At 42.2% G+C, this 62,174-nt stretch overlaps 4 protein-coding genes across 5 annotated transcripts; all 4 read right to left on the reverse strand.

Annotated features, from left to right (window-relative positions):
- Nucleotides 1–15,104: 15,104 nt before the first annotated feature.
- On the reverse strand, nucleotides 15,105–16,744 carry LOC147304693 (uncharacterized). The gene is made up of 2 exons (XM_086276192.1): nucleotides 16,131–16,744; nucleotides 15,105–15,731 (listed from the first exon to the last, which is right to left on the reverse strand). Exons 1-2 carry the CDS (start codon nucleotides 16,686–16,688, stop codon nucleotides 15,105–15,107), a joined length of 1,185 nt encoding a protein of 394 aa, XP_086132318.1. The 5' UTR covers nucleotides 16,689–16,744.
- Nucleotides 16,745–21,270: 4,526 nt separating this feature from the next.
- On the reverse strand, nucleotides 21,271–37,434 carry LOC147304694 (NUAK family SNF1-like kinase 1). Its single transcript, XM_086276874.1, has 7 exons — nucleotides 36,858–37,434; nucleotides 32,414–32,534; nucleotides 31,338–31,489; nucleotides 28,984–29,049; nucleotides 24,831–24,950; nucleotides 24,225–24,357; nucleotides 21,271–24,117 (listed from the first exon to the last, which is right to left on the reverse strand). Exons 1-7 carry the CDS (start codon nucleotides 37,191–37,193, stop codon nucleotides 22,928–22,930), a joined length of 2,118 nt encoding a protein of 705 aa, XP_086133000.1. The 5' UTR covers nucleotides 37,194–37,434; the 3' UTR covers nucleotides 21,271–22,927.
- A 1,303-nt stretch (nucleotides 37,435–38,737) lies between these two features.
- Nucleotides 38,738–46,315, reverse strand: LOC147304695 (bone morphogenetic protein receptor type-2-like). The gene is made up of 11 exons (XM_086276875.1): nucleotides 46,204–46,315; nucleotides 45,775–45,984; nucleotides 45,369–45,527; nucleotides 44,802–44,903; nucleotides 43,603–43,706; nucleotides 43,277–43,498; nucleotides 42,284–42,398; nucleotides 41,864–42,021; nucleotides 41,525–41,678; nucleotides 40,252–40,388; nucleotides 38,738–40,170 (listed from the first exon to the last, which is right to left on the reverse strand). Exons 1-11 carry the CDS (start codon nucleotides 46,238–46,240, stop codon nucleotides 40,054–40,056), a joined length of 1,515 nt encoding a protein of 504 aa, XP_086133001.1. The 5' UTR covers nucleotides 46,241–46,315; the 3' UTR covers nucleotides 38,738–40,053.
- A 1,006-nt stretch (nucleotides 46,316–47,321) lies between these two features.
- Nucleotides 47,322–51,934, reverse strand: LOC147304696 (kelch repeat and BTB domain-containing protein 12-like). Of its 2 annotated transcripts, XM_086277271.1 has the most exons (10): nucleotides 51,809–51,934; nucleotides 50,911–51,086; nucleotides 50,318–50,499; nucleotides 50,085–50,217; nucleotides 49,614–49,847; nucleotides 49,142–49,500; nucleotides 48,783–49,056; nucleotides 48,137–48,284; nucleotides 47,853–48,050; nucleotides 47,322–47,772 (listed from the first exon to the last, which is right to left on the reverse strand). In XM_086277271.1, exons 2-10 carry the CDS (start codon nucleotides 51,079–51,081, stop codon nucleotides 47,624–47,626), a joined length of 1,848 nt encoding a protein of 615 aa, XP_086133397.1. In that variant the 5' UTR covers nucleotides 51,082–51,086; nucleotides 51,809–51,934; the 3' UTR covers nucleotides 47,322–47,623. The 2 variants fall into 2 exon arrangements, with proteins under 2 accessions (XP_086133397.1, XP_086133398.1); XM_086277272.1 differs by lacking the exon at nucleotides 51,809–51,934 and having other exon boundaries at nucleotides 50,911–51,210.
- Nucleotides 51,935–62,174: the final 10,240 nt, after the last annotated feature.

Below are 62,174 nucleotides of genomic sequence, written 5' to 3' on the forward strand. Positions count from 1 at the left end.
AGAGGAAGACTCGGCACACAGTGATGATCTGTTTGAAGACTCCTTCGATCACTTCACTTCTCCAGAACCGCCGAGGTTTAGGGTGAAGCACCATCCAAACACTCAGCGGAAGCTCACTGATTGGTCGTTGGAGGTTGAGAAAAAGTGGCTCATTATGGGCGATTCGAACGTTTGTCGGTTTCCAGATTTCCTCACCAGCAACCTACAGGTGGATAGTTTTCCGGGTGCTCATTTTCGACACGCACAGGCATTAATGGAAAAAACTACACCACCTCCAGATTTAGTGGTGGAAAAGATCATTTTGTCCTTTGGCATTAACAGTAGGGCGAATAAGTCTAAGGAAACCACAGTGAAGAATCTGCAGGGGGCACTTCGTTCTGCGAAGAGGAAGTTCCCCTATGCGGAGATATGGGTACCACTGATCAACTTTTCGCCAAGCCTCCCAACAGAGGAAAAGGAAAACCTCCAGACCTTGAATGAGCATCTGATCAGGAACATGCCCTACATCCCCCTCTTACCGGAGGAGGATTTTGAGACCGAGCTGGATGATGTACACTGGACCAGTGACACTGCAAGGGCAATGTTTGAACATTGGATGGTGACGCTAAACTCTGCTGCCCCTTGAGCCTGGAACGAGAGGGGGCGGAAGGCTCGCAGTCCGTTCAGGCTCAGGAAGTAGTAGTTTTGGCAAAAAATTTCAAACTTACTGATTCACAACGTAGGTTGCTCAGTAAGGGGTTGACATATGTCCCAACCCTCGACATAGGCAGGGATGGCAGGGACCAATTTCAGTTAGATATGCAAAACTATCATAGGAAGCTCAAATTGGCAACCCATTATAGGAACTCTAAAAAGCGAGACAAACTTCCTTTCATTGGCCCTTCCATTTGGGAACCTTCATGGAATCTGATACCAACCCCAGTCCAAAATTTAATTAATACGGATGGGGAGATTTTTAGAACACATTATAAATCTCAGAATGAGAAACCCAATATTTCATGGCAGGAAGTAAAAGCGCTACGGGAGCTAATTAAAACCAAACATATGGTAATCAAGCCAGCTGACAAAGGATCAGCTGTTGTCATAATGAGTAGGGAACAATACATGTTTGAGGTGGAAAGACAACTTAATGATCCGGTGTATTATAAAAAATTGGAAAAACCTATGTACATGGACACAGTTCCCATGGTGATTGACATGTTGGACACACTAAAAAAGAAGAAATTCATAAATGCGAAGCAAAGACAATACTTGATTGGCAAATTTGAGCCCAGGGAGAGGAGATTTTATATTTTACCCAAAATTCATAAGGAGCCGCATAAGTGGACAGTCCCGTTTGAAATACCTCCCGGTAGACCGATAGTTTCGGACTGTGGGAGTGAGACATATTTGATAGCCGAATACTTAGACTATTATCTTAATCCCTTGTCCATTACTCACCCTGCCTATGTCAGAGATACTTATCATTTTATTGAGGTTGTAAAGAGTTTAACCCTCACATCGGATTCCGCCTTCTTTAGTATGGATGTAGATAACCTTTACACCAATATTCCCATTGGGGCTGGAATCAATTGTGTGAGGAAGGTGTTTGAAAGGAATCCAGACCCCAAAAGACCAGATCAGGAACTTTTAAAATTGTTAGAAATTAGTTTAACTAGAAACGATTTTGTCTTTAATGAAAAATATTATCTTCAGGTGAAAGGCACGGCAATGGGCAAAAGATTTGCACCGGCCTATGCCAACATCTTTATGGCCAATTGGGAACAAGAAGTTTTAGCCAAGTGTGAGACGAAGCCGAAATGTTATCTTAGGTATTTAGATGACATTTGGGGTGTCTGGACGAAGTCGCGTGGGGAATTTGATAACTTTGTGCAAATCCTCAATACACACGATCCCTCAATTACATTAAAAAAGGAATTTGATGAATATTCAATTGATTTCCTAGATACCACGGTCTTTAAAGGACCGGATTTCTTACAGACACATAAATTAGACATTAAGGTGCATTTTAAAACGACTGATACACACGCATTACTCCACAGGAGGAGCTTTCATCCGACACACTGTTTCAGAGGGATTGTGAAAGCACAGCTCTTACGGTTTGCTCGGATTTGCACAAGAAGAGCGGAGTTTCTTGAAGCAGTGAGGACACTCTTTAAGGCCTTGAGGAACAGAGGTTATCCCAGGTCATTCCTGAGGGACTGCTTCAAAACCTTTAGGGAATCGAAGGCGTTGGATGATCGGAATATCATACCACTAATTACGTCTTATTCGAGCACTTCCAAGATTCTAAATGGGAAGTTTAAGACTAATTTCGATACGGTTCCGGATGTCCAGCAATTTCTTCCGTCATGTAAGGTTATCTCAGCCTATAGACGGAATAAGAACTTGCGGGATTATTTGGTTAAAGCCAGGTTACCCTCTCTAACCGTGCGGAAACCACAGCTATTGGAATCCCAATTTGTCAGGCTTAGGTTTGTTAAGAGCGCTGATAAGAAAGTTTTTCGGGTTGAGCAAGGGTTCAGCACCGACTCAAAAAATTGTATATATGTTATCTTTTGTTCAAAGTGTGGTGTTCAGTATGTTGGAGAAACCAAGAACACATTGTCCACACGTATGATGCAACATCGATACAATGTGAAGAGAAAGAAGTCAACAGACACTCTTTTAGTTCAACATTTTTTAATTCATGGCGAAGAAGCGATGAGAATGGCTGGCCTGCAACGGAATGTAAGCTGGACGGATTGGGAACGTAAAAAGAAGGAAAAGTACTGGATTTATTTATTAGGTACTAAAGACCCATCTGGCCTAAATATGCAAATTTAGTTTAATTTCCAATTTGACCCAACTCCGGATCCCAGTTCTTTGTCCAACCCTAATTGAAATGTGCCCTGGTCTGGTCCAAATTTCTATTATCCCAACCCCTTATCCCCAATCCGGATCCTTTTCCTAACCCTAACCACTCCCCCTCTTCCCCTTTACTTCCTATCCCCTCCCACTACCTTTCCCTAACCCCAACCCCTTCCCTTCCCCTAAACCTAACCCCACCCATGTTCCCTTTCCCTAACCCTAACCTTTCCCCTTCCCCTAATAACCCCAATTGGCTTTATGTCCAACCCTAATATCAGGTTGGAATATTTAAATATTTTAATCTTCTGAAAAGGGGTTGGATTAATGACAGTAAATTCATTATTGTACTGTCAAAGTATAAATATACAATTATACACTCAAATATTAAAAAGGTACTCACGCCAATAAATAAATAAATAAATAAGTTAATTTAAATAGTGTATAATTTCAATTCATGTTGTGTAATTCATTTTAGTGTAAGGTCAAGCCCTAGTTTTAAAAGGACACAGGGAAATTGGAAAAACATTTAAAACGAACGGTTTACAACGCACAACAGACCAGAGGATATAAAAGGAGCGCAGGCAGGAGAGAGAGCTCATTCTGCTTTCGACAGCCAAACAGTGCACATCTCCAGCAGCCAGCCATTGTTTTGAGCGCTTGGATTTTTGTTGGTTTTATTTTCTTTCGTGCCTCACAGGCCTGAGGAAGACCTTTTGGGTCGAAACGTTGCCTGAGGCACGTTTGATTTTTTTCAACCGGAAAACACGGTTTTTTGTTTCTAGGGATTTTCAAGCCCCTGTGCTCTCTTTTAGTTGTTTGCAGAATTTTTATTTTTTTGTTTGTACTAAACAACCGAATACCCGGGTTTCTTTTAAGGGATTTTTAAGCCTTCGGGCTCTCTTTTCGTTGTTTGGGACCGAATTTACGGTATTTTAGTTTCAGGGATTTTTAAGCCTTTGGGCTCTCTTTTAGTTGTTTGGAACCGAATTTACGGTGTTTTATTTTAAGGGATTTTGAAGCCTTGGGCTCTCTTTTAGTTGTTTAAAAACAAGTTTGTTTTATTTCATTTATATTTACAATAGTAAATTAAAAACCACTCGTCATGGCGGACGAGTGGCAAGTAGTCCGCTACGGAAGACGACGCCAACGTCCCTTCCTTGAGAACCCAGACAGGGATCGGGGGTTCTCCCGTGGGATGGCCCGTGCGCCTTCCTTCTACCCTCGTAGGAGGAATCAATTCCCCTACCCTAACCCTAACCCCTAACCCTAACCCCTATAAAAAACAAAAAACAATTAAGACAAAAAAGACAAGAGAGTCAAAGAAAAGCAGAAAGAAAGACATGAAGTCACGTAAAAACAGAAAAAGTAAAAAGAGAAGTCACGTATAACAAACACAGAAAGAGAAAAACAAAGAGAACATGAACAACAAAGGACGGGATGTCAAACCAAGCAGGGGGTGCCATAAAAACAAGAAGAGAACTTAAAGACAAGAGACAGACAAAGAAAAAACAAGTACGTGAAATAGGACGGGATGTTAAACCAAGTAGGGGGTGCCATAAAAACAAAGAGAAAAATGAAGAGAAATATAAAGATAGAAAAACAAATAAGAGAAGAAGAAAAACAAATAAGAGAAACAGAAAAACAAATAAGAGAAGAAGAAAAACAAATAAGAGAAGCAGAAAAACAAGTAACAGAAATAGAAAAACAAGTAAGAGAAAGAGAGAAACAGAAAAACAAGTGAGAAACTAAGAAAGAAAGTTTGAAAGAAACACAAACAGAAAACCTAAAAGTGGGAGGAGACAACACAAGTATAAAAGCCAAGAGAGGCACACAGAGAACAAACAGATAGAAACATATTGGGCCAGCCTGAGGAAGGCGAAAATACGCCGAAACGTCGCGAAGGCCCAATAAAGTGCACTGAACCCAAGATATGGGTAATTTTTTGAACCAGGGCAGGGACACCACCACCCAGCCCCATCGATGGCCCGTGCACGCCAGGCTACCAGCTTGCTGGTGGCCTGTTCCTTACTTAACACCTAACCAGCCAGTGCCTCGTGGGGTTGGGGGTGCCCCTGCCCTATAACAAATCCTAACCCTAACCAGGGGGGTCCCTATAAAAAACAAAAAACAATTAAGACAAAAAAGACAAGAGAGTCAAAGAAAAGCAGAAAGAAAGACATGAAGTCACGTAAAAACAGAAAAAGTAAAAAGAGAAGTCACGTATAACAAACACAGAAAGAGAAAAACAAAGAGAACATGAACAACAAAGGACGGGATGTCAAACCAAGCAGGGGGTGCCATAAAAACAAGAAGAGAACTTAAAGACAAGAGACAGACAAAGAAAAAACAAGTACGTGAAATAGGACGGGATGTTAAACCAAGTAGGGGGTGCCATAAAAACAAAGAGAAAAATGAAGAGAAATATAAAGATAGAAAAACAAATAAGAGAAGAAGAAAAACAAATAAGAGAAACAGAAAAACAAATAAGAGAAGAAGAAAAACAAATAAGAGAAGCAGAAAAACAAGTAACAGAAATAGAAAAACAAGTAAGAGAAAGAGAGAAACAGAAAAACAAGTGAGAAACTAAGAAAGAAAGTTTGAAAGAAACACAAACAGAAAACCTAAAAGTGGGAGGAGACAACACAAGTATAAAAGCCAAGAGAGGCACACAGAGAACAAACAGATAGAAACATATTGGGCCAGCCTGAGGAAGGCGAAAATACGCCGAAACGTCGCGAAGGCCCAATAAAGTGCACTGAACCCAAGATATGGGTAATTTTTTGAACCAGGGCAGGGACACCACCACCCAGCCCCATCGATGGCCCGTGCACGCCAGGCTACCAGCTTGCTGGTGGCCTGTTCCTTACTTAACACCTAACCAGCCAGTGCCTCGTGGGGTTGGGGGTGCCCCTGCCCTATAACAAATCCTAACCCTAACCAGGGGGGTCCCTATAAAAAACAAAAAACAATTAAGACAAAAAAGACAAGAGAGTCAAAGAAAAGCAGAAAGAAAGACATGAAGTCACGTAAAAACAGAAAAAGTAAAAAGAGAAGTCACGTATAACAAACACAGAAAGAGAAAAACAAAGAGAACATGAACAACAAAGGACGGGATGTCAAACCAAGCAGGGGGTGCCATAAAAACAAGAAGAGAACTTAAAGACAAGAGACAGACAAAGAAAAAACAAGTACGTGAAATAGGACGGGATGTTAAACCAAGTAGGGGGTGCCATAAAAACAAAGAGAAAAATGAAGAGAAATATAAAGATAGAAAAACAAATAAGAGAAGAAGAAAAACAAATAAGAGAAACAGAAAAACAAATAAGAGAAGAAGAAAAACAAATAAGAGAAGCAGAAAAACAAGTAACAGAAATAGAAAAACAAGTAAGAGAAAGAGAGAAACAGAAAAACAAGTGAGAAACTAAGAAAGAAAGTTTGAAAGAAACACAAACAGAAAACCTAAAAGTGGGAGGAGACAACACAAGTATAAAAGCCAAGAGAGGCACACAGAGAACAAACAGATAGAAACATATTGGGCCAGCCTGAGGAAGGCGAAAATACGCCGAAACGTCGCGAAGGCCCAATAAAGTGCACTGAACCCAAGATATGGGTAATTTTTTGAACCAGGGCAGGGACACCACCACCCAGCCCCATCGATGGCCCGTGCACGCCAGGCTACCAGCTTGCTGGTGGCCTGTTCCTTACTTAACACCTAACCAGCCAGTGCCTCGTGGGGTTGGGGGTGCCCCTGCCCTATAACAAATCCTAACCCTAACCAGGGGGGTCCCTATAAAAAACAAAAAACAATTAAGACAAAAAAGACAAGAGAGTCAAAGAAAAGCAGAAAGAAAGACATGAAGTCACGTAAAAACAGAAAAAGTAAAAAGAGAAGTCACGTATAACAAACACAGAAAGAGAAAAACAAAGAGAACATGAACAACAAAGGACGGGATGTCAAACCAAGCAGGGGGTGCCATAAAAACAAGAAGAGAACTTAAAGACAAGAGACAGACAAAGAAAAAACAAGTACGTGAAATAGGACGGGATGTTAAACCAAGTAGGGGGTGCCATAAAAACAAAGAGAAAAATGAAGAGAAATATAAAGATAGAAAAACAAATAAGAGAAGAAGAAAAACAAATAAGAGAAACAGAAAAACAAATAAGAGAAGAAGAAAAACAAATAAGAGAAGCAGAAAAACAAGTAACAGAAATAGAAAAACAAGTAAGAGAAAGAGAGAAACAGAAAAACAAGTGAGAAACTAAGAAAGAAAGTTTGAAAGAAACACAAACAGAAAACCTAAAAGTGGGAGGAGACAACACAAGTATAAAAGCCAAGAGAGGCACACAGAGAACAAACAGATAGAAACATATTGGGCCAGCCTGAGGAAGGCGAAAATACGCCGAAACGTCGCGAAGGCCCAATAAAGTGCACTGAACCCAAGATATGGGTAATTTTTTGAACCAGGGCAGGGACACCACCACCCAGCCCCATCGATGGCCCGTGCACGCCAGGCTACCAGCTTGCTGGTGGCCTGTTCCTTACTTAACACCTAACCAGCCAGTGCCTCGTGGGGTTGGGGGTGCCCCTGCCCTATAACAAATCCTAACCCTAACCAGGGGGGTCCCTATAAAAAACAAAAAACAATTAAGACAAAAAAGACAAGAGAGTCAAAGAAAAGCAGAAAGAAAGACATGAAGTCACGTAAAAACAGAAAAAGTAAAAAGAGAAGTCACGTATAACAAACACAGAAAGAGAAAAACAAAGAGAACATGAACAACAAAGGACGGGATGTCAAACCAAGCAGGGGGTGCCATAAAAACAAGAAGAGAACTTAAAGACAAGAGACAGACAAAGAAAAAACAAGTACGTGAAATAGGACGGGATGTTAAACCAAGTAGGGGGTGCCATAAAAACAAAGAGAAAAATGAAGAGAAATATAAAGATAGAAAAACAAATAAGAGAAGAAGAAAAACAAATAAGAGAAACAGAAAAACAAATAAGAGAAGAAGAAAAACAAATAAGAGAAGCAGAAAAACAAGTAACAGAAATAGAAAAACAAGTAAGAGAAAGAGAGAAACAGAAAAACAAGTGAGAAACTAAGAAAGAAAGTTTGAAAGAAACACAAACAGAAAACCTAAAAGTGGGAGGAGACAACACAAGTATAAAAGCCAAGAGAGGCACACAGAGAACAAACAGATAGAAACATATTGGGCCAGCCTGAGGAAGGCGAAAATACGCCGAAACGTCGCGAAGGCCCAATAAAGTGCACTGAACCCAAGATATGGGTAATTTTTTGAACCAGGGCAGGGACACCACCACCCAGCCCCATCGATGGCCCGTGCACGCCAGGCTACCAGCTTGCTGGTGGCCTGTTCCTTACTTAACACCTAACCAGCCAGTGCCTCGTGGGGTTGGGGGTGCCCCTGCCCTATAACAAATCCTAACCCTAACCAGGGGGGTCCCTATAAAAAACAAAAAACAATTAAGACAAAAAAGACAAGAGAGTCAAAGAAAAGCAGAAAGAAAGACATGAAGTCACGTAAAAACAGAAAAAGTAAAAAGAGAAGTCACGTATAACAAACACAGAAAGAGAAAAACAAAGAGAACATGAACAACAAAGGACGGGATGTCAAACCAAGCAGGGGGTGCCATAAAAACAAGAAGAGAACTTAAAGACAAGAGACAGACAAAGAAAAAACAAGTACGTGAAATAGGACGGGATGTTAAACCAAGTAGGGGGTGCCATAAAAACAAAGAGAAAAATGAAGAGAAATATAAAGATAGAAAAACAAATAAGAGAAGAAGAAAAACAAATAAGAGAAACAGAAAAACAAATAAGAGAAGAAGAAAAACAAATAAGAGAAGCAGAAAAACAAGTAACAGAAATAGAAAAACAAGTAAGAGAAAGAGAGAAACAGAAAAACAAGTGAGAAACTAAGAAAGAAAGTTTGAAAGAAACACAAACAGAAAACCTAAAAGTGGGAGGAGACAACACAAGTATAAAAGCCAAGAGAGGCACACAGAGAACAAACAGATAGAAACATATTGGGCCAGCCTGAGGAAGGCGAAAATACGCCGAAACGTCGCGAAGGCCCAATAAAGTGCACTGAACCCAAGATATGGGTAATTTTTTGAACCAGGGCAGGGACACCACCACCCAGCCCCATCGATGGCCCGTGCACGCCAGGCTACCAGCTTGCTGGTGGCCTGTTCCTTACTTAACACCTAACCAGCCAGTGCCTCGTGGGGTTGGGGGTGCCCCTGCCCTATAACAAATCCTAACCCTAACCAGGGGGGTCCCTATAAAAAACAAAAAACAATTAAGACAAAAAAGACAAGAGAGTCAAAGAAAAGCAGAAAGAAAGACATGAAGTCACGTAAAAACAGAAAAAGTAAAAAGAGAAGTCACGTATAACAAACACAGAAAGAGAAAAACAAAGAGAACATGAACAACAAAGGACGGGATGTCAAACCAAGCAGGGGGTGCCATAAAAACAAGAAGAGAACTTAAAGACAAGAGACAGACAAAGAAAAAACAAGTACGTGAAATAGGACGGGATGTTAAACCAAGTAGGGGGTGCCATAAAAACAAAGAGAAAAATGAAGAGAAATATAAAGATAGAAAAACAAATAAGAGAAGAAGAAAAACAAATAAGAGAAACAGAAAAACAAATAAGAGAAGAAGAAAAACAAATAAGAGAAGCAGAAAAACAAGTAACAGAAATAGAAAAACAAGTAAGAGAAAGAGAGAAACAGAAAAACAAGTGAGAAACTAAGAAAGAAAGTTTGAAAGAAACACAAACAGAAAACCTAAAAGTGGGAGGAGACAACACAAGTATAAAAGCCAAGAGAGGCACACAGAGAACAAACAGATAGAAACATATTGGGCCAGCCTGAGGAAGGCGAAAATACGCCGAAACGTCGCGAAGGCCCAATAAAGTGCACTGAACCCAAGATATGGGTAATTTTTTGAACCAGGGCAGGGACACCACCACCCAGCCCCATCGATGGCCCGTGCACGCCAGGCTACCAGCTTGCTGGTGGCCTGTTCCTTACTTAACACCTAACCAGCCAGTGCCTCGTGGGGTTGGGGGTGCCCCTGCCCTATAACAAATCCTAACCCTAACCAGGGGGGTCCCTATAAAAAACAAAAAACAATTAAGACAAAAAAGACAAGAGAGTCAAAGAAAAGCAGAAAGAAAGACATGAAGTCACGTAAAAACAGAAAAAGTAAAAAGAGAAGTCACGTATAACAAACACAGAAAGAGAAAAACAAAGAGAACATGAACAACAAAGGACGGGATGTCAAACCAAGCAGGGGGTGCCATAAAAACAAGAAGAGAACTTAAAGACAAGAGACAGACAAAGAAAAAACAAGTACGTGAAATAGGACGGGATGTTAAACCAAGTAGGGGGTGCCATAAAAACAAAGAGAAAAATGAAGAGAAATATAAAGATAGAAAAACAAATAAGAGAAGAAGAAAAACAAATAAGAGAAACAGAAAAACAAATAAGAGAAGAAGAAAAACAAATAAGAGAAGCAGAAAAACAAGTAACAGAAATAGAAAAACAAGTAAGAGAAAGAGAGAAACAGAAAAACAAGTGAGAAACTAAGAAAGAAAGTTTGAAAGAAACACAAACAGAAAACCTAAAAGTGGGAGGAGACAACACAAGTATAAAAGCCAAGAGAGGCACACAGAGAACAAACAGATAGAAACATATTGGGCCAGCCTGAGGAAGGCGAAAATACGCCGAAACGTCGCGAAGGCCCAATAAAGTGCACTGAACCCAAGATATGGGTAATTTTTTGAACCAGGGCAGGGACACCACCACCCAGCCCCATCGATGGCCCGTGCACGCCAGGCTACCAGCTTGCTGGTGGCCTGTTCCTTACTTAACACCAGGCTCATTTTTTTGCTGCCCTTCGACGATGACAGTCGCTTTTCCTGCAGCGGGCTTATTTTAGTTTTGAGTGTGCCCAGGCCTGAAGAAGACCACAATTGGTCGAAACGTCGCCACAGTGGCACACGCTTAGTTTTTTTTGAACCCTTTTCAGGGAATTTTTAGTTTTTTGAACCCTTTTCCGGGCATTTTTAGTTTTTAAGAGTTTTATTCTCTTTTTTGATTTTTATTTTCTCTTTTTCTAAAAAATAAAAAATTAAAAAAAAGTAAAAAACATAAAAAAATAACAAAAAAATATTGAAAAACTTTACTTGAGCCCTCCATCATGTCTGATGAGGGGTGGCAGCAGGTCCGCTATGGGAGGAGGGGTCGCTCCCGTATGCGGCCCGATACTTATCGACCCCAATCTCGAGACCAGGACTGGTTTTTAGGGAACCGGGGAGGGAGGGGCCCAGGAGGGAAGGACCGTGCATTCCTTGGTCCCCCCCAGGGGGGACGGGGCCATTACCATTATCCTAACCCCTAACCCTAACCGATGGAGAATAGAGGCCTCAAGTACAGGGGATACAGGAATAAATGGGTGGAATACTATGAACCTCTGTTGCCAGTGCACCTGAACCGTATTGACGGAATAACAAAAGCTCACGTTCCTAATACCTAACCCCTCCGGGGACCGGACTCCCAAATTTGTGTTCCCCTAACCCTAACCCCCTTTATTTCATGTTTTAATTCATGTTTTATTGATTTTCCTTAAAAACTCAAATTAGAGAGAACTCAAAACTAAATGAAAAAACCACACAGAAAACAAATTGGGATTGAAAATACTTTATTGGAAACAAACCAAAGTAACGGACACGGACAATGAGAACCTGTAAAAAACAAATACTTTCCTTTTGAAATTTAAAAAAAAAACCGTACTTACCTAAAAAGAAAAACCTGTAAAAGAAATACTTACCTTGAAAATCAAAAATATTTATGGAGGTAGAGGGATGTGAGGCTGTGGACCATCGGGTTTGATGGCCCGTGCACGCCCTGTTCCTCCTTCGGGAGGGACAGGTTCTTTTTCTTCAACCCTAACCCCAGTAGAACAAGATGAAAAAAGGAAACACAGAAAGCAAAGTGAAAAGACAAGTAAGTCACGTAAAAAGAAAAAGAAAGAACCCAAGAAGTGGGAGGAATAAAGCAACAGTATAAAAGCCAAGACGGCACACAACACAGACACACTGAGCTCGGCCTGAAGAAGGCGAAGGAACGCCGAAACGTCGTGAGGAGCTCAGTAGATGCGCATAAACCCAAGATGGGCAATTTTTTGAACTGGGGCAGGGGTACCACCATCCTGTCCCACGGTGGAGAGTGCATCTCAGGGAACCGGCGATTGCTGGTTCCCTGATCTTTTTTCAACACCCTATCCAGCCAGGTCCTCGTGGGATGGGAGGTGCCCCTGCCCTGTCCAACAATCCTAACCCTAACCAGAGGGAAACCTTAAAAACCAAAGAAATGCAAAACAAAGAAAAGAAAAGACAAGAATGTCAAGAAAAAAACACAAGTACAAAGACAAGAAAGTCACGTAGAAAGAAACAAAGCCAGGAAATAAGAGAAAAACAAAGAATAACGTACACCAAATAACAGAAAGGATTTAAAGGAAGGGGGTGCCATAAACACAAATAGAGTGAACAACGGACGGGATGTCAAAAAAGACAGGGGGTGCCATTAAGAAACAAATATAAACAAAGTGTTGAAAGAAAACAAAGTGAAAGACAAGTGTAAACAAAGAGAACAACAGTGAGACAAAGATATGAAAGAACACAAATAGAGACAAAGAAGTGTAAGACAAAGAGAAAACAAGTCAAGGAAAAAAGGAAACACAGATAGAAAGCAAAGTGAAAAGACAAGTAAAAGGCAAAAGAGAGAACCCAAGAAGGGAAACAAATAGAGAAAAAGAAGTGAAAGACAAAGAGAAACACAGTAGAACAAGATGAAAAAAGGAAACACAGAAAGCAAAGTGAAAAGACAAGTAAGTCACGTAAAAAGAAAAAGAAAGAACCCAAGAAGTGGGAGGAGCAAAGCAACAGTATAAAAGCCAAGACGGCACACAACACAGACACACTGAGCTCGGCCTGAAGAAGGCGAAGGAACGCCGAAACGTTGCGAGGAGCTCAGTAGATACGCATAAACCCAAGATGGGCAATTTTTTGAACTGGGGCAGGGGTACCACCATCCTGTCCCACGGTGGAGAGTGCATCTCAGGGAACCGGCGATTGCTGGTTCCCTGATCTTTTTTCAACAACCTAAGCCTCCTGCAAAGGTACTCTGAACCATGCCATGTTGGGCACCTGCGGATGCGCCCGCACACGGACAACGCAATGCCAGTGGAACCAGGCCCTCTGCACCTTCCTTTCTCCGACTGGGACCCTTTTGTCCCATCCTTTTTGGTCCGATTCGCCATATCTCCAGAACCGAAGAAGCCATCGGCGTGGCCTCTTTGCCACAGCGTCCGGCACCCACCAAAACCCCCACCTAGACACCAACATCAGCCCTCTACACCTCTTACTTTTTCAGTTATTCCACTTTTGTCCCATCCTCTCCTGGCTTTTTCCCCATAACCCCCTATCCCTATCCTATCATTTAAGCCTCATCATACCTGCAGTGGGCCACTGGAGGGAGACAAATCACCAAGCACTGAAATTCAAATTTTGCACTACAGACCTCACAGTGTCTGTCTGTGTGCTTTGGTGTGTGTGTGTGTGTGTGTGACAGACAGAGAGAGACAGACAGACAGACAGACAGACAGACAGAGACACTTGCTGTGTATTTAAAAAACAAACGCTCAAACAAACCAAAGAGAATGACAGAGGCAGAAAGACACTGTTTTATTTATGGTAACCGATGATGCCTTGCTCTCCCCTTGTACAGTGCATCCTGAAGCCATATGTGGACCAGCAGATGAGAGGAACAGGAGCCACAGAGCGTCAGCGGCAGACATCCGAGTTGCACAGGGCACACGCAGCACCGGGCAGAATTAATGACATTCCTGAGACACATCCCAAACCCCCAACCCGCTGCCTCCTCTCCTCCTCCTCCCGGAACCTTTGAGCACCCACTGTGTGTGTGTGTGTCTCTCTGTTTTACACAAAAAACACATGTCAGTGCACTTGCAACAACTTTAATATGCAATGTACAGGACTTGCCAGCTCGGCGCCCTCCTATGGACCACAGGTGCAATTGATTGTCCAAAGCTGATAACTATCACCTTCTGACACTTTGCACCGCATTGAGCCAGCAGGGGGAGCCCCTCTGGTTCAATCCCAGTTGCACAGCAACTGACCAGCTTCTCTCTGTGTGCTTTGGTGTGTGTGTGTGTGTGTGTGTGTGTGTGTGTGTGTGTGTGTGTGTGTGTCAGACAGACAGACAGACAGACAGAGAGAGTGATACAAAGCTGTCACAGTCTGGCGAGGGCAGACTGTATGAATTGAAAAAGGACCCAAAATGCAGACTCCAAGGAACAGGGAACAAAACTTGAATGTTAACAAAAAGTGAGCCGTTTAATATGGCTGGGAAAAAAGGTACAAACAAAGGGCAAGGCAAACTGAAGCAAAATTAACACAAACCTAAACTGGGAAATCTAAACAAACAATAAGAAAAACCTAGACAAGAAACTTGGAAGCATGGCATAGGAAACATGGCGTGGACAACAGACGACCTGACAATCACACACTGAAAACAGAGGACTTAAATACACAGGAGGTGATTAGGGGAAGTGGAGACACATGAGGAAACAGCTGGCACACATGAACATAATGACGTCACAGTGGGAGAGTAAAACTGAACATGATGAACACAGAACACCAGACCTCTTCACAATAAAACAGGAAACATAATGAGACATAGACATGACAACCCGAACTTGACAACGTAAGACACAGACATGAAACGCATGAAGAGCAGGGGAGATTTAACATGGTTGGAAACACGAGGGGAAAATAATAACTAGAAACACTTAGGCATAATAATACAAACTTGATAACATAAGACATGCAGCATGAAACACGAAGGGTGAGGGGAAGCTTAAATACAGGGGAAGAAAACACAAGGAGTCTAATAACCAAATGAACTTAGATAACCTAATGAACAAAATAAACTCAAACTTAAAACGCTGGGTCAAGAGACCCAGGACCATGACAGAGCCCCCCCTTCAAGGGCGGATTCCAGACGCCCAAAACCATGAACAAAGAAATGCAGCAACAAGAAAACAAACATGAAACAAAACCAAAACAACCCACCCAGGGCGGGCGGCGGGGGTCCAGGACGGAGGGCCTGAAACAAAACCACAAAAACAAAGAATCTGAAGCACTCAGTCCAAACACAAGGGCTTAAGAGTCCGAGACCCTGTTTCAGGAGGGCGACCATGATCTCGGCAGAAAAGGAGTTCATGGCACAGTAGTCCATAGTTCAAGGGTTCAGGGGGCCGGCCATGTGGAAGGCGGCAGTGGCGAAGCAAGCATGGCTGGCCACACTCGGGTGGCTTGGCTCGCGGCCGGCGGTGACGTGGACGAGACCTGTCGGGCGGCTTGGCGGGTGGTCGACGGCGTGGACGATAATCCTTGGATGGTTTGGTTGGTTTCCGTCGACAGGCTGTCCTGACAGGCTCCGGAAACAGCCGTGCTGGACCTGGACGTGGCTTGGCAGGTGGAAGGAGACAAGGCTGAGGCGTGGCAGGCACAGATAATGGCGCTGCAGGCGACGGTGTGGAAGCCGCAGGTGGCGGCGCTGCAGGCGATGGCGTGGAAGGATGCTGGGCGCGCTTGGCTGAACCTCCAGCTGGCACAACAGGACCAGGCGAGGCAGGGCCAGCAGGTGCGGAGACCTCTGGCTGGGGCGAGGCAGGGCCAGACGCAGCAGAGGCAGGACCAGGCGTAGCAGAGGCAGAGGCCGGACCAGGCGTAGCAGAGGCAGAGGCCGGACCCGACGAGGCTGAAGACTCTGACGAAGCCGGACCCGACGAGGCTGAAGACTCGGATGAAGCTGGACCAGGTGACGACGAGGCGGCCGCAGGTGGCGGCTGAACGGTCCCCTCGGACCCTCCAGCTGACGAGGCATGAGGCTGGACGGGCTCCTCGGGCCCTCCAGCTGACGAGGCAGGTTGCTTTTCAAGTTGCAGCAACACACAGTCTATAGTGGGTGAAATGAGTTCGTATGAGTTCTCAGACTGAGGTGTGGCAGAACCAGGTGTGGCAGAACCAGGTGAGGCGTCGTCCTCAGGCTGAGGCGTAGAAGCAGCAAGCAGTAGCGCAGCAGGTGGTGGTCCTGCAGGCGGCGGCACGGGAGCCGCAGGAGGTGGCGCTGCAGCCACAGGTGGTGAAGCAGAAGGTGGCCAGACGGGCTCCTCAGGCCCTCCAGCTGACGAAGCATGAGGCTGGACGGGCTCCTCGGGCCCGCCAGCTGACGAGGCGTGAGGCTGGACAGGCTCCTCGGGCCCGCCAGCTGACGAGGCGTGAGGCTGGACAGGCTCCTCGGGCCCGCCAGCTGACGAGGCGTGAGGCTGGACGGGCTCCTCGGGCCCGCCAGCTGACGAGGCGTGAGGCTGGACGGGCTCCTCGGGCCCGCCAGCTGACGAGGCGTGAGGCTGGACGGGCTCCTCGGGCCCGCCAGCTGACGTGGCGTGAGGCTGGACGGGCTCCTCGGGCCCTCCAGCAGACACAGGAAAAGGCTGCACAAACTCCAACTTAGCCCCTGGCTCCAACCTGGCCCGGATCTCGGTCCCACAGTGGCTTAGCTGAGCCTCATGGCTAGCACTTCCAGTGCAAACAGTCTTATAATTTGGCTTCTTGGAAGCAAAGTTCATAGCATGATCAATACACTGGGATGCTAGGTAATTGTGCAGAGGGATAAGATATTCCGTGGAAGACTTGGCTGGTGATTTTTCAGTCTTAGTCATTTCATAAACATGCCCATGAACCTTTAAGGCAGTGTTTGTTCCAATATTGTCCTTAGAAAAAACGCGTGGATTCAGAATATAATCACCCACCTCATGTTGCTGTGAGCCGTGGTGACGACCTGGACGCCGCCTCCTCCTGGAAGCGGTGGTTGTGGGGGCCGGCGCCGCTACAGCTGAGATGAATGTAGCACTGGAAGCAGCCACCGGTTGAGGTGAGGGAAACGCAGCACTTGTCTGCTGCCGTGGCGACATGGACATGGAGACAGGTGAGAGACTGAATAAGCCGACTCTTACTCCTGTAGCCGGTGAAGGAAGAGCTGCATCACCACAGGGCTGGTGTGATTCAGCCTGCACACTGGGCACCTGCTCAGACGATGATGGTGAGGCAGAGGAGTTCGTGGCTGTAGCAAACTTCTTTAAATCTGCAGGCAGGCAGTCCATAAAACCTGGGTTAGCCGTGGCTATCCGGGTCAACTGAGCCCGAATAGCCTCCTTCTCCTCCCCCTGCTTCCCTGCACAGGAGATAATCCAAAGTCCACGAAGCTGTGTAACACGAATCTTGAATTCAAAAAAGTCACTGAAATAAATGTCCGCTGGGTCCAGCATGGTCAGGTCGTTCTGTCACAGTCTGGCGAGGGCAGACTGTATGAATTGAAAAAGGACCCAAAATGCAGACTCCAAGGAACAGGGAACAAAACTTGAATGTTAACAAAAAGCGAGCCATTTAATATGGCTGGAAAAAAAGGTACAAACAAAGGGCAAGGCAAACTGAAGCAAAATTAACACAAACCTAAACTGGGAAATCTAAACAAACAATAAGAAAAACCTAGACAAGAAACTTGGAAGCATGGCATAGGAAACATGGCGTGGACAACAGACGACCTGACAATCACACACTGAAAACAGAGGACTTAAATACACAGGAGGTGATTAGGGGAAGTGGAGACACATGAGGAAACAGCTGGCACACATGAACATAATGACGTCACAGTGGGAGAGTAAAACTGAACATGATGAACACAGAACACCAGACCTCTTCACAATAAAACAGGAAACATAATGAGACATAGACATGACAACCCAAACTTGACAACGTAAGACACAGACATGAAACGCATGAAGAGCAGGGGAGATTTAACATGGTTGGAAACACGAGGGGAAAATAATAACTAGAAACACTTAGGCATAATAATACAAACTTGATAACATAAGACACGCAGCATGAAACACGAAGGGTGAGGGGAAGCTTAAATACAGGGGAAGAAAACACAAGGAGTCTAATAACCAAATGAACTTAGATAACCTAATGAACAAAATAAACTCAAACTTAAAACGCTGGGTCAAGAGACCCAGGACCATGACACAAAGCACTGTAATTCAAATTTTGCACTGCAGACCTCACAGTGTCTGTCTGTGTGTGTGTGAGTGTGTGTGTCTGTGTTTGTGACAGACAGAGAGAGAGAGAGAGTGACACTTGCTGTGTATTTAAAAAACAAACGCTCAAACAAACGAAAGAGAATGACAGAGGCAGAAGGCGATTGTACTGTTTGTGGCAACAGACGACTCCTTGCTCTCCCTTGTGCATTGCATGCTGAAGTCATATGTGTGGACCAGGAGATGACGCAGTGCTCCAGAGGCCTGGTTCTGCTGTCCCTTCTGCGGTCTCCTGCTGCAGACGCTTCTGTGTAGGGAAACTGCTTCCGAAAAAGGTTTGCAGCTCTATCTCCAGGTAGGAGGGTCTGACAAAGACAGGGCGGGCACCATCGGAGTCGGGGAAGGATTCTGCATCCGTGGACGCATCACACGACCGTTCTCCAACTACTGCCCCATCCTGCAAAGGTACTCTGAACCATGACATGTTGGGCACCGGCGGATGCCCCCGGAGACAGGCAATGCAACGCCAGTGGAACCAGGCCCTCTGCACCTTCCTTTCTCCAATTGGGACCCTTTTGTCCCATCCTTTTTGGTCCGATTCGCCATATCTCCAGAACCGAAGAAGCCATCGGCGTAGCCTCTTCGCCACAGCGTCCGGCACCCACCAAAACCCCCACCTAGACACCAACATCAGCCCTCTACACCTCTTACTTTTTCAGTTATTCCACTTTTGTCCCATCCTCTCCTGGCTTTTTTCCCATAACCCCTAAACCCTAACCTAACCTAACCTAACCCTAATTTAAAACAAATGTGTGAATTCGGAGAAATTTGAAGTATCCAGATGAGGTGCTGTTGTGTAACACCACAAGCTAAAACAGCTGTTTTTAATTCTAAACTTGGCTGTTTAATAATCAATCGTTATTCAGAATCAGAATCAGAATACTTTATTGATCCCTGGGGGAAATTATTTTTTGTTACAGTGCTCCATTTTAAACCAACATTAAGACAAGACAGACAATACACTAACTAAGAATAGTACAATATATACATATATATACATACATACATACATAAGTCACTTATAAATAAATATTTGGAAAAGAAACATGTGTAGTTGTAGCAGCAAACAGTGTGTTAAGTGGATGCGTTGTACAGGGAGATGGCCACAGGCAGGAATGATTTCCTGTGTCGTTCAGTGGTGCTTTTCGGTAATCTCAGTCTCTCACTGAACGAGCTCCTGTGACTGACCAACATGTCATGGAGTGGGTGGGAGGTGTTATCCAACATTGTCTTTATCTTGGACAGCATCCGCCTCTCTGACACCACCTTGAGGGAGTCCAGCTCCATCCCCACAACATTGCTGGCCTTACGGATCAGTTTATTAAGTCTGTTGGCATCTGCGACCCTCAGCCTGCTCCCCCAGCATGCAACAGCATAGAGGATCGCACTGGCCACCACAGACTCATAGAAAATCCTCAGCATTTTCTGGCAGATGTTGAAGGACCTCAGTCGCCTCAAAAAATAGAGACGACTCTGGCCCTTCCTGTAAAGTGCTGTGGTGTTTTTAGCCCAGTCCAGTTTATTGTCAATGTGTACTCCAAGGTATTTATAGTCCTCCACAATGTCAACACTGACCCCCTGGATTGAAACAGGGGTCAAGTGTTTCCTGGTCTTCCTGAAGTCCACGATCAGTTCCTTGGTCTTTGCCACATTGAGCTGCAGACTTTATTGTTCATAAAGTCACTGCGTTACAAAAAAAATCATGTGAGCAACATAAATCTTTGCACAGGCAAACATATAATCATCATGTGGTACCTATTAATGAATGTCCAGACAAATAACACAGAAACATGAGATAATAAATAAATAAATATAATTTGCTTGGAACAAATCCATTAAATATAACGGTGCTTTGTCTTAAAGGGGCTAATGTTGCAATACCTTCAACTGTAAGAGAATCATTATTAAAAACATCCTATACTGTATGAGCATGCCTTGGGACATAGATCACAATTTGGAGTCTAAAGCGTCATTAAATAGTCAGGAATTTATATGTTTGGGCATCATGGCAGTGCAGTGGTTAGCACGGTTCCCTCTGGAGCACTCCTACAGTTTGTCTCTCCATGCCCTTGTGGGCTTTTTTTGGATACCCAAGCTTTCTCCCAAAGTCCTAATACAAGCATTTTAGGTTAACTTGCACTTCAAAGCTAGAGCCTCCAGCTGTGCCACTGACCCTGAGTTGGATAAGAAGAAGAACGTGGATAGATGGATGTTTTGATGATTTAAACATATTTCTTCAAATCACCTCCCAGTACAGTAGTTTTGATGACAACCCATCTTAAGCAATGATTGAGAATCCAGAAGTCTTGGGTGTAGATAAAGGCTGTATCACATTTACTCATCTACTCGCTGTGCATGCAGCATAAACATTAGCTCAGCACAGTTAAATGGTTGTTCTTATGTAACAAAATAGTCCCCATGACACTGACGGGATATGAGTGTTGTGAAAAGTCACCATCTGACCTTTGCTCTGGATTTCATCCTCTGCTGGCCAACTTTTTCTCCAATCAATCAATATCAAAAATTATATAAAGTGTCCTAAAATGGGGAGAAGACTTAAAGAAATTTACAACCAGGCAAGTGAATGGTATAAAATAATAATGTTTATCAAAGACCATGCCGGGCTTCTTCACATCTAAACAAGGCCTTCTGGTGAGTTTTGTTGTTTTGGAGATGTTGGCATTTTTTTTAATCCATACAGAAAAATGTAATCCTTAAAATGAAAATCTCCAAACAACAATCTATGAAGTGTTTACTCACTGGACAGGCTTTCAAAACACAACATTGGAATAACTGTTTAATGAAACCTGCTTTTTCAAATCTGCTGTTTCCACAGTTAATGTTTCCTTTTTGTAGAGCATTTAAAGAAAGAAACTGTGCCTACTTCTTTTTATAACCAAGTCCATTAAAAACTATGAAAACAATCTGTGGGCCAACTAGAGCTGAGTTTATGGAGACAGAAACACAGAAGAAGACAGCAAGGTAACTAAATAGACATCTTTTTGTCTTCCACACTCAGACAAATAATCAAACTAACTAACATCCCTGCTTTCGAGTACAAACTCTATGGTTGGTCAAGATGCAATACGTCTTACAACATGCTGCTGATTTTATTTATCGTTTCATCAGAAAAGACACTGCAAACTGCTCAGATTCAAATAATTTATTTTACCCAGAAAAACAAAAATATTTAAAAAAAACAAACAAAAAAAGTTAAAGAGAATTCTTTGTATTTCCTCTCACAGTATGAAAATCACAGATTTAATATTGCATACATCTACTGCATACATCACCTAAACATCCAGAGCAGCACAGGTGGTGTCACGGTAAAAAGCAATGTGATCTATCTGCTATTCACACTGTGTGTGTTGGTGCAAAGAAGCAAACTGTGCACAGTGAAACACTGTGTGGCATAAATATACTTGAAAAAAAATATTGACATCGGCATTACTTTCCTTAGCATTTTAGATAAGCGGAATATAAACATTTAACAAATGGGGTTTAACCAATGTGAAGTGTCTGTTAACAACCATAGCTCCTCTTGTGCAAGCCCACAGTGCATAAACATAAGCAGGATGATGCATGAACAGATAATGAATAAAAACACAATTTATTCTCAGATGAGAAATTAGAATTTCTGACAGATTATACAGGTTAATACTGAACACTTAAAATGTCCTGATATCTGCTACATTTTAGTGCGCTATAACCATGTCGCAATGTTTATATAAGGTTTATAAAGTGCTGCCACAAAGTATCCCAAAGGTCAACTGAGCAGAATTTATCATCATAACAGAAGTTGCTACAGTCTAGTTTCCATCCAAACACTGCACACATTTGAACACATTTCAGAAAATCATTAAGCTAAAAGCAAACTTCTATGCATATCTGTTTCCATATGTATGTGTGACTGCATGAAGGTGGATACTTGAGTATAAGTAGCTGATGATGTTAAATTTATTGCCGGGTGTTATCACAACCACTGCAGAACAACAGTGTGCAAATTATATATTACAAAAGATCACCAGCAAAATTAGTAGCACTGCCAAAGAATGCAGAAAAAATGAAATTATATTTACATTTGTTTCATATATTAATTTAACTAATGCTCCTCCTCGCCATTAGTTCTCACATACATACTGTATGCTTCTATCTGACATGCTTCATGCACGATTAGTGTATAAAAAGCTAGTTTCAATTGCACTTTGCCACATTTCACTGTTATCAATACACACATATTTTTTTGAACTTTAAAAGTATTTTTTCTTCTTTTTTTCTGAACTTACACCTCAGATTTTATATCCAAAATGGTCAAAAAATGCAGGTGGATGGAAATATCTTTAAGTCTTTTGACTTACTCATACAATGATTGTCGATAAATCAAAGATGCATGGATTACCATGTTAGCAGATGACAGCCTTCAGACAAAGATTTTGAGAGTTGTCAACATCAATCTGCAAAAATCTACAAGGAGAGTCTGTTGTGCAGGTGAGGTCGGACCAAGTCCATTAAACAGACTATTCTGTCCTGTCTCTGCAAACTGCTGGAAATCAGGTCCCATTTGGAGGAACACAGTTAAACAGTCAGAGGCTACACTTTAATTTATCGCTGCAAATATGCTGAGACATGGTGCTTTACATCGGCAGTGCAATGGTCATGAGAGTCTGTGTACTTGAGATGCAACCTTTGTAGAGTTCATGAAGTCTTTTCAAGATCGCAGGCACTGATTATCACATAAAACTGAACTGAAGAGCTGGAATTAAACCCAGTTTTTCAGCACACTAAAGTTTCTAATACGCTTCGTATTACAGCATTTCCTTTTTTGTTTGTCGTTGTCCAACAACCCTGTCCGCCTCGCCTCTCAGCTGCTCCAAATCGTCCTCTGAGCTGTGCCGCACCCCCCTTGAGAAAATCTTGCGACGTGACTGGGAGCTAAGGTCCAGCAGATCAAAGGAATCGGAGGAGAAGAGGCTATCCTCGCTCACAACACTAGAGGGGCGGCTATGACGGCCCTCAGCATCCCCTGCAGTCTGGAGGAGATGCTGCAGAGCCTCTGGGAATATCGCAGGAGTTGGAGAGGGAGAAGACTGGTGGTTGTCAGGAAGATCCAGGCTGCGAGAAAACTTTCCATTACGTTTCAAAATACCCTTACGTCTTCTTACTGCTTCTGTGCGCATTGTGGGACTGTCTTCAACTCCAGGGAGACATGTTTGTTGTTTGTGGGAACAGGACTGACCTGCATTACTGTCTGTACTTCCTACACCTGAGCCCCTTCTGTCTGATGAGGAACCATAACCTGACTCCCCACCATACAAGTTCTTTAGTATCCCTTTCTTGGGCATTTTGGACGACGGCTGACTGAATGTAGTTGGAGACAGAAGGCTGGTTGATAGGACGTCAACATACGCATGAGTAAGACTGTGTGTTCGACAGGGCTGCGGTGCAGTGTTACAGAGCTGAGAGGGGGAGTTATCCCTGGGAGGGGTGTGAAAGACTGAATCTAAACTTCTCTGGTGTTTCAGAATACCTTTGGGCTTTTTTCTTTCAAAAGTGGAACTGGAGGAAATCACCACGGAAGAAGCAGTTGCTAAACAAACGTCACTGCAAGCTCCCTGTGCAGTCTGGGGAATCGCATTCTCCTTGCGAGACTTCCTAAGACTCGATATTCCACCGCGCACCCTTGCACCTCCCCCACATTCGTGCTTTAGAGGTAAGCTGAAGTAAAAGGGGTTGGAAGCGTGTTGAGGAAGACCGGAAGAGTCTGAGGACAGGCAGTCTGCATCCACCGTCAAACTGCTAGCAGCAGCAACCTGATTCTGCCAGTCGATGTAGCGAGCCAGCAGCGGGGAGGGGCACTCTTGGTGTGGAAATGAAGGGCAGTCACACACACTCTCTTCATATCCCCAGTTCACCCACCAGTGGTTAGCCACGTCCTCTATCGTGGCTCTCTCATCCACACGCACTGTCAGCAACCAGCCGATGAGAGCACAGGCGTCTGGAGGGGACAGAGTCAACAGTTATTTATGGCCACTACGCTGACAAACCAGATCCCATTTGACAGCTTTAAAAATATATATAAAAAATAAAGTTATGAAGCTTTACCAGAGGGGGGGTTGGGTCTGCGATAGCGACCTTGGCTGATCTGCTCTGTGAGTTTTGTGTGACTGGCACCATCGAATGGCATGCTGCTGTAAACAAGGGCATACAGCAACACCCCCAGTGCCCAGCAGTCCACCTAAGACACAAACACATACAGAATGAAATATTATATTATTTTAAAGCATATTCATGAACAAAAGAAGATGTACTGTGGTTTAAAGCTACACTAATCCAGAAGATATGAATTTTACACTGCTAAATTAGTGTAATTTAGCATTGCACTAATATAAATAACAATGTTGGATTCATGAAAGACACAAAATGCAGCAGAACCAGCGACATCATAATTTTTTTACATTTTAAAGAGCTTTTTTTCATGCCAGCATCTGGTGCCTACAATACCCACAATGCAAGTTGTTAGAATTAGCTAATGTACTAGAAAGCTGTTGTTTTAAAAGAAAACCAGCCACATGTGGTGACATTAAATGATGATGTAATCTCACCAAAAGCAGCCCTCCAGTCTTGCAGTAAACAAAACTGATTATTCTGTGAACATTTTAAAACAACCTAACATCCATAATGCTGGGAATTAACAGCATGTTGACCAACCTCTGGTCCCTGGTATGGGAGCCCTTTCACAATCTCTGGGGCAGCGTAGAGCGGACTTCCACAGTAGGTTTGCAGCAGCGTGCCCTTGTGGAAATTATTTGAGAGGCCAAAATCAGCCAGCTGCAAAAAAGAAAGAATGCAAATTAACATATTTTGTTAATAATTATTTTTATTTCTTCCTACTGCTGACACTATTCAAAGCTTTCACAGCTGCTGGATGTGTCTGCGCTCATTTTCTGTGTCAAGTAAACACAAGAGGTTCATGTGACACTGTGAATCATAGATGGCGTAACTGTCACATTACAAGACAACAGATCTCAGTCCAGATGTCTCTCCACAAACTCAAAACACTGATATCTCAAACTTTATGTCACAGTGAACTAATCAGTTCACACTGAATCCTGCACTGAGTTTCATTCACTTTAGCACTCGGCCTCACGCAATCTAAATTCCTTTTCAGTGACTATGTACGGAAAGCTTTTAGTCATGTGGGAAAGAAAATACACAATAACTCAAAAGCAATTCCTTTTAAAGGAGCCAAAAATACTGCAGGTATGCTGAGCTTTTGCCAGAGTAAGTGTGAGCGAGGAAAAGGGGAGCGGGCCAAAAGCATCAGGCTGCTTACGCCCACGTAATGGAACAATCACTCACTCGAGGCTCCGAAAGCCATACGGAGACATACTGTGTCTCTCCTCTATCTGCGAAGATTATAAACATGCATGCTGGCTCACTATCAGCCCTCGTGGTGTTAAAAATATTCACAATGACAGGTTCACTTCCATGGTGGAGAGATACGGGGAAACAAAGACCTCATTGAAGAAGACAACACTGTAAATGCAAGCCAGCTCACTGTTCATATATATCCAGTGGCAATTAGCACATTTCTTTGGACTCCCATATGTTTGCATGCATTCAGTCTATAGTGAGACAGTTCTTCATGAAGCTGGAAGAGTGAATGAATGACTACCAAATGCTTACGAAAACAAAGTCAAACACAAAGTTACACTCTACAGACTAATATTCTACTTTAAACCTGACATGACCTAACATTTCACATATCTGCCTCTCTCTGCCCCATACAGATGCCATTAAGCAGCTATTGTGCAGACATAACAACGCATTGCACAGAGCCTCGGTCATTTCCTGCAGCAGATGCCGAGAATATATAGCACTCATAATTCTTATTCTCATGTATATATCTCATGTATATCTCATGCACATATCTTTCTTTCTACATAGCACTTTAATTCTTATTGTCTGCACTGAAGCACCGCAGCAATTTCCTAATGTTGTAAACCTCAACATCTGGCAATAAACCCATTCTGATTCTGATTCTGAAAGGCCGGTGCGGTGAACCTCCGGTGATGTGGTTGGCAGCGAATGAAGACCCGCAGAGAAGTCTGCACATAGCGTTTTCTTTTGACAGACAGAGCATACATACGTAAACCCCCTGACTGGCATGAATCCTCAAGATTGTCGCTAAATTCCCGGCATTCCCTGCTGACCATGCACAGCTCTGATATAGGGAGAACAATGCCCAAATAAGGCAAGAAATATTCCCTGGGTTCTTTTGTAAGGCCTTACATTGTGTTTTTTCACATTCACTGTCCATTGCTCAACAACACATTGAAATTCCTCTGGGTAGAAAATGCTCCAACATATATCCTGAAAGTACACTGTGTTTGCATTTTATGTTGGAGGCGGCAAAACAATCCACGTAGCATGGATCAGATGATAATGGGAAGGGGTTAGGGTTAGGGGAACAATATGAGGGAGGTCTGGAATGGTGTGAAAACCATCACAGGCCACAACACCAAGAAAAGCACAGTGGGGGGGACTGTGGAGAAGGCAAACGAACTCAACAACTTCTTCAACAGGTTTGACCAGCCCACAACCCCCCCACCCTCACCTTCACCTTTACTACAGAGTCCTCTCCCCACTCTCCTACCTCCCTCGCTTCCCCCCCCCTTCCTACACCATGACACCCCCTCCTCCAATCCCTCTCTCAGCAGCAAGACATCTCCCCCCCTCCCCTCCTCCCAAACATCTCCCAGTGTCACAGTGGATCAGGTCAGGAGACAACTGAGGAAGCTTCGCCCCAGGAAGGCAGCAGGCCCAGACAAGGTGTGTCCTAGGATGCTAAAGGCATGTGCTGCTGAACTTGGGGAGCCGCTACAACGAGTCTTCAATCTCAGTCTGCGACTGGGGAGAGTGCCCGCCCTATGGAAGATATCCTGCATCGTCCCGGTCCCCAAAAGGAACCGGCCCAATGAGCTGAATGACTTCCGACCGGTGGCACTGACGTCACATCTTATGAAGACTCTAGAGCGGCTCTTCCTCAACCTCCTCCGACCACAGGTACAACATGCCCAGGACCCACTACAGTTTGCATACAAGGCGGGTGTCGGAGTGGAGGATGCCATCCTGTACCTCCTGCATAGAGCCCACTCACACCTAGATGGGGGAAAAGGCACGGTCAGGATCCTGTTTCTTGACTTTTCCAGTGCCTTTAATACCATCCGGCCCTGTATGCTTCAGGAAAAACTGAACAGGATGGAGGTGGACCCCTGCCTGGTCGCTTGGATCTCCGACTACCTCACCGACAGACCACAGTACGTCAGGCTGAAGGACATCACGTCTGACACTGTGGTCAGCAGCACAGGAGCACCACAGAGAACTGTGCTGTCCCCTCTTCTCCTCACCCTGTACACCTCTGACTTCTGCTACAACTCTGAATTATGCCATATTCAGAAGTTTGCAGATGACACGGCCATCATGGGGTGTATCTGGGATGATCAGGAAGAGGAGTACAGAAGTCTGGTGAGGAACTTTGTCGCATGGAGTCACACAAACCACCTGCAACTCAACACCTCAAAGACCAAGGAACTGGTTGTGGACTTCGGGAGGTCCAGAGAAGGTCCACTGCTGGTTCAGATAGAGGGGGAGGAGGTGGAGGTGGTCAACAAGTACAAGTACCTCGGGCTGTGGGTGGACAATAAACTGGACTGGTCATGCAACACAGAGCACCTGTATAAAAAAGCCCAAAGCCGACTGTACTTCCTCAGGAGGCTGAGGTCTTTTAACATCTGCAGGAAGCTCCTGAGGATGTTTTACCAGTCAGTGGTTGCTGGAGTACTTTTCTATGCTGTGGTGTGCTGGGGGAGCAGCACAGCAAAGAAGGACTCATGCAGGCTGGAGAAACTGATCAGGAAGGCTAGCTCTGTGGTCGGCATGAAGCTGGACACTCTGGTGACAGTGGCAGAGAAAAGGACATTAAAGAAACTGATGGACATTATGAACAATGCTGGGCATCCTCTGCACACGGCCATTAACAACCAGAAGAGTCTGTTCAGTGACAGGTTGCTTCTCCCCAAGACAAGAACTAACAGACTTAAAAACTCCTTTGTCCCACACGCCATCAAACTGTTTAACTCCTCTCTGGAGGGGAGAGGGAGGGGAGACAGGAGGACAAAGGAGGGGGGAACAACTAAGTTGTAGTGCCTCTTCACCTCACTGTGCAATACCTTTTGTGCAATACTTTTGTAAATGGTCAATGGTGCAAATAGACCTCAATACTTGAAATGTGCAATTCACTTGTATTTTTATTTTTTATTCCTATTTATTCTATTTATCCCCTTCGTATATTTTATTTTTATTTGTCTCTGTATTTATATGTGTGTGTGTGTGTGTGTGTGTGTGTGTGTGTGTGTGTGTGTGTGTGTGTATATATATATATAAAAAAAAAACACCCAGCACGCCCCTGCGGGCGGTTTATCCTTCAAGCTCGGGTCCTCTACCAGAGGCCTGGGAGCTTGAGGGTCCTGCGCAGTATCTTAGCTGTTCCCAGGACTGCGCTCTTCTGGACAGAGATCTCCGATGTTGTTCCTGGGACATACATATATATATATATATATATGTATAGAGGATGTGGAGGATGTGTATATATATATATATATATATATATATATATATATATATATATAAAACATTCTGTAACTGTAACTTCTGTCGGTGCTGTGCTTTTGGAAACAGAATTTCCCAGAGGAACCCACCCGAGGGATTAATAAAGTTCTATCTTATCTTATCTCATTAAATGCTAAGGAAATGTGGCAAGGTGGCTCAGTTAGTGCACAATATTTTCTTAGGATCCTACCTTTACATTCAAATCTTGGTCCAAAAGAATGTTCTCCAGCTTGAGGTCTCGATGCACAACCCCGTTCTGCAAGACAGGAGAAACACACTTGAGGTCCTGCTCTTGGAGAGTCTGAAGGAAGATCATCAGACTGTTTAATTATTCTCAAGCATGAGAAGGTGCTCTGTTTTTTCATCGGATGACGGTTTGAGTCGCCGACTGGCATTAAGCACAAGTGTGCAAGGAAAAGGCAGATGACTCAAAATCTACACTATTTGTAGCAAAATAAATTGCATATGTAGTACCTCATTAGGTGTGGTCACCCAGGAAATCATGTGACACTTTAAACATTCCTGTCAGTTCGTCTTAAACAAACTTTATTTCATTTATTAAATTCTCTTCTTATGTGAAGGAAATGGCCAATGACCTCAGACAGTGCTTTGTGTGCTACATGTAACTGCACTATGTGTGTATGTGTGCAAGCACGGCAGACACACGTATGGTTAGATGTGGTTTATCAGGTCGTTTACAGGCATTTTACTATCGTTTAAAATGCCTGTGAACGGAGCAGTGAATGGCCCTCGATTATTTCCATTTTTCTCGTGAAGTCTTGCTCGTCTTTCCATGTGCACCGCATACCTCTGAGGCACATTCAATAATTCATTCACGCTGGAACATTCATGTCTATTTTGGGACAATATTCAAGGGCACGAGGAGCCCAAATTCCATCACCCTGCACACCACAGAGACGCAGAAGCTGAATGATAAGTTTAACGTGAGCAGATTCACACAGAGTCCAAACTGCCAAAATAAGAAAAGCAAAACAACTGCCTTTTTTTCCCCATGTCCAGCTCAGCTGACAGTCAGGCAGATATCCTAAGTTCCACTGTAATGCACTTCTGTTTAAACAGGACTTAATAGGGGTTTGGAGCGTGATGTCACGGGGGTGGGCGTGGAAAGGATTTTGGCCCGATCCACCATTTTGGGGGTCTAAGTAAGGAGCGAAAGCATAGCCATGGTTCGTACTTGCTGTGCGGTCGGCTGCAATGTTCGATCTTACGACCGGCACGGGAATAAGTTTGGATTGTCTTTTTATGCTTTCCCAACCTGGAAGCAACATGAAGGAGCTCATGTATCAGATATTACCAAACGAAGGCGTCTAGCCTGGATAGCAGCCGTGAGACGAGCTGATATCAAGTTCTGTTACGTCTCCAGATATCAGTTGGTGTGCTCAAGACATTTTCATTCCGGTAAGTTCTAAATATGTTCACATCACACTTTATAGCTGAATAATATCATCGTTGGTGGTCTCAGAAGTTATAGAAATTGCGATCAAACATAGAATGGAGTGACTTGATTGGTTGATGTAAAGACAATAAATGAAATGAGACAGGAAGGACACAAATTGGCGTTAATAATTTACCCGATTATCAATGTGTTAACTTGCATGTACTTTACAATTATGGGCATATAATATGATAACGATATTTTAGCAGTTAAATGATAAATGTGTAACATTAATTATGGTGGGGGGTGGAAAATGGCTATTTCACTCGGTGCACTCCAGCTGACTTACTTTGACGACGTACTCAGAGTTTGGCGGCTTGAAAATAGCCAAATCTTGCACCCAGCCATTTGTAAATTGGATGTGCGCCTCCAGTGACTTGTAATTACGAAACTGGTTCGCTGTGTAAGCGCTTACTCCACAAACAAGATACGTGAAGATATCGGGGTAGGACAGTGGCGGTAAGTCGTCTGGGTCTTTACTCCACTGCCGTATTTCAAATGGGTCCAGATTTGCGATGCACTCTATTTTTTTTCAAGTACCGCTGCTTCGCCTCTGGACGCAATCGGTCTCTATACCGTCCGTTTTCTTTTGAGCTGCTTTTAAGCATGTTTCTTGTCGTCGTCGTTCCAACACAGTGTGTTTGTTTTGATTCGTAGACCCCGAAAATGGAGCTGCGCTCCCACAATGCATTGCGGCGTGACGTCAACTCCAAAGCCCTATAAGTCCTCGATAATTCCTGCTTTCTGGCCTGATTTTATGTACACAACAATAAATCAGAGAAACAAAGAAGTGTTTGTTTCTATGCCAAGGCTTACAATAATGTTGAAGGAGGCTCATTTAGCGTTTGTTAAATGTGTCAGTGTGTGACTGTAAAGAACAATCGAGCCTTATAATGCGCTCTTAACCCAAAGAGATCTGAAAACTCAAGTCAAGTTTTTCTGCAGTAATAGGATTAGGATTTATTGGTTTAAGCGGTACAGTATTTGCATGTGTGCACACGTGCCTGTGTGCAATTTGCTAACTTGTAATGTATTCCTGTTGGGCACCTGCAGAACACATGTGGGTAGGTTGTTTGGTGTGTATAAACCTTATGGCAGTAGTGGACAGCAGATGTAATCTGTCTGAAGATGCTGCGGGCTTCTGTTTCTGGCAGTCGCCTCCTCTCCTGTATGTAATCATACAGCTCTCCTCTGCTGGCGTACTCCATCACAATCACAAGCTTATCCCGGCTCTCAAACACTGTCAACACAGGAAAACAGAAACCTTTAATGCTGTTTTGGCTGTGTAGGTTTTCAACTCCTGTGTAATCCGTGTATGCAAATGCTTATTGATTTCAATAAATCTTCATAGAAACAGAAATATCTGCAGTTTCTGTCATTTGTACAACTTTAAAAGAGTCTCACCTGATGAATGGCTACCAATCGAAATGATATACTTAAGTATAGTGACAGGTGTGGGGCTAACTGGAATTTTTTTATCTTATTGATGACTATAACATCCTCCTCATTTGTTCTATTGAACAACAATACCCATCCAACAATAAATGGGAGACCTTTAGTGAATAAGGGTAAAAATCTTCTGTTTTTATTGTTAAGTAACACTACAAGATGATGAAACAAGATACCAAAGACCATCTCTCAAGGCTGTTTTAGAAGTTTTACAATTCTTTTCCATCATATTGTTTCATTTCTGGGTGCTATAGCTTTTAGCAAATCATTTTTGGGGAGATTCCTTCTTGCTGCAGTGAGTATTTTGGTGGTTTAGCCTGAATTGACCCAGAGTGGTATTTGTAGTAGTTTTGGGATATTTTTCCCAAATTAGTGCATCAGTGATATGATTTTAAGTTAAGTATTTAACAACAATGCAAGTTTATGGAACGGAGTAAGAAGACATGTGTACGATTCTTTGTACAAATAGGAAATACTTAGTTGGGTCGTGTCATTGTTGGTTTTGGGCTTCAAATAGGATTTGTGAGCATTACCAGCGTTATCCCTTAGCCCCTGGCATTGTTAAACAACACTGCTGTAAATGCTGCTGTGTGTGTTGTGGAACTTAATATCTTTCAACTAACGTTCTTTAAAATATTGACTGCCTAAACGCTAGCTGGATACCAAACTATGAAATTGTCTGATTACGTGGGAAGGTGTGTCAGTGTCATCTTACCCTCATGGAAGCGTATGATGTTGGGGTGCCTGAGTGAAGATGTGATCTCAATCTCTCTCTGGATGTGAATTCTGTCCAGGTCGTCGGTGATGCGCTCCTTGCGGATTGACTTGATCGCCACCTTGGAAGGAAGACAAAGTTTAGAGGATGTTATACAAAAAAGGTTGTGTCCAAATTTCATACACCATGTGTTAAATCTAGTGACTGAGTAATAAAACTTGAGCCAGTAGATTTAATTTCCATAAATTCCTCAGAAAACACACAAATTTAACCATTTTCTGCTTTACCTCCATCAAAGCAACAAATAAATAAACAGTTCATGCATCATCTGCACAGCCAAACATGGAAACAAAGGCATACTGTACATACTGTTGATGCTTAAAAACACACACGCTCATACACTAATAAAATCTCTGGGTATTAGACATGATTATGTGGGTTTAAAGGCTGCATGGTGAGAGCAGATCTCGTGATGTGAGATGTTCAGAGGCAGAAGGTTGACAGCTGCAGTGTTCACACTCTGCTTCTTTAATCCCATACACCAGTGCAACCCGAAGCTTCTGAACACACACACGCAGGCCCACAATAAAAACATGCATCCTAAAACAAACCTATAAAACTGGTTGGATAGAATAAGTGTCACATAATCAACACTTTACAAAGACGAGACAAGTGCATGCAGGCAGACAACGAGGCATCGGAGTGTGCCTAAAATACACAAAGGACAACAGAGACGTGGAATATAACAAGTAGCTGAAGCCATGGGACTAATTTGTGAGGCTGATATTTAAACATGGGACGAAACATGCGCTGTATAATTTTGCATGTCCCTGTGGGTGAGCTCCCACAGGTCAAAACTCGAGTTTTCTCAGCTGGCGGGGGGAAAAAAATGTCTCCGAAAAACTGGAAGAGACACAGTTCGCACGCTCCATCAACCATGATAGTTATGCAACACAACACGAACACCATCCAGGGAACCCCTGAGACTGAAGTGACCTTCTGATTTATGAGGTCATCAGCTGAAGGGCAGATATTAAAAAGTTGGGGAGGCAGATTCTGATGCTCACTAAAGAGCCATTTATGACCCAAATACTTAAAGCAATGTGAGGAAGAGAAGGGGAGACTGTAAAATCAGTTACTGGGATGATTTAGTGCAATATAACAGATAAAAGTTATGGATTAGACACGTCAAGATATAGACTGGGAGTCAAAAAATTCTACTGCCGTCTCAGCTCTAATTTACTACCAAGACTTTGAAGTGACACATGACACAGGGAATACAGACCCTCTGGGTATGGTTCAGGGCAAAGTGAGCATTTTATCTGACTGATTTCAAGGGGCCATGTGTGAGTAGAGGAAGCTGTGGTTGTTTGTGTGATCTCACCCTTATGCCTGCAAATATCCTGCAGATGCATCACGCAGAGATATGACCTCTAAAGTATCCTTCTCACCAACAACATCTCATCGTTTCCTCTAAAAACTGCAACCATGCAAACTGCAACAATGTGTAGGAAACACAACGCAGCATGTGGGAGTCATTCAGGCGTTCTCTGACATCATCACGGCCTATATTATGATGGCATGGCAATTTTAGATGTGCAAAGGGATGTACTAGCTTTCCCATCCCCTTCTTGTTTTCCTGCTGACTCCAGTCTTGACTTATTGCAGGTGTGTTTGTCTGTATGAAGTCATCATGGGGGTTGGGGTGTGCACCAACTTCCTTCCTACCCTGCTATTCTCACAAACACACAAATGTATCCCAGGAGCCTGAGCATCACTAAAGGTCCCTGCTGCATCTGTGAACGATTTAGCGGCAGAATTATACAGGCTTCCTGCCAGAGTGACCCTTGACCTCCAATCATCTACACACAGCCTTAAGCCGTCCCTTTCCTTAACCAGGAATTGCAGAACTGATGGGAAACTGGGCAAAGACATATACATTAAATGCAAGAAAGGAAACAAGAATTTTTTTCTGATGGCATTATCTGATTGCTTCAATTCCTTTTTTTTTTTCTTTCTTGCCTACGATATTTAAGCTTTAAAAACAAGTGAGGCTCCAAACCAGGGTAAGTGACCACAGAATACTTAGCTTGCATAACCAAGGCTGGTTATTCATCTTTCCTTTTGCTTTACCCTGTGCATTCATGAGGATGACTTACATTCCTTTCTTGCAGCGTCACAGGAAAACCACTTAGACACTTTACAGGAACAAGTCTCAAGTGAGCTCCTTAATATAAAGTCACTCATAGTGCCTTCTCTTCCTGCTCTTCTTCCTGCTTTCCTCTCCCATCTCCCCAAGCTCACAAAACAGCCCGCTAGCCTTGTTTCCAAAAATAATGCCTGTTTTGTTTCAAAGAATCCTTGGTATGTGCCTGCTAATGGCTCAAGGAATTCAGCTTTTCCCCCTTGTCCTACCAAACCCACTCACCCTGCACGCGCGCACACACACACACACACACACACACACACACACACACACACACACACACACACACACACACACACACTCTACATGGCCTTGTTCATCTCTCTGTATCCTACCAGCAGTCTCTTATACATGCTTCACTACATGTTAAGATATAGAATAGAATTGAATTGTACACAACAGAAAACAAGTTGCAAAGTGCTTGAAAGTCGTGCAAAGAAATGACCTGGTATGAATAGAGTCCGTGTGTGAGTGGCATGAGTGATGAGGGTAACTCAGGCCATGGCTCAGATTAGTGAGGTGATTGGGCAGGGGTGGGGTGTGGGGAGAAAGTGTTTTTTGACAGTCTGAATGTCCCAGGGGAAGAAGGTGTTTTTGAGTCTGAAGGTGTGGGACCTGATTGACCTGAGGCGCCAACCAGAAGGCAGGGGTGGGGTGTGGGGGAGAAAGTGTTTTTTGACAGTCTGAATGTCCCAGGGGAAGAAGGTGTTTTTGAGTCTGAAGGTGTGGGACCTGATTGACCTGAGGCGCCAACCAGAAGGCAGCAGGTCATACAGGTGGTGGGCGCGGTGCAAAGGGTCGCCTGTGATGGCCCTGGTTTTCCTGAGATAGGAGGATCTGGCGATGGCTTCCAAGGGTGGTAGAGGGCAGTGACTGATGTTTTAGGTGATGTTAATTACGCTCTGCACAGGCTTCGTGTTCTCTGTTGTGGCCCCTGCGTAGCAAACACCCAGGAAGTAGAAGAGCACACTCTCCAATGAGGAGCTGTAGAAGGCCACTTCTGGTCCAGGTTATTCTTCCTCAGGACACAGAGGAAATGAAGCTGCTGTTGGGCTTTCTTTACCAGGGTGTTGTGGCTCCAGGTGAGATCCATGGAGATGTGGGTGATTCTACAGATTCCACCCATTCTTAATTTATAATGAGTGGGGAGTAGACCTATCTTTGCCTCATGAAGTCCATTATGAGTTCTTTTGTTTTAAGGGAGTTAAGCTTCAGGTTATTTTCTGAGCACCGTCAGGACATCATTGGCATACGTGTCGATGTCATTAGTTGGCTGGGTTGGTGTGCAGTCATAGGTGTACAATAGAGGGCTGAGAATGATTTGCTCTGTAAGCAAACTGGTGGGGGTTGAGGGAAGGGGGGTAGGCAGTCTCTGATATACTGAGACATTTTCTAGTTGGTGAGGGCTACGACGTCTCCACACCTGGCGGGGGTTACTATCAGTGAGGAGATCTGGCAATCACAGTTGAAGGAGCCAGACAAATTGTGAGAAACTCACTCTAATCAGGATCATCTTTTTTGTCGCAATCAGATTATGGAACTGTGTTTATTTACTAAAATAAACCAGAAAGGAAACTGATGAGGCCCCGTCCTCTCAGATCACAGCACAGAGGGAGGGATTAAGGTCTGACCAGACATAAACCCACGATTATTCAAACTAATCTGGCACCACATTCTGTTTTAACCTAGATATTCAGATTGTGAAGTTAAATAGAAACTTGTTATGGTATTATGTCTTGCTCTCTGTGTGTGTGTGCTTAAGTCTGGGTTTTTAGGGGTCAGACTCTAGTTGGAGCAGACCTATTGTAGTGATTTTATCCCCTTTTTCAATTGCTGAGTGAGTCAGACCAAAGGCATCTCAAGCTGGCAGCACAAGAAATGGGTTCAGGATCAACGCATATCCTACCACACGCAGAGCGCCCCCCACGAAGTTCTTTCCACCTTCAAATTAATATTTAATTACCACTGAGCAACACTGTGGCAAGTGCAGCACGCAAGCACAGACGCATGAAGACACAGGCGAAAAGTAAAAGCATGGGAATCACATTACACTTTTTATAGGCTTTTTACAGGGTCAGCAGACGAGGTTAGGAGGTCAGATCAATTTCAGAAACTGATAATTTATCGTTTCCTTTCACCACATTTCGCCCTTTGTTTAGGAAATAACGAGTCCTTCAGCCACACAGCTCCGAAAAGCTTGAGGCAGTATAATATGATGGGTTATGGTGACCATCTTACCGTCTTCAGGCTCGCTCTCTCCACCGCTTTCTTCACTTTGCCGTAGGTGCCTTTCCCCAGCGTCTCCATCACCTCATAACGGTGCTTTAAGTTGTGCTTGTGCTGATGCTTTTTTACTTCAATGGACGCTGTGGCTGTGGATGCCTGGCCCAGCGCCTCCACGCCTACTTTCATGTTTCTCTGTCGCTTCTCCGCGTTGCAGGCACGGCGGCTGTCCATTCTCGGTGACTGCTCGCCGCCATGCTGGCTGCTGGACGCCGCGTCCTGCAGGCAGCCCAGCTCGGAGCGTCCGCTAGTGTTCATTGCGTCTCTGCTGTCCGCCTCACGTCTGCCCATCCTCTCTGCGCACTTTGCGCACCTGTCAGGAGCAGCTTTCCTCGGGACCGGATCCCCAAATCAATTTGAGTTTTGATAAAAAGCAGCTGGAGCTCTTTTTAATGATCGGGTTGTCCATATAGAGTCTCACACGTTTAAAGGAGGCTTCTGTAATGGTCTGAAAATTAAGAAATGCCCCAAAGCCGTCTGATCTATCGGCCCAGCTGTTGTTTTCTACTACCACTCTCAGTCTCAGGAACACAGCAACAGGAGCGACGGGAACCACACGCTCCGAGGCGAGGGGTGGAGCCTCCACAAGGCAACATCCCCGAGCGTCACACTCGTTTGGGATTAATTTGGGTTTTTCCAGCGAATACTTGACCTACCCAGCGGCAGAAACACGGGGGAAGAAGGCATGCGGGGAATGTCCTGCGGGTCAGATTTACCCTAAATCCATCACTTCAATCAGACATTTGTGGTGATGCTGTGCCATGCGGCGAGCTTCGAAGACTCTGAGGAAGTTGGCAGAGACTTTGCAGTCAAAGAAAAGGGATTTTATTCTTTTATTTAAAACGTACATTTTAAACAGTAAAACAAAGAAACAAAAAAAACTGTTATAGATAAAGTAACCTCGGTTAAACGTCATGAAATAAGACAGCAGAAGCAAAGGACAGTGAGAGATACATGCTCTGTGGCTGTGTTGTGTGCAGAGTACAACTAACAAGTTAAGGATGGTTTAGCTGTCAGCAGTTGTTAAACCAGTATCTGCACTATATCTGCCAAATTTCCCTAGCAGAACTTAACACCAGGTAATGTGTGGCCCTTAATTTAAAACGCAGCCAGAGAGAGTGAAGCAGCAGCAGCAGCAGGTCCCACTCCAGCTTATGTGATACAAGGTGAGTTTAAAAAAGTGGAAACTACAAGTTATTCCAAATAATCATTAGTGTCAGTAGCAGTTTCAGCTGAAAGGACTGAGCTTTATCATATGCTGGACGAGGAGTTCACAGCTACAAGATATTTTGAGGAAAGCAATGTGTTTGAAACTGAAGATATAGCATTTTAAAATACCACAGTGGCTCTGCTGCTTTATTAAAAGAAACGCTTTTGTTAGTTCTAATGAAACCGCATCAGGCAGGACACCAGCATAACTGTGAGCTCTCTAGTAGATGTTTCCGTGCATGACTAAATCACCCAGAATATCTGCAAGACCATTAGACTGCAGTACATGACGTCTCTGGCTTTTGTGGTTGGTAACATCAAAAGAACACTAACAGAAAGTGGGCTTAAAAGTAGGACAAGGGTTAAAATGAGGTTTACTGTTCTTTGTGGATTTTTGGAAATTGTTAAACTCATTCATCCTCGACTGACTCCTTCGTTGGGTTACCCACCACAAGCATATTATACTGGTTCAAATACGTCTTTCTCATTTGTTTCTCTACTGTTGTTAAAATTTGATGACATATAAAGTCATATTTTTGGAGCTTTGTGCAAACATTTGACTTAATCACAGCAACATTTGTAATGACAGTTACATACTGGAATTCAGTGCATGCAGCATACAATGCCAAAGAAACAGTTTTAAACTTGTGGTTGAAGGTTGGAGATCAAAAGACATGCTGCTGAGGCATGAGCATGCATCTCTGAAACATCAGTGACATTTTTGCATGAAAACAACATTTCAGTTGAATGCAAAAGTTTAAACAACGAAATGCTTAAATAAATATATTTCAAGTGTAAGCCAGAAGAATGTGGCCACATGTTGAACATGCTGGCTTTTTTCCTTGTTGTAGTGTTGAGAATAGATTTGTGATGAGATCACAATCCATTGTTTCCACTGCAAACAAATAGATGTGAGTGAACAGTGACATCTAGTGGTCAGTTTTAAAATAATCTTTATAATTAATTTGATAAATGAAAATTCTCTAATTCATAAGTTTCCTTGATTACACATTTTTAAATGAATATTATATTTGGTATTCTGCATCACCTTCAAAGCCCAGCCACAGCAGTCAAACGGTGTACGCTTGGAGTTTGTCCCTGTTGCTATCCTCTCTTTCATAAGTGATAAATGGGATTAAAAAGGTAACATTATGCACATTAATTTAAAGGCAGCTAAGTTACACAGTGTAAGATATATGCACTGGGGGAGTCTCCTGGGATTCAACAGTTACTTAGTAACTTCAACAGTAACAGTAACTTAGTAAACAGCACTCAATCATTGAGATACTGAAGTTAATGAAGAATAAATGTCAATAAAACATGAATTTCATGTTTCTTTGTTTGAAGACCTAAAAATTAGATTTAGCTTGAAATTTAAAACTGAAATAAATACTTGCACTTTCCAATAATCCCACTTACAGTTGATCATGGAATATTTAGTAAGAAACAAAGGAAACACTCTGATCTTATCTTTTTTCTTTTTCATTTTTTTAGGAGTGACCGTTTAGGGAGAGGTTCAATTTAAATTGAGTTTATGCGTATGAAACATTTGCTTTTTGGGTGATATTTGTTGCATTTCTGAGATGTTTTGAACTTGCATGGCTGCTACTTTGGTCGGTTCTCTTTTGTAATATATACCACAGGGCTTTCCATTAGCACGAACACAAATCCTGTGGGCTTTAAAAGAAACAGTGAAACCAGTTCCTGCTGAAGTAAGGCGTCAGTGGTACTATTAATGAGATGAAATTCAGTCTCCTTGTCAGTATAGCTCTGAGTAAACTGGGACAGAAATGCCTATGAGCCTGCTGAGTAATGCTATCAGAGTTCACTTTATATCAGAACTGCCAGATAAGAGATCATTATGGCAGCTGATGCAGAAAAAGGTTTCTGAAGGAAAGCAGTACAAAATCATGTCTACCTGAAAAGACAACAGAAAAAGAAGTCACAGAGAGTAAGAAGACTGAAGAGAGGTTATTCTTTCCACAACACTGTGAGCTGTCAGTCGGGCTTCTGAATCACTGTCCCAGCAATCCTCCAGGAGCTCCCTCAGCGCAGCTCCCTGAGAACAATAAACATTTAGTCCACACATTACAGACACCACAGGTGTAAGTGGTACCACAAAGCCCCTATGCAAGAATACCTGTGGTAGCAGTTCCCAGTGTTCAGGTATACAGGGTCTTTTGTCCATATAGGACACGTACAGCATGAGGCTCTCCAGTGTTACATTGCTTCCCAGCTCTAGTTCATATGGCAAAAGATGCTGTGGTGCAGCTCCGCCTGCAGGTGGAAGCAGTGCTATTAGTTTTTTCTAGGCTTAGTGAATTGAAAATATGACTTGTCAGCCCAGAAACCAATGCATTAACTATCAGATTTCAAGCAACTGGGAAACCAGGCCGGCTGGAGCGCACTATTCACCAGTTTCTGATTCAGATCAGTTTTCCCCTTTCAGTGACACACCCACTGAAAAGCCAGTGTGGTAATTGATATTTTCTGAGAGGAATGAAAGCTGGACACTCTAGCAACAGCCTGAAATTGTACTGTTGATAATGACAACCCATTACAATAATAGGCTCGCCTTAAAGCAGAGAAAACTGAATGACCTGCAGTTTTTTGTTTCTAAATTCAGACTACATTAAAAGTATCATATTTGACTCCAAACACATCAGAAACACTGCAGGTGTATGACATGACATTTATCATTTGCACTGCTGCACCATTATTGTTTGTTTGTTAATTTATTTCAAACGTGTAAACAATATACAGGTACACTTTGTAAAGAAAATAAGAGAGAGAGAGAGAAAATACTATACAAAAGTCAATACATTTCAATATTGCTACCGTTCTGATTCATTTACATGTTGAAAGGGAGTGGGAAGAAGTACACACTTATTTAATCCCACCCCTTTGCCATAAGTTATCAGTTAATATTTAGTCAGCTTCCTTACTGATATAATTTGTAATAAAAATAGTGAACAGATTTATATATAATATATACTATATACTATAATATCACATCATGAAATTTTTTAAATAGAGACATTCACTTATTATCAATATTTTCCCTTTCTTTATAGTTCAAGAAGATCATATTTTTATAACTCTTTTTCAACTGTTTTCTGTTTGGACGTTGCTTTAATTCCATATTCAAACTGTTCCACAGTTTCACTCCATGAACAGAAACACAAAAGCTTTTTCTTGTAGTACGTACCTTACATGTAAAAAAAAAAAAAGATAATTTCTAGTCAAATAAAGCTGCACTTTACAGCTACACAATATACAGCAACCTTTTTACAGTTTGCCGAGCCGTTTAGGTACTCTGAATAACTTTACCTTGGCCTTCTGTACTACTCTAAAGAGCCTTGGACTTATTTTTGAACATCATAACATCATATCATCTACTCATAATGACTAACCTTCAAATAAATCATAGCAGCACATCCAGATCTCCCACAGCAGCAGACCCAAAGCATAAACGTCACCCTGCATGAGAAACATGCTTTCGTTCAGGTTCACAAAGCCTTCCAGGATCTCAGGAGCCATGTAGTGCAGCGTGCCCAGTTGAATACACTACAAAAATACAAATGTATCTATTAGAAATAAGTAATAATATTGGATGTTTTGATTTCATGTAATTCTAGTGTGAAATTTTAATTACTTCAAAAAACAGCAGCAAGTCTAGGTCTTCAAGTTTTTTTGTTTTGTTATTTAAATAAGAGGATTTGAGTGGATAAACAGTAGTACCTGTGTCTCACCTTTGTGTTTTTATTCTGGTTGTGCCTGCGGTAAGGCTCTGAACAAGAACGCAGAATGGTGGAGCATCCAAAATCACACAGGGCACAGGTACCATCCGCCTTCACCAGCACGTTGGAGCTGCTGAGGTCTCTGTGGGCCACAGGAGGTTTGTGCAAATCTGTATGAAAAATCCAATAAACAATATTTTGTTCCTGTAGCTTACTCTCACATACCAAGACAGCCTCACATAAACAGCTTATCATTATTTAAGATTTGTGGCCACATTAGATGAATCACTGCAGTAGATCCATTGTTTGGATAAAAACAACTCATCTTTATTCTTGATGATAATAGTTTAAAAACATGCATTCTATGCTTCCCACATCAAACAGACAACCCATGCACACATGCATTTGTTGCAATATTATTCTGGCCAGTACCATGGCTGAGAAGGTCAGAGTGGAGATAGGAAAGTCCCTGTGATAGCGACTGGCACAGGTTCAGTGAGAACATCCAGCTCGTGGTTTGTTTTGACAAAAAGGAATGAAGAGATCCCTGAAATCAAAGGGATAATAGTCATTCGTACTTGAAGCATACAGTGGTTTCAAATACATAAAGCGCTATAGACTTAGAGCCATCGAACATAAACTATTCAACCATAAATATAGAAAAGCAATTATGTTTCACACATTAGCATTAGTTTTAAACTTTATGTAGAGCTGTTCTACTCTTACTGATCAACTGAAGTCCTACAAGGTTTAACCATACAGTACCGGATTATCCGATCTATGTCCAGGTTAGAATAACAGCTTAATATGACATGAATGTCTTCTGACTATGAGAATGTGAGAGCTCCACACAGAAAGACTAAGTTCAAACTAGGAAGCTTTCCTGCTGTGAGGCAGCAATCCTGACCCCTGACCCATTAAACCTTTATTAATGGTTTTGTTCAGTATACCCATCTTAAAATCTTTACAATCGTTTCCACTTAGTGTTTGCAATAATTTTATTAGCCTTACTCTACGATAATTCTGTCTCGGACTAGACATCTGATCAGAAATGGTTTTAATGATGAATGAGTCACATAATGCGACATGTTTCCTTCAGTCTCCGATGGGATCAAAAAGGAGCTGAAGTCATTGTGATTAAATAAGAGATGTGGGTAGAATAGCTGGTTTAATAAATATTTTTAAACACAGTGGCTTAACCTGGCATATAATTTGACATTTTTAGCGCCTGTTCATTTATTCATTTTTCTTTAACATTTACTCACGTTACTTTAGATAATTTGAATAAATATTTTTCTTTTACCTATATATTCTATTTGTCACTTGTAACAGACTCTTAGTATTATTTACAAATATTTCTCTGGTCTGTTCCATGCAGTTTTTTCCTTGAGCAGCTGTTGTCTTCGTGCAAAGGTTTTCACTCACATATTCAGCAAACTGCAGCACGATGAACCAGCTTTTGTCATCTGGTTTCCTCCCAGCACCGAGAAAGTTCACAATGCTAGTATGCTTTGACAGCAGTAGCTCATAAATCTCCTTTTCTGTGTTAAAATTATGTTCATAGGCTGCAGGTAAAAATTTGACAGCCACCACAGAGCCCTGGTATGTCCCTTGAAAAACAGTTGCAAAATGCCCTCGGCCCACAATCTGCAGGACATAAACAAGTAAAGAATCAGAACCTGTATGCATTTCTTGCTGATAATTTGCACACTACCTACTGTGGAATTAACCTGTTTCATAGCAGAGCATACCTGCTGTAGCTCGATCTGACTGATGTCGATCTCAGAGGTTTTTGTCATTTGGCAGGAACAGGAGGGTCGGATGTGGTAATGACTGGGGGACTGTAGATTCTTCTCTGAAATATTATAGTAAAGAAGTGATTTAGTTGCCACTCATAGAAAGTAATCTGGTAGTACAATAAAGCCACCATTCATTTGAAAGCTTCCTGATTAGTTACTGAGAGCATGGAAATGTGACTGAAGAGTAGCAGAGGGAGTACCGTAACACAGATAAAAACCAAGGTCAGCGTAGCACATAGAATGAAGGCATTTCAAGGCCAAGACATCATGGGAACTCAATTTAAGTTGAGAAAATGTAGAAACAATAGCTTTATTCTTCTGTGGAATTAAAAAAGACAAATGGACACATTATTACCATATTAATACTAAAAATAGACGGGTAAACCTAATATCTCATCACAGTTGATTGATGTGAACATGCAATGCAAATATTAAACACTAAAAATGTAAAACTGAAGGCAGAAAATGGACCTTAAACAAAACAGTCTTCAACCTCTGAGCTGGCCAGCTTGTTGTCAACTTTTATCACATGCGATGTTATCCCTTAATGAAATTCACGCAAGTTACACATCCCAGAGAACGACTCAACAAGTATGGAATGCCAGGACTGCCAAAATGAATTAATTAAATAGACCGTTAAATAATAAATAAATACATCATGAAATAATTAATTAAATGTGTCAATAATTAATCAAATATATATATATGTAATTAATTAATTAAATACATATTTGGACATATTTAATTAATTATTAATTATTTATTTCACATTTTAATTAATTATTGACACATTTAATTATTTCATGATAATTTTATTATTTCATTTTGGCAGTCCTGACCCTAGGAATTAAGACTGCCAAAATGAATAATTAATTAAATTATAGCATTAAAAAAAAAATAAGCATTAAAAGTGACATTGTTATTTTTAGGAAAATAGCAAACTGAATTTGAGTGTTTTTGCCCTGCATGCTGGACTTCTCTGAGAAATCTGAGGGTAAAGCATAACTTTGAAGGTGTAAAAGAAGATTCACTATTTTTTCTTTTCTTTTCTTTTCTTTTCTTTTTTTGCAGTGGAGTCAGTCAGGTCAAACTGAATTACTCAAGTGGTATTTAAATCATAAATAATGTTTTTGAAGAAAAAAGAACTTTACTTTTCTTTTTTAGGCAACTTCTCCATTGAGCAGCAACGATCCAGAAACACATAAAGAGCAAAATCCCAACCAGAGGTTTCACAGCCTTTTTCATGAAGACGACTAAAAAGGGGAGAAAAAAGGATTAGGTGCCAGTTGAATTCTGAATGAATGATCATATCTATCGCACATGCGAATGGGTGAAGAATTCAAGGAAAAACACAACAATTTGAGCTAGAGATCTTTGTAATGGTGTGTGAGCCATTTTGCTGGCATGGTGATGGCTAACTGTTCCAGATACTGACAAATCAATGCCAAGTGTTGGGTGTCTGGTAATGTTACACTTAATGTTGATTTTTCCTTAAATTTGTCAACCACCTGAATATATATTCAGCATAACAAGAGCCTAACAAGAAAAAGATCTTTGGTTTGATTCCCCGAGGGGCACAAATTCCTTTGGGGTTGCCTCGGGAAGGACATGAAGTGTTTTAGGCTTTTTAAATGCTTCTAATTGTATTATGATATATTATTCTTAAATTATACATTTATTTAGTAATTCACGGTTATATAACCTTATTAATACCATACCTGAAAAATAAGAGTAGGGGTGTGAAGTCTGTTCTTTTCCCCAAGTAATGTTGCCATTGCAGAGGTCTGTGTTGCACATGCACGTCAAGAATTGATTGTTGATGCGTGTTTGTGCCTTGCAGGTTTCATCTGGGCATGACTTTTCAATTCTGTCACAAGCTGCAATCGAAAAATCAGGAGCACGACAAACAATATTACATACTTCATTATACTTCACAGCACGTGGCACATTTCAGCTGTTACAATTGGCGCGGGAGCTTTCTTTAAACTAGCTTATCAATCATTAGATTTTTTTTTGCTAATGTGCTAAAAATGTGTTGTTGTTGTTGTTGTTGTTGTTGTTGTTGTTGTTTTCAATCACCCACTATACACTCCACGTACTTGCCCAGACATACGGGCTTCTTACCAAGAATGTCAGCTTTTGGTGTGCCGTTAATGATCCGGTAGTAGCCCACGCAACAGTCCGTGGTCTCACAAACTTGCACTGACCCGCTCACACTGCCCGCAGCAGTGTATTTCTTATTCTGCCTGTAGTTATGCTTTGTACTTTCTGTTATTTGAAAAAAACACCTTCTCTTCTGCTGTAAGGGCTTGCTGTAGATGCACATAATACATTCTGGGAATAAAAAAAAAGAATAAAAAGAAAGTCGGACGTATAATGTAAGATGACAACGGTGATTAATAACATAGGAGTCTAAATTAGCCTAGTCAACAGTCCTTTTACAACACAAGCAACACAACCTGTAACTATTAGCAGCCATCATTAATCAAAATCAGACACAGAAAAAGGAACAAACAACACAGCAGATTGGCAGATGATTTTAAAAATACTCACCCAAGGCCAAAATCAGCCACCACCTTTCTACTAGCATGTTTATTCACCCTGAGCGGCGAAGTTGAATGACTGTCCTGAGAATGTGAGATTCGTTTCTCATGCTTGCAAGCGCACCTCCCACCAGCCCACACCTGCTCTTGTATCCTTGCGCGAGGACACTTGTTGTCTAAAACATTAAATTTAGCCTCCCAGACTATCGGCATCATCTATCATCATCAAGGTCTCACAAAATGGCAATTTCAAAGAACTCTGGAAGTATGCGCTAGGTTATCTCAAGTCACGATTGCTGTATCAAATACTACAGTGAAATCTGCATTCATCTTAATGAATTGAAATGTTTTTTTAAGGGCAATGTAGAGTTTTTTTAGACTGACTATATCACTATTATTCGTTTAAAAAAGTGCATGAAAGACCAGGTATTGTGTGAATGCTTGGGAATTTCCGATTTTATGACCCACTGTCTTCAGATCTGACCCAAGAATACTTTGGTATACAGATGTGTTCATTGGTGTTCATTGTTCTACCATGTTGATTGAAGCATGGAGAGTCTTTTGGGATTTTTGTAGTTAATGAGCATTGCACAGTCTGACCTTGGGTCAAATCTACTTGGACGTCCATTCCTGGTAAGATTGTGGCATTGCGTTAACACACACCTGAATCCTCCATCTTTTTCACGTCACTTTATTATTTCATTTTATTATTATATCATTTCAACATGCAGTTATCCAAAAAAAAGGAGAGGAAAATATATTTAAAATGTTTTCTCACTAAGAGGTCACCAAGTTCTTCTGCTGACATCCTTTCAGTCCAAGTAATGTTTGACAACACACAGAAAAAAACAACAACAAAAAACAAGTAGCAGTCAGTGTGAGGCTTCTGTGGTTTCTGTAGTTTGATGGAAGAGCAAAATAAATAGCTTGTTAAATATAAAATTAGCTTTTTTTTCTTGCCATCCTTCTTTTTACTGAAAGAAGAGTTAAAGTGGTGGAAGGGACTTTTGTATAGGCAAGATTTTGTGACCTTAAACTAACACGTGCAGTTTAACAGTTTATACCACATATAGAAATTACACAGAACAGAATGTTGATTTTTCTTTTATTCTTACATTTACAGGTAAAATTTATTGCTTGGACAAGACATGTAACAAACAGACTTTTGACTGAACATATCATACAACACAATATATATTTAATTACAGCTAATGTCCCATTGATATATAACATAAAACTGCATTATCTAAAGTTTGACTTTGGATACTCATATAGCAAAAAAATAAGTTGTTAGTTAATTATAGTGAAAATTAATCTGGTTATTCTTTTTTCCAAATACCAAGAGTGAATAAAGCTTTTTTGAATGAGACTTTCCGGGTTTAGCGTATAGACGCTCACTTTCCACACACACTGGCCCAGCAGGAGCTGGATTAGGGTGTGAAGAGATCTCGAGGATTAAGATTAGCCACCAGACAGACGTCGTAGCTGTCGTGCATGGCTGCTCGTCTTTCCACAACTGTCCACACATTGTCTGCAGGGTCCAATTCCAAAAGTTCCTTGGTGATGATCTCATGACGGCCTGCAGCCATTAGAGAAAAATTATTTGAGCGCATGCAAAAGTGCTTTTAAAAATTATTTGACAGGCATTCAGTAACTGACCAGCCCCCTTGTAGTATCCACAGAGATAGAGCTTTCCATCCACTACTCCTACGTTGGAGGCGTTCGTTCGAAAGGAAAGTAGGGATGTGGGGACGGTTGGTCCTGGTCTCCAGGTGTCTGTATCTGGGTTGTAGATCTCCACGGAGCTCAGGCAACGACGCGATTGCCCACGGTCCTCTCCATCGCATCCTATACCACCTGGAAACAAACGCATCTACTCTTGCTCCAGTGCAGAAATTTCACAATACTAACATAGATACAGTTATGTGTTTTGGTAGACTGACCTAATACATAGATCTCTCCATTGAGTACAGCTGACCCACAGCGGTACCTGGAGTACTTCATGCTGGCACACTCTGTCCATCTGTCTTTGCCGGGGTCAAACTGAAACACACGATTGCTGAGCTTGTCAGGCTCGTCGTCAGGGTGATCCTGAATGGCAGGATGAGAGATTTAGGCAGAGAGATGAAGAAAAAGATGAGGACATGGGGACATATTGGACAAATGAGAAGCAGAAATATTTCAGTAACTATTTCACCATCTCTATCATGTGGAATTGTTTTTAAAAAACGAAAATGATTTTAAATAAAAGTACAATACTGATGTTAATGTTCAGGGGAAAAACAACCAGTTTGTGGATTTTATATGGCAAGTTTTTGTAAATTTTTGAGACTTCCACAACTTCAGTATGATTTTTTTCCCCGTGAAAAACCTAAATAAATTTTACATTACATTTTAAACTAATACCATGTAAAAAAAAAAAGGCCAGACACAACAAGTATGATAAAAATTCAAACTCACATATACAAATACATTTTTTCTTTTATTTTGTAAGAAGGTTCCATAAATACTCAGTTTAAAAAGATGAATTTTTGGGGCAATTATTTCATGGCTCAGGCTTTAAACGGTTAAGATGGTGAGTCTGGGTACCTGTGGTGTCCACCCCCCCAGCACATAAAGATGCTCCTTCAGTGTCACAACAAAGTGACTGGCTAATGGAAGAGGCAGAGGAGCAAAGCTGAGCCAGCTGCCTCCTCTCTTCAGCGACCATCGCTCCATGCTGTCTGTGATGACGTAGTGATTACGCACTTTCATCTGACCACCGATTAAATAGAGAGCATCTCCTATGAGCCCTAAAGCATACATGTCCCTGTAAGCTGCTGAGCACAACTTCCCCCAGCTGTTCTCCTCTGAACTGTCATACCTGGAAGATAAACAAGTAGTTCATTTGTTAATTCAGTGTGGTGCCTATTGATAAAAAGATTTCTGATATGCAAAGAGATTAAAACCTGTAGATATCAACCCCCTTCGTTCGATGTTGGTCTTCTGCTTCTACGGCCACCACTATGATGTTTTCTCGGCTCACTGCGCCTGCTGTGATCTGTCCCACTATGCTGCAGCCCCTCAGGGGAGAGGGGATGTAGTAAGTCTTCCTAGCATGGGGGTCAAAGCAAAAACTGAGGTCAGCAAGTCCTCCACGCCGCGCAGGGACGCCCTCCTTATTCACACCACCCAAACAAAGGAGCAAATCTGTTGTCTCCATGCCATAGCGAAGAGCTCGGCGAGGAGGAGCTGCGGCCTCGCAGAGACCTGACGTCTGGAGAACAGCATCAATCATCCCAAAGCACTCAGTATCCCGCAGAAGCACCTGAGAGAATCATAAGTATAAGAATGATATATCTATATACTTATCTCAGGACAAATATAAATAGGGAGTCTTGCTCCTTATTATATTTGGACCTCATTCCAATCTCTTCATACCGGGTTTCTCCTCCTTGCTTTACAAAGAAATCCAGGATCCACAAGCTCCAGTCGGACATGCCTGAGCAACTCCACAGCCTGGGCTTCCCTTTCTGAGTCACCCCTGTACTTTTCCACCCAGCGCAGCACCAGCTCCAAAACAACCTCCTCCTGTGATACGTTAAGGTCATCTAAGCCAAGCAGTTCCCCAAGACTTTGAGCATTCAGCTCTAGCACTTCTTCTTCTTCACAAACCTAGTTAAACAAAGATAAAGAAAGACAGTATACTGTAAGTAATGAATATAAAATAAGAATAACATTGCAAAATGAACAAAAGATATTCAGAGATTTCCTCAGTGTTCAAAAGCTTCACTGAACTTTGATTCTTCTGATAATTTAGGGCAGGCCTAACTTCATTAATCGTAGGTTCATGAACATTTTTAAAGACTATGATTGAGGGATTCTTTCACATTGGTAATACTTAAACCCTACCTGTGAAAAGTGTTGACAAAGATATCGCAAGGCACAGTCAGCGAGGCTAGTTGCTCCCAAGTTCCTGGCCCAGTGGTACAGACCAACACAGTTTGACGGGTCCATACAGGCCTCCATGTGACTCTGGCACAACCTTACCTCAGTAAAAACAAGGAGAGTACTTCTTAAGCATAAAACTTGCACTTTAGCAGGTGACACCTTTACCAATTACCCCTCTGTCAGTTTCACCGCACCTGAAGCCTCCGTCTACATGTAGCAGAAAGGCAGCAACGGCCACTCCCTGGATGTTGTTGTTTGTTAGTGGGAGCTCGCCACAGTACATGTAGTCCAGCAGCAGCCTTAAGCTTTGTGCAGAAGTGTCTCTGAGTGGTATTTCTCCTCCGTGCGTCTCCTTCAGACCACATGTAAACATGGCCTGGACACAATGATTCACCAGAACAGTAAGAAATGATACAACTACAGCCTTGCGTCTCATTAATGCATTTGCTTGGAGTAGTTCAGAAAAAAATAATAAAAAATATGGTAACACTTTATAATATGGCCTGCAACGAACGGCTTAATTCCCCTGCAATACAACATGATTTCCAATGTATTTTATTTGAAATTACCGGAAACAAAGAAATAATTATACTGTAAGTAGATTTTAGTATTATGTTTAGAATAATAAGTAATATGGAAGTAATTTTATGTAGTGCATAAGTGCTTTTGAGTATTGCATATCTTCAGGTATTTTACAGGAAAATAAAAATAATTGCATTGCAAATAATTTAAATAGTGTTCTTCATTTTCCTTCAAGCATACGGTTTATTGTTCCTGACTATTTTACCTGGAAGTAAGGACTGAATGCAGACAGCACCACCTTGTGGCAATGGAAGGGGATCCCTTCAGCTAGCAGCACCACGTCAGTGAGCTCCTTAGTTGTTCTCATCCTCTCTAGCTGCCTTAGCAAAAGTGAGGCATGCTCTGCTTGAGCAGAGTGCAGCACCTCAGCATCCATGGACTCTTGTTTTGAAGAGAGGGGAGTTGTGGAAAATGCATCAGTAATTACAATTAAATAAATCAATAAACAAAATGAGTGAACATCTGTGAAAGTTTGGTCTATGCACACTTGTATGCAGTTTCAACTGCATCTTCACTATCGCAGCTTCGCTGTTGTCAGTAGGTACTGCATGGAACATTTTCTCCCACGTGAGACTGAATGACTATGCACTTTTCCTCCGTGGGTCTGATCCATGCACGGAGCATATTTAGTTCCACTTTTTGTTTATTCGCGTTGAGCTAATGAGTACCAAGTGTATTCATTAGCTCAGCCGGGAGTGCTTCGCATGAGTGAGCTAACTCATGCCAGTCACAATGGCCATTATATTATGAACACATGAGCAGTGTGAACTCTGATCATGCTTTTAAGTGTGAACAGTGGTTCAAATCAGCACATCTTTCTTTTGTTTTTATAAATTACGTTGACATGTACACCAATCATGTTAAAGAGTCTGCCTTAACTAATGCAACATTTAATATACTTCATAAAGCTAAATAGCATTGACCTGTTTGTAGATTACGTTCTACTACATGTTGACCTGTGGTTCCACCCCTGCAGCTGATAACCACACTCTGTGTGCGTGAGCTACACATAAACAGCCCACAGACACGCACACACGGTTCAGAGAAGCAGAAATAGCAAGCATTATATTTGCTAAGCACATGCAGAAAAACAGTTACCATACCAGTGTTGTCCAAAGAACCAAGATTAGAAGTATTAAAATGAGATTACGTCAGTTTTCCTTGCCAAAACTACAACACAGGCTGGGCTGTTTGTGTCAAGTTTTTGTTTGCTGCCAGTTCTCTCGTGTTCTGTGCCATTTTGTTTTGGTGAGTGGGGGTCAACAGCATGTTCACTGTCAAAAACGAGTTTAAAATAGACCAGCAAGTGCTGGTGGGGCTGCAGGCCTGTTCAGGTTTCTATACATGACTGAACAGTCTGTCCTTAAACTCATTCATGCAGCGTTTCACTCTCATTACTTTAAAATGTGCAGATTTCTCTTTATAAAGAGAAATCTGCACATTTTTCCTTAAAATAATTCTATAGAATTATTTTAAGGAAAAATGTGCAATTTCATTAAGAGACCACATGAATAATTAACATGACGTGAACAGGTATGTTTAAAGATAGTTAACTAAAATTAAATTAAAATCTAAAGTTATGTGATTTTTTTTTTTTTATAAAATAAAAATTAAAAACTAGACTTTGAAAGAAATTAAAACAAATAAATTAAAACTAAGGAGAATATAAAACTAACTATTTGTTAATTTGGGAAACTCACTGATGAGGCTTTAATGCAGGTGATTGTTGAGGCTTTGGATGTCCACAAGACTGTGAGTCAACTGTTTTCAAAAAGTTCTATTGATTTTTCTGCCACTGCAAAAAAAATGATTTGTTAAAATTATGAAATAAGTAAAAAAAAATTTAAAGTGAAATGGTAAGTTATTTTCTCCATTTCCAACAATATTCCCAGAAGTTTCAGTTGGGAAGTCTATAATTTGACGTTTCTGTCACTTAAAGGAGGACTTTTAAAAAAATTTTTAAAAAGCTGGAGCAGCTTCTCTGGTTACAGATGGTACCTACACCATTTTGGTGCTTTAAATGTTGTTGGGCCCTAAGTTCATAGTAGTGACAGATACTAGAAAAAAAAAAAATGGGGAAAAAGGTCTGAGCACATTTGGCTCTCTAGTAAAAACAAAACAAAAACAAAAAACACACAAAAAAAACTATTTAAACATTTATACAAAGGCAACATTTCAATCCACAGCTTCTGGTTTTCCTGAAAGTCTGTCAAAAAAAAGAAAGAGTGGACATTTTCTAGAAGGTATAATCAAATCACTGTTGAAAAACATCACAATAACATATCAACAACAAGTCCAGATAAGAAACAGAAACTGGTTTTCAAGGGTGCTTTCCAAAATAATTTAAATTATAACCTTTTTTGAACTAAAAGAAATCGGTATCATCCATGTAAGCTTTATTATCAAAGCATTTTTATTACAAAAATCAAAAATCTATAAAACAAACAAACAAACAAGCAAACAAAAAACTATTCTGAAATGCTGCTGTTGTATAAATGTTTTACATGTGAGTGAAGTTGGCCCCCCCCCACCTTCTTCAAATCCAACAAAAGTGGTATCAAACGTTTGTGCTACGTTTGTGCTGGTTTGTGCTGCAAAAATTTTTGTTTATGCTGCCTCTGTTTTAAAGATATTAATGAAAATGTAAAGGTCAAAAGGTCAACCAGCCCCCCCACATTACCCAAATCAAACAAAATTGATGTCAAAAGTTTGTGCTACGTTTGTGCTGGTTTGTGCTGCAAAAATTTTCGTTTGTGCTACTATCATTTTAAAGATATTAATAAAAGTTTCTAGAGGTCATCAGAGGTCAACCAGCCCCCCCACATTAATTAAATCAAACAAAATGGGTGTCAATCAACTGTGCTACGTTTGTGCTGGTTTGTGCTGCAAAAATTTTTGTTTATGCTGCCTCTGTTTTAAAGATATTAATGAAAATGTAAAGGTCAAAAGGTCAACCAGCCCCCCCACATTACCCAAATCAAACAAAATTGATGTCAAACGTTTGTGCTATGTTTGTGCTGCAAAATTTTTTATTTGTGCCGCTATCATTTTAAAGATATTAACAAAGATTTCTAGAGGTCAACAGAGGTCAACCAGCCCCCCCATATTAATGGAATCAAACAAAATTGATGTCAAACGTTTGTGCTGGTTTGTGCTGCAAACATTTTTGTTTGTGCTGCTAACATTTTAAAATTTTTAATAAAATAACGTCTTGATGCGTGCTTAATCATCCAGGTAAGTAAATCCCAAAGGTTGATTCTGTTCATCTGGACATTTTCAGTTGGAGAAACGTTTCGTCACTCATCCAGGTGACTTCTTCAGTCTCAGCTGACTGCAGGTTTCCCCAACCTTATAAACAGTACATTTGCATAGTGAAGGAAACTAGCACCACTGAATGAACAATGTGCTGGGGGGTTAGTTCCATGATTGTTAGTATGCAAATTCTTATGACCATTGATCAATGACAACTAATCAAAGCCTACTGATCAATGGCCATGAGTACCATTCACAGAAAGTGGGGAATGGCTACAATCACAGCATTGTAAGATGGCAAAAGATGTACCCTTGGGCCCCCCTTCTCGATTCAGAGATGGTCAGCATCCTGACAGCCCAATGGACGAAGCTGTCTCTCAGTCTGCTGGTTCTGGCCCGGAGGCTCTTCAGTATCCTTCCTGATGGCAGCAAATTGAAGACGCTGTTGAAGGGATGAGTGGAGTCACCTGTAATGGAGACGACCTTCTAGATGAGGCAGGTGCAGTAGATCTCCTGGGGAGGGGGGCAAGAGAGGTCCCCACAATGCTCTCGGCTGCTCTCACTACCCGTTGTCATTTTTTCCTGCAGAACCCAGTGCAGGAGTCATACCACACAGTGATGCAGCTGGTGAGGATACTCTCAACTGTGCCTCTGTAGAAGGTGCTCATAATGGGGGTTGAATCTCTTGTGCTTCTCAGTTTGCAGAGGAAGTAGAGTCACTGTTGGTCTTCTCCACATTCAGGGACAGGTTGTTGTTGCTGTACCACTCTGCCAGATGGTTAACTTCACCCCTGTAGTAGATCTCGTCGTGGGTCAGCAGAGTGAAGAGAAGGGGGCTCAACACACATCCTTGGGGAGCCCCCGTATTCAGTGTTCTTGGGCTGGAGGTGTTGCTGTCGACCCGTACTGTCTGCTGTCTTCCTGTCAAGAAATCTAGCAGCCCGTTATACAGCAAGGTGCTGATCCCCAGCAGATCCAGTTTGTGAATGAGTTGCTGGGGAATGATGGTGTTGAATGCTGAACTGAAGTCTATGAACAGCACTCTGACATATGAGTCTCTAGTGTTCAGATGTGTGAGGGCTGAGTGAGGGGCAGTTGAAATTCCATCATCGGTTGAGCGTTTTGACCGGTATGCGAACTGAAATGGATCCAGGTTGGGGGAAAGCGATAATTTGATTTGATGCATGAATGTGAGAGTGAATGAATAGTGGTATTGTAAAGCGCTTTGGGTGCCTAGAAAAGCGCTTTATAAATCCAATCCATTATTATTATTATAACCGTTCAAAGCACTTAACTTAATAATGATGGAGGTGAGTTTGACAGGACGGTAGTCCTTAAAGCAGGAGATAGATAACTTCTTGGGTACAGTAATGATGGTGGAGGCTTTGAGGCATGTGGGAACGATCGCCTGACCCTAGTGATGTGTTAAAGATGTCTGTGAAGACATTTGTGAGTTCCACAGCATAGTCCGTCAGTGCTTGTCCAAGGATGTTATCAGGACCTGGAGCTTTGCGTGTACTGATTTTGGCAAGGGATCTCCACACACTGTCTGGGGATTGTGTCACCACTGTCTGTAGAGTGGGCTTGTAGTCTGTGATGGTTTGTATTCCTTGCCACTGCCTCAAGTATTTCTGCTGTCGCTGAAGCTTTGCTGTAGCTGATGCCACGTGACAGGTTTGCCCTTGCTGTTCTTAGACTCACCTAATTCCCGGCTCTGAAGGCTTGCATTTTTCAACCTTAGGAGCATTTAAACCTGACCTGTGAGCCATGGTTTCTGAGTGGCCCGGACAGTGATAGTCCTGGTCTCTGTGACATCATCGATGCATTTTGGGATGTAGGCAGTGACCGTTTCTGTATATTCCTGAAAGTCTGTGGTGTCGTGTGTGGCAGCCTGTGGTGGAAAAGCAATGCCTCTGAGGACCCTTCTGGCCACACCTGTACCGGCTTACGAACTGGTTTGGTGACTTTGACCAGGGGCCTGTGGGAACCCATGGCACACCTAGATTTCTGCCTGTAGCACAAACGTAGCACAAACGTTTGACATCAATTTTGTTTGATTTGGGTAATGTGGGGGGGCTGGTTGACCTCTGATGACCTATAGAAATTTCTATTAATATCTTTAAAATGATAGCAGCACAAACGAAAATTTTTGCAGCACAAACCAGCACAAACGTAGCACAAATGTTTGACACCACTTTTGTTGGATTTGGGTAATGTGGGGGGGCTGGTTGACCTTTTGACCTTTACATTTTCATTAATATCTTTAAAATGATAGTAGCACAAACGTTTGATACCACTTTTGTTGGATTTGGGTAATGTGGGGGGGCTGGTTGACCTCTGATGACCTCTAGAAATTTTTATTAATATCTTTAAAATGATAGCAGCACAAACTAAAATTTTTGCAGCACAAACGTAGCACAAACTTTTGACATCAATTTTGTTTGATCTGGGTAATGTGGGGGGGCTGGTTGACCTTTTGACCTTTACATTTTCATTAATATCTTTAAAACAGAAGCAGCACAAACGAAAATTTTAGCAGCACAAACCAGCACAAACGTAGCACAAACGTTTGATACCATTTTTGTTGGATTTGAAGAAGGTGGGGGGGCCAACTTCACTCACATATGTTTTACAGTCCACAGACTTTTGCTCTTTTTCTTTGCTGATAAATGCTTTTTGAGGTGTTTTTGGTCACACTTGCTATTTACTTTATCTAAAGTGAAACAATATCATTTGACAAGTAAGTGTTACTTTAATAAGGACAGATCCTTTGGAAGAATTGAATGTGATTTACTGAGATAGAGAAATTAATCAATTTGGCGATTTGACTCCAATTACCCATCATGACAGAACAGAAACCCAAGCGGTGAGAAGATTTAGGAGAGGACCCCCCTCCCCCAAAGTCTAGACGTGGGTAGTGGTGAAAATGAAGACTGAGACTGAGGTGGAGATGGGGAAGAGGTTGGAGTCTAAAAGGGAGAATGACGGAGAGCATGGGTTTTAAACCAGGGGTGTCCAACTCCAGGCTTTAAGGGCCAGTGTCCTGCAGGTTCTAGTTCTCACCTGGTGTCAACACACCTGAATTAAATCATTAGTTTATTACCGGGGCTACCGAGAACTTCAAGACATGTTGAGGAGGTAATTTAGGCATTTGAATCAGCTGTGATAGATGGAGGGCACATCTAAAACCTGCAGGACACCGTCACCTGAGGCCTGGATGATTGATGATGGACTAGAGTAATAATGTTAGAATTGAGAATGACAACATGGTGTCATGGTCTGGGTGAGTCACAGTACTTTTCCACAGTGGTTGCTCTCGGAGCCACCATCGCTCCTCCCAGGATCACCACCTGTGACTGATACAGGGAGTGCAGAATTATTAGGCAAGTTGTATTTTTGAGGAATAATTTTATTATTGAACAACAACCATGTTCTCAATGAACCCAAAAAACTCATTAATATCAAAGCTGAATTGGAGGCCTATCTCCACCTACCACCACTTCCCCTGCCGGTGGCGGACTCCCTCAGGTGTCGGTGCGTTGGTGGTTCTTTGTGTCTGGGGGTGGGCGTCCAGGTACACACCGGCTCACTCCTTGGCGGCCGCTTATCGGGACCTGGAGCCTGGGGCTCGCTCGGGCCCCTTCGGGGGTGGGGTGCCCCCGGCCTCTCGGCCTGGGGCTCGGTCACTCAGGCACGGCTGGCGGCCGGCGGAGCTCACGGGCGCGTCACTGCAACTCCCCCTGGCTTCTGCTCCGCGGCTGCTGAGTGAACCCTCATCTGGGACTCTCCTCAGCTCTTACTGGAACAGTGGCGCGGCTGCCCCTCTGTTGGTCTTCCATGGTCTCTTGTGTTCTGGGGGCCTCTGGATGTCTGGAGTTTTGATCTCCTCCATACCTGCTTCACACCCTGGAGGACGGGGCTGTGGCCCCCCCACACTCCCTAGCAGATCGTTACATGGAGAAACCTTTGGAATACAAGCGCGCTGATCCACACAGGTATGCACACGGGTGTTCACTGCTCGTAGACCCAAATTACACCTTTCTTGGCTGCTACTTCGAAGCACATCTGTCCTGCGTGCTGCACAACAACATTGAATATTTAGTATTTACTGCTGTTTACACTTAGCTAGATTAATGCGATGGTGTTGTGTTTAGTATGTTGCTTTGTTTTTTTTTTTGTCTTTTTTTGCTTGTTTTCTATTCTTGTCTCAACAGGTGATCCAGGAGATTTTTATTTTTTTTCTCCCCCCCTTTCTCACTGTCCCTCTCCCCTTCTGTTTTTCCTTTCCTTCCTCTTTCTTTCTCCCTTTCCTATCTCTCACTCATGTCTGTCCCGTCTGTAACATCTGAAAATAAAATATAATAAATAATAAAAACAAAGATCGACCAAATGGACCAATACGGCAAATGGATTTACCATTTGGCAAAGTAAATCCATTGGGTATCCTTGTTGGTCTTCAGACAACAATTCTGATGGCTAAAGAACCAAATGGGACAGGCGAGAAAAAAAATAAAATAAAAATATCAAAGCTGAATGTTTTTGGAAGTAGTTTTTAGTTTGTTTTTAGTTTTAGCTATTTTAGGGGGATATCTGTGTGTGCAGGTGACTATTACTGTGCATAATTATTAGGCAACTTAACAAAAAACAAATATATACCCATTTCAATCATTTATTTTTACCAGTGAAACCAATATAACATCTCCACATTCACAAATATACATTTCTGACATTCAAAAACAAAACAAAAACAAATCAGCGACCAATATAGCCACCTTTCTTTGCAAGGACACTCAAAAGCCTGCCATCCATGGATTCTGTCAGTGTTTTGATCTGTTCACCATCAACATTGCGTGCAGCAGCAACCACAGCCTCCCAGACACTGTTCAGAGAGGTGTACTGTTTTCCCTCCTTGTAAATCTCACATTTGATGATGGACCACAGGTTCTCAATGGGTTCAGATCAGGTGAACAAGGAGGCCATGTCATTAGTATTTCTTCTTTTATACCCTTTCTTGCCAGCCACGCTGTGGAGTACTTGGACGCGTGTGATTGCAATCCTACAATAGCTTCACTCGCCTGAACGCTAATCTCCAGTCACTCTTCAACAGCCACTAAACTCTCAGTCTGCCTGCCTCCCTGCTCTTGCTGTTTTGGAATCACGGATCACTACTACTGACTCACCCAGGCCTCCTCCTCTCTCTCATTAATCCACCTGCAATCAAGTAAGACTGTTCAGACAAATCAGATTGGATTTATTCTGTTGTTCCTACAAGAACCAGCCTGACTCTTCCCATCTGTTTCAGTGCCTCTCCGTCCTCGACTCTCGCACCACCACTCCCCTTGCTGTGCCCTGTCTGCCACAGTTCATGTTCTGGGATATTCTAGTTTAAAATCCCCTAAAGCTCATGTACATAGTGTCTCACCCACCTTCATAGTTTGTATATCATAGTATGCCACTGGTTATTCATAGCTTTCCCGTGGTTCATGTTTCATGGTGTGTCGCAGTTATTTACAGTTTACATTCATTGTAGTTTTTGAATATCATTGTGTCTCGCAGTTCCCGTTCACTGTAAAAAAGTCATCTAGCTTGTTAGCTAATAGTTTGTTTCCTCACTTTAGCATTGCGTTAGGTTTAGTTTCAACACTGTTATTCCATTACGTTATTGTAAATAAAAGTTACTGAGTCTCAGTTTGAATCTGTTTTGTGCCGTGACACGTGGGGGGGAAAGGAAGTAAAGTAAAGAACAGAAAAGCAGGAAAGTTGATCCTAGTTTGGGTAAAACTGACCTTTTGTTCACAAATATCAAAAGTCAGAAATGTTTGTACTGTGTACAAAATGCTTACTTTTATTTGGTGATTGTACATTTTCACATGTGTTGATGTCACCACAGGGAGAAAAAAACAGTAAACACAGAGAAAAATCACAGAATGAGAGAATGTTTAAAATATCGACTAGTACTGTGTCTTCATTTTCTCATGTGTCTTGTATGCAAGCTCGCATGAATGCACGTCTAAACACTCATGTACAAACACATCAAAGATAACAATAGCTAGAACTGGATTAGACAAATGTTGCACATTGGCATGAGGCATGCAGCAACTTTGTTCAAACATCTACTGAAGCAAATGATTGCTGAAAATAAACCCCAAAAAGGCCTTGACACACAAAAAGTACATAATGGCAATTATACAAACTTTTTCACATATTCAGATTTTTCAGGAGGTGTGTCTGCTTCCTGGGCGGGTCGTAAAGGTCACACTTTGGCTAATTATTCACAACTGTTTTAACAGACAGTCAAGCATACTGCAATACACAACAGTAGATACAAGAAGCGTGATGCTCGCAGATTACAGGAAGTGTAGATTAATCAGTGACACATACGCCGGTCGTCTGTACATTAACATCTCTGAAATGTGCCTCCTTGCAAATGTTGCATCCTGAAACTGTTGTCACATGGCCAGCCCCTATCCCAGTTTTCCAACAGGACCTTTGTCCACAGATTTACCACAGTTTATGATGATGAATGTGTGTGCATTGATAAAGTAAAAGTGTCTGCAGAGCTGCTTAAAAAATGTTGAATTATTATATGCAACAGGGCAGTTATTGTTTTGAACAAACCCTTAAACTTAATATATTATATTAGTTATTTTTTCATTCTCCCTGAAATGTTTCCACAAAAATGTCAACAGAAAGGAAAAAAGCAGTCAGGAAAAAATGGGAAAGGCTAAAATATAAGACATTTCTTAAATAAAAAAAAAAGACAACTTAAAAGTGACATCTTCCTAAATTTACTAAACTTACACAGATTACACAAGTGGGCTCAGCCCAGGCCACACTGAGCACACTCAGCCGTTATCTTGCCAAACTGGCTGTTTCATGCAGGACTTATGGCACTGCTTTGGTGTCTGTTTGCGTAGGTCTTTAGCTGTGCAAAAACAAAAGGTTGAGGCTACAGAGAAATTTATACCATCTCACCTGGCAGGGATGACATTATTTGTAGGTCACAGGCTAAATGTTTAAGAAGTTGGCTTCACTGAGAAAAGAAGCCGGAGTGGAGACTGAGACTGAAGAAGTCACATGAATGAGTGACTTAACGTTTCTCCCACTGAAAACGCTACGTCCAGATGAACAGAGTGCCAGAGTGGAGTTCACAATAAAGAGGGAAAAGTGTAAAAGAAAATATATCTGTGTTTAAAACTTAATTTTACTCCCCTATACGGAAGTTCTTTCTATATTTTAGTTCTGCTTTCTCAGCTACTAAGGCACAAGATCATATGGAAAACATGTAACACTACATGTGCTGCATGTATAGCACTGTTGTTGACCAATAGTATTAACATAAACAAGAGTAGGCCACAGAATATTGCACACATTTTTCACACTCCCTGCAAAGATATGGGTCTGGAGAGCTCTTAAATCATTTTAGCATTTAAGAACAATGCCTTAGCATGACCTTAAAGAAGAGAAAATGACAGTCACTGTGGTTTGCATATTTCAAGATATTGCTGCAGAGTAAGATTTGTCATCCGTCAGGTGTTGGGACCATAGATGTTCACAAGCTGATTGAAGCGTGACTTTGAGCCAAAGATGAGCACCACTTGCATACACTGTCCTTAAAAAAAGATAAGCAAATGTGTAACTTCTTTAAGTTACTTGAAGACGTTTGTCCTTTAGACAAAGGTCACTCCTTTAGATGCAGATGGACTGCTGAGTCTTGTCCTGTGGAGGTGGCTCTTCTATGTTGTGCCATGCGCTTGTGAAGTGGCTGTTTGGTCTCTCTGATGTAGAGGTCTGGGCATTCCTCGCTGCACTGTACAGCATACACCATATTGTTAAGTTTGTGTTTTGGCGTTTTATCTTTCGGGTGAACCAGTTTTTGTCTGAGCATGTTGCTGGGTCTGAAATGCACCAGGATGTCGTGCTTGGAGAAAACTGAGTTTCTCTGATACACCGGCTACATAGGGGATGACAATGTTGTTGCGTCTGTCCTTCTTATCCTCCCTCGCTGGTGTCTGATCTTCTTTTCTGTGCCTCTTTGCTGACTTTAAGAACGCCCATTTAGGATAGCCGCACGTTTTGAGTGCTTCCTTTACATGTGTGTGTTCCTTCTTTTCCCCTTCAGGCTTAGAGGGAACATGTTCTGCCCGGTGGTGTAGGGTCCTAATTACTCCAAGTTTGTGCTCCAGCGGGTGATGGAAGTCAAAGAGGAGGTACTGG

This window comes from Aulonocara sp. 'chitande type north' Nkhata Bay, linkage group LG20, assembly GCF_057382095.1.
Source record: "Aulonocara sp. 'chitande type north' Nkhata Bay isolate Kocher_YH1m ecotype deep benthic linkage group LG20, A_spYH_male_GT1.1, whole genome shotgun sequence".
NCBI lineage: Eukaryota > Metazoa > Chordata > Actinopteri > Cichliformes > Cichlidae > Aulonocara > Aulonocara sp. 'chitande type north' Nkhata Bay.

Excerpts from the sequence above, each read along its gene's own strand:
- LOC147304693 (XM_086276192.1), bottom strand. The coding sequence starts at position 16,688 with ATGACTAAGACTGAAAAATCACCAGCCAAGTCTTCCACGGAATATCTT. Across the intron at positions 15,732-16,130 it reads CTGGAGGGCCTGAGGAGCCC|TCTTCAGCCTCGTCGGGTCC; the intron begins GTCTGGCCACCT and ends GCTTCGTCAGAG.
- LOC147304694 (XM_086276874.1), bottom strand. The coding sequence starts at position 37,193 with ATGGGCAGACGTGAGGCGGACAGCAGAGACGCAATGAACACTAGCGGA. Across the intron at positions 24,951-28,983 it reads ACCAAGATTTGAATGTAAAG|CTGGCTGATTTTGGCCTCTC; the intron begins GTAGGATCCTAA and ends TCTTTTTTGCAG. Across the intron at positions 24,118-24,224 it reads CAGACCCAACCCCCCCTCTG|ACGCCTGTGCTCTCATCGGC; the intron begins GTAAAGCTTCAT and ends TGTCCCCTCCAG.
- LOC147304695 (XM_086276875.1), bottom strand. The coding sequence starts at position 46,240 with ATGCTAGTAGAAAGGTGGTGGCTGATTTTGGCCTTGG. Across the intron at positions 44,904-45,368 it reads CCCCTACTCTTATTTTTCAG|TCGTCTTCATGAAAAAGGCT; the intron begins GTATGGTATTAA and ends TCCCCTTTTTAG. Across the intron at positions 42,022-42,283 it reads CTCTGACCTTCTCAGCCATG|ATTTGCACAAACCTCCTGTG; the intron begins GTACTGGCCAGA and ends TTTTTCATACAG.
- LOC147304696 (XM_086277271.1), bottom strand. The coding sequence starts at position 51,081 with ATGGATGCTGAGGTGCTGCACTCTGCTCAAGCAGAGCATGCCTCACTT. Across the intron at positions 48,051-48,136 it reads TGGAGAGATCTATGTATTAG|GTGGTATAGGATGCGATGGA; the intron begins GTCAGTCTACCA and ends GTTTGTTTCCAG. Across the intron at positions 47,773-47,852 it reads TGGATACTACAAGGGGGCTG|GCCGTCATGAGATCATCACC; the intron begins GTCAGTTACTGA and ends TAATGGCTGCAG.